Below are 72,089 nucleotides of genomic sequence, written 5' to 3' on the forward strand. Positions count from 1 at the left end.
TAAACAAGCACAGCTAAAGCACAGAGCAATCGCTTCACTTCACTGTTAGTGATTAGTTGTGTAGGACAGAACTATTTTCCTGCTGGTGTGAACACAGAGAGCGTTCACGTTTGACAGTGCAATCAGACAGGGCTGTGTTTTATAAGAGAGCTGCAGAACGACAGCCCAGAACCTTGCTTGTCAGCAGAGATCGACCGATATATCCATTTACAGATATTTTCCCCGATATTTAAGCATTTTACCATATCGGGTATCGGTTTTGTAATATCAGATTCACCGATAAATGGCGCCGTCCTGCGGGTATTTTGAGAATTGTGCGCAGGATCGGCATTGCAGAGCGTCTGAGGGGAGACGAGACAACAACAGCGGCATACAGGTAAACATTATTTAACATTACAGCCAGTTATGCACATATTAGATGCATTTAATAAATGCTTGATATGTAGTTTATGCAGCTTGACTCCGTGTGTCGGTCTCTATATTTTAGAGCCATGTTAAATAATCCATTAAGTCCTGTCCCAATAAAGATGTAACTGTGAACTGAGAGAAAATGTTTTGTTTGTTATATTCCAATATTTTTCAGAGAATATTATTCAGTGAATTAACATTAATCAGTGAATTATTCTTGACTCTATTAAACAGCTTATAAACCTACTATAACTGTAGTTTAAAATTAAGTAAATATGACTCTTTCCTTTCTTTATTTTCTCCATTTGAAAACATTAAACATTCTACATTTATTTTGCTTACTGTTAATATTAGTGTTGTTTCTGTTGATGCTTTTTATAATTAAAATGTTTTTATTGTTGTAATATAAAGATTAAATTTAACATTAAAGACTAATTTTCAACACTTAAAAAAAAAGAGGACTGAAAAGAGGAAAAAGCAAAGAGAAGTATGTTCTTACTTCACTCAGTCAGTCATTTATTTACGTTATAACAGTTAATAAACATCAGTTCTGCATATCGGTTATCTGGCACAAACATGCAAATAATTACTATCGGTTATAAAAATAAAATCAATATCGGTCAATCACTAGTTTATCAGAGTACAGAACAAAATATATGTTTTAGTTATTTCACAATAAAACTAATTGAAATTGTAGCCTACATAGTCTGTGCAATCACATTAATTTAAACTGAACGTTAAAAGTTTATATTGATCATGTTCTATTCTGTAATGTTTATATCAATCATACACTGTCAGAATAAAAAGGTTGTATTTTATGCCTGTCACTGGCAGACCCTTATGAAAATGGCTTTCCTAAAGTTACCATAGTTCAATTATTTGTAGATTTTCATGGTTACCACTTAGGCCTGGGCGAGATAGCACACAATATAGGCACATGTTGTGAGTGTTTGACTGTTAAAACAAAACAAAAATGTTTTGGTTTGTCTCAATAAATTGGGTAAATTAAACAAAATTAGTCATTTACAAAAGCACAGCATTTGAGCCCATCCACACAGTCCAAAAAACAAACCTGAAAGAAACGCGTGTGCCGGGTGAAAGTATGGCGTAATGACAGATGCTTGAATAAATCCCAGAGCTGGGACGCAGGAGACACACATCTTGTAGCACACAGTGTGCAGATTAAGCTGACTTGTGTATGTTTACAGACCTAATCAATGAAGAAGAAGAGGAGATGAAGACGCAGTGGTAAACCAAGCCAGGATCTTTAGCTGAATATTTAATAACATCTGCAGGCCAGAGCATCAAAACACATCTGATCGTCCTCGAACCCTGACCTTCAGCCGTCTCACTGCAGGCCTCCCGGGAGCTCGGCCCCATTAAAGCACTCAGTGGCGAGCGGTTATCCGAAACACAAGCGAAACGCTCAGGAGCCTGCGAACGAGGCACAGTCGCAGCGGCCCAGGACGAGTATCAGCTTTCTCTGCTTGCTGGTACTTTCGGTAAGAAAGATTTGCAAACTGCAGCCCTCAGCTGTCATCGAGTTCTGGAACACGCATCGAGCGGCTCGGCTCGGGTGTCTGTCAACGTAGCACATTAAAATAACAATAGATAGCTCCAGATGTAAACTAAAAGCTTTATTGACAAACTAAAACTAACACCTGGTGGGAAAACTGAAACCGGTGGGAGGAAGTAAACTGAGACTGCTGCTCCTGCAAGAAATATCAGCAGAGTAGCACGATAAAAACATCACATCAAAACCTTACTATTACACAGCCATCTACAACACAAACCACAGCAGACTCTCATCACAGCGATGTGTGGAGGGATTTTACTGCAGCTCAATCTGACGATCGCTTCTCAGGAAACAGAAACAATGACACACTGCCAGTGCTTCAGGTCACACAGTAAACGCTTTGTTTGATATCATATTAGTTGCTAGTGCTGCGCTCAACTAGGGATTTTTCTGCTCGACTAGCAGTCGTTCTTTTGAAGCTTTAGTCGACTAATCACACATTTATTTATAAACAATTTAATCGTTTTAATTAGCCTTTAATTACCTACATGGTGACTAATAAGTGTTTAAGTTAGCACATAAAGCTTGCCACAGCGCTCCAGCAAAAGTGATGATAATGAATGTGTCAGGGAAAAACAGTGAGGAGGCTGCATTAACATTAGAATAATTCATTGATATACCAGTGATTCTTTGTTTTCAGTTTAAGAGATCGGCGACACTGACTCGTCATCTCTGCAGTAGTGATGCGTCCGTCATCATCTGAGAATATTTGTCTTCCATTTGAAAGTAGACATTTCACTCTTTATAGATAAAGACCTAGATATATTTCATGTCTGTAAGGCAGGGATACAGTATAGTAGAGTTTTGAGCTCAGGTTCACAGAAACAGAGACGCAAGAAAGCACATTCAGACTGATTTCATTATTTTACAAAAGCACAATGTTTTGTTGTTGTGAATGCACAAAAACAACAAAAACAAACAAACAAAAAAAAAAACAATAACCAAACTTGAATTCTTTACTGTTTTGAAAGATGTATTACTTTTATGTGCATGAGCAAAGATTAGTGAGTATTTTAAGTGCATCTGCCTGCAGTGAGCTTCTGTTAAGCTTCCGCTCAGACACTTGAACAGTGCACATTTCTCTAGGGTTAACATCAGATTATCATGCATGTAAAGTTGTTAATACTTGCATTTTTCAGATGATAAGCCATATTTGAGGTCTATTAGTTGTTAACAGGCACCAGAGATCATTGGTTTAGTTTTAGAAATTTAAGAGGACAATCCACTATTTTTAATAAAAAAGGCTAATTTTTCAGCTCCCCAGTTGAATTTTTTGGTTTTCGAATCCATTCAGCCGATCTCCAGGTCTGGTGGTAGCACTTTAGCTGTAGCTTAGCATAGATCATTGAATCTGATTAGACCGTTAGCATCTCACTCAAAAAAGACCAAAGAGTTGATATTACGCAGCGCCTGAAAATGGTCCCTAGCTAATGTCCTCACAGTAGCCTATTTTCAGGCACTGCGTAATATCACTACGCCTGCTGCACTCGTGGTTGATTATTACGCCGGAATGAAAGTATAGTTCATAGCCATATCAGCCTAGAAAATCACAACTTTTCATTTTCCATCGGTCTCAGTACACAATGTAACTATGAAAGATTCCAGTTTTAAATAGGAATAATATAGAAACTCTTTGATCATTTTTGAGTGAGATGCTTACGGTCTAATCCGATTCAATGATCTATGCTAAACTAAGCTCGGATGAATGGATTCAAAAACAGTAAAACTCGACTGTTTAACTCTAGGGGAGTTGGAAAATGAGCCTATTTTTTTTTTATTTATTTTTTTTAAGTGGAGTGTTCCTTTAAATGTGCATAATCACATTTTTACATTTAGATTAAGTGGTGTTTAAAAACTCTAATATTTTAAGAAGTCCAAATATTAAAATGAACATCACGCTATCATACTGTGCATGCCCACATTCAGTTTTTCACAGCAGGAAATGTTATTATAGACTCTATGTATTTTAGTTAAGAACTGGATGTGTTTCATCTTTTGTCTTCTCCAGATGTTAACTGATGGACTGGACTGCTGTGGATTATTGGGATGTTTTTATCAGCTGTTTGGGCTGTATCAACTCAAGATTTAATCTGCTCTTGTGAAGTGAACTCTTGTGAACGCACACTGCTAAGCTCATGATTCCCTACATTACATATAATTTTTTAGTTCCTTTCTCATCGAACCTTAAGACAGAGTCTGATCTTTGAATCAAGGTTGCAATCGCTGTGTCTGCCGTCTGAGGGACAGAGGAGCTCTGAAGGTGCTTCTTACATGCAGTGGCTCAATACATGAGTATCAAGTTCCTGCTGCTCAAGACACAGCGGTGTGCAGAGATGCTTCACACACACACACACACACACACACACACACACTCACACACACACTCACTCACTCACAAACAGTCCATTACAGTGATATGAACACATTTAAGCAAATATAGCCATAAAAACTACAGGTATTAAAGGAGTCATCAAATGCAAAATTCCCTTTTACATGTTGTAATAGATGTGTGTTACACATCCACCCTGTAATGATAAAAGTCCACCCAGTGGTATTTTTTAATCCCTATAAATAATATCTCCTTTCTCAGAGCAGGCTGTTCTCAGCTACATGGCAGAGTGATGTCACACAGACCCAGGCCCCTCCCACTCTTGTTGATTGACACTGGTGTTTAATGACAGCTCCGCCCCCTGAGTGAGCCGTCATCAGTCCAACAATGTTTCATCGCTGGAGCAGATGAAGACAAGAATGACTCCTAAGTGATTGAGGTGTTCTGTTGCTGGATGTTATAATGAACATAGCAGTTAATATTTACTCCTGACATCTGATCCACTGAAGACGCAGAGGATTATGTTTGTTTCTACATAAATGCATCTATGTTCGCGGGAATCATTCGTGATCTTGCTTCACCACCAGAAGTAGTGTAAGGTTCTTCAATGAATCTTTGTAAATCAACTTTCCTAATAATGTGCTAATTAGCAAGTGTCACCATGAATGCAAGTTAAGAGTCTCTCAGAGAACAGAAGAGAGGGGCGGAGTCAGCAGAGCTCATTTGCATTTAAAGAGACATGCAACAAAACGGCTTTCTGTGAACAGACCTTTTTTTGACAAAGTAAAATTTTGTTTTTTACCCAACCACTGAGAAATTTTAACCAAAGCATTGTATAGAATTTTCATTAGGAGTCTAAAGAATGATATCAACTTGTGGAAAATAGGCATCCGGTGACTCCTTTAATTAAAACTGGAGCAATAATGGTGCACTACTGTTTGCACCACAAAAAAAAAATATATATATATTTCTTTTTTTTCAAAAATTGTGTTGTCTCTTCTAACTTTTCTGAATTTTATATTTTATTTAATAATGCACTTTGCATTCAAAAACTGTGGTTATCAAATGAATGCATATTCAACAATTTAAATCATCTTTTAAAAGGTAACCAGATAAAGTGCCACAGCAGCATTTACATGCTTGAAGATCCACAGACAGACGAGGAAAGGAACTCATTACATTTAGCTTCTCACAATACTGTAATTGAGTAGCTTTTTTGTGTACTTATACTTTTTAAAGGCATTTTTTAAATATGTAATATCGCCTCTACTTGAGTATTTTATGTTTGAAGTATTGTACTTTACTACATTTTAAAACACATTAATTACAAATCTAAAAAATAAAATAATAAAAATTGCACCCTCAAAACTTCTGCAGTAAATAATGGGCATATTCTGGACTATTTTCAAAAAGAATAGCAAAATGTATTTTTAATTGTGTTTTCCATATCTGGTAACATAATCCACAGTGACTGCCACATTTCTACTGAAAAAGCAAAGTCAATTAGCAGCTGTGTTTCCCAGGTCTACAAGCCAGCTGTCAATCAATGTGAGGGGCGGGTGTTAAACACACACATTCAGACACACCAGGACTCAGTCAACTGGGTCTGAGAGTCACGAAGCAGTGTGCCGTTCAGACTGAAGAGCGTATCTCTGTGGTTTGGTTTGCTGAGAGTGCTCACCCATGCTGTTAGTGGAGCTGCACCACATGAGCAGACCGGCGGTGCAGATGAGATTCAATATGCTGAACAGAAGGATCCTCCACGACTGAAACACACAGACACATCCTCTCAGTGTGTGTGTGTGTGTGTGTGTGTAATGTCATGGGTATGACACAGGTATTACAAGGAGAGGGTGACTTATGAGGACATAACCCATGTCCCCATTTTTCAAAACGCTTATAAATCATACAGAATGAGTTTTTTTTAGAAAGGTAAAAATTAACAAAATTTCCTGTGAGGGTTAGGGTTAGGTGTAGGGTTGGTGTAGGGCCATAAAAAAATACAGTTTCTACAGTATAAAAACCATTACGCTTATGGGATGAACACACTTTTCACAAAAACAAACGTGTGTGTGTGTCTGTGTGTGTGTGGGTGTGTGTGTGTGTGTGTGTGTGCGCGCGTTTGTATACGTGTGAGAGACCAGTGAAACACTGACCCCTGCTGTCAGAAAAAACACTACTCAACCTCTGCTGGATTTCAGCAAACTCATATCATTATGGTTGATTATCGCTTGATTTGATCAACATTGATTCCCAATTTTAATTCCAGTGAAAAAAAATCAAATATTTAAATATGTCTTTTGCAAAACATTTAATTGCAGCAGAGTACCATGAACAAAAATCAGCCAACTAGATAAAAACTGGACTTGATTTAGAGCTGTTTGTGTGCAGAATAAATAGAGACTTTTAGATGGAGGTTGGGGTTCTCACAAATCTAAATAAAAAACTTCCTAATCTCCTGGAATCTATGAATGGAGAGATTCAATGACTTGATGCACACACAGGAACTGATGGGTGGAACTAACATTTTAAGCACCTGATTCCTGACCTTAGGTGCCTAATTCTGGAAATGGAATGGATTTTTGATTCCCAACCCCATATATCATAATCAAATAATGCTGTTCAAACCTTGCATTAACAGCATGGAAGAATTCAGGAAGCAGGGAGTTTATGTCTTTGGTGTGTCTTCATTCAGAGCTGAGTACTCTGCTGTTTTCCTGAGATGAAGAGTGAAGACTAACCCGTCTGTCAGACGTCACCAAACTCAACTCCTGCGCTATCTTCCCCAGGACGGAGCGCTGACTTCTGCGGAAGGGATGTATGGTACCCTGCAGTGATGGACAGCGAAAACTACATTACCCACAATCCCCAGAGTCAGCGTTCACAGCCAATGAGCGCAGCAATGAACACAGTCTCCCATGATGCTTTGTGACTACACACTCAAGGAAGAAAAACAGCCCTACAATACATTAACTAGAAACTAGTTTAGGGTCAGCAAGATTAAAAAATATAATTAATACTTTTATTAATATGGACATATTTTAATTGATCAAAAGTGAGGGTAAAAACATTTATCATTTCAACTTTCAATTCATCTGTGAATCCTGAAAAAAAAAATATTGAGAAGCATAACTGTGTTAATATATCAACATTGATAATAATCAGGAATGTTTCTCCAGCAGTAAATCATCATATTTTCATGATTTCTGAAGATCATGTGACACTGAAGACTGGAGGAATGATGCTGAAAATTTATATCACAGAAATAAATTATACTTTAACAGAAATTCACACAGAAAACAGATGATTTACATTAGAATAAATAATGACCTGCTTCTTTCTGTGCAGCGGCGCTTCTGAACACAGACAAAACACACTTATTAACATTTCACACACAGCCAGAGCAGCCTCCACACAAACACCACAACACTGAACAGAGCACTGGAAACAGCACTAACTGTGTGTGTGTGTGAGTGTGTGTGTATGGGTGAGTGTGTGTTTGAGTGTGTGTGTGTGTGTGTGAGTGTGTGTGAACATATGTTTGAAAGTAGGGATGCAAAATATCGATTAATTCCATAATCGATTGTGGTTTAAATTAATCAATTTATCTAATAATCGTTAACCATTATGCTGCAAAATGGATCTATTGCAGGAAGCAGTCACTGGCATGACAGGATGTGCAAAAGCCACACACACACACACACACACACACACACACACACACACACACACTCACACACACTTTCTGTTTATACTTCTTTTAGAACAATTTTCCAGGAGGAATTGATTGGGGAGATGTGGAAAGCAAAAACAAAGCATTGTGTTCTTGCAAGAGTTGGAGGTAAATAAATAATTTTGCAATGTGCTGCTGTTGCGGCTGGTCAAGCAAATGTTTTTGCTTTGTTTACATTTGATATAATTGTAAATATCTCTATTAAAATACTGATATTGTGGGGCCATATTCACAAAACATCTTAATTATTAACATCTTAATAGTTCCTAAATTGCAGATTTTATAATTTTATAATTTTTGTAGTATTTTTTATTATGTTCCTGTAGCTCAATTGGTAGAGCATTGCGATATCAATGTTGGGGGTTCGATTCCCTGGGAACACATGATAGGTAAAAATTGATAGCCTGAATGCACTGTAAGTCGCTTTGGATAAAAGCGTCTGCTAAATGCATAAGTTTAATTTTAATTTAATTTAATTTAGGAGAAACTCTTAATGGGCGTGTCAGTCCTAATTTTAGGAGTCCTACATTCTTGACCTAAGAGTATTTCTAGCTAAAACTAGCTCCTTAATCTGTGAAACATTAGGAGTAGTGAAGAGGATTCCTAAGTCACACTAAGATCAAATCACAAACAGTCCTAATCCACACAAAGACACTGTACACCATTGAGGGAATAGTGATAGAGCCTTAGGTGCTGCAAAATGCAATACATTTTGATTTATAGATACATGATGAGACGCCAACATTTTTTTTTTAACGAATTAATATTCAGCTGGATTCAGACAGGGATGGGATAAAGGGGGAAAAGAACACAGGAAAGGTTCTCGTGATTCAGTGGAAACTTGCTGTTCTGTGATGAAATAGACATTTATAAAAATAAAAAATGTCAAATGAAATATTTGAGAATGCAAATATTTCTCTGAATGTGATTACTTTTAGAATAAAAGCTAAAGTAGAGTAACTTCTCTCTTAACGTAAAGACACGATTCCCGAACACGTTCATACGCTAAGTATATCTTCTGTAAGTCACACTTTGGTAAGGTTGGTCTGGGCCTGGTTCCCCAAAATGTTCTTATCGCTAAGTAGTTCTTAACCTATTCCTTAACCTCTCTCTTAACGTTATGGCACGATTCCGACACGTTCGTATGCTAAGTATATCTTCTGTAAGTCACACTTTTGTAAGGTTGGTCTGGACCATTCGTAAGCTCTCTCTTAGCATTGTTTGAGCTCAAGACGGTAGTCACCACCACTGTGCAGCAGTCTTTAGAAATCAGAGCAGCGCAGTACAAGTCAACCTATGGTATGTTGACAATGTTGTGGCTCAACAAAGATTTTATGTTATGGACATTTTAAGAATAATAATAAAATATGTTCACACTCGATACAGGCCTATTTATGAAGTTGACTTTATGTGGTATTAGAACTAATATGGTGGTAATTAGCCTAGGCTATTTCTTAATGTCATTGATGCGTTTAAATTGGCAATCATAATTCAAATCTGGCAACCAATTTGACTCTAAATGGCTAAGATCTATAAATGGGTAAGCTTGGTGGTGTCCAGTAAGCGACCAACTATGGCAGCGATCCAACGTGTACTCCGTGGCCGGTGCATTTTAGCCCATTTCAATTTTTTTATTTGGCAAAACTTAAGCCTTTTTGACATTTTGCCTGACATGGCTATATTAAAGAAAAAATTAGCCTCCAAAGACAACTCATTATGGAGCTGCTTGATCTTCTCAGACCTGCGCTTGCCAGGCTAACGCGGGTGGAATTTTGCTTTAGCCCTTAAGTCCAGTGGTAAGGTTTTTTGCTACAGAGAGCTTCATCGAGGTCGTGGGAGAGGGCTATGGCCTAATCAAGACCTCTGTGTGGAGGTGCGTCCACACTGTCACCAACGCCCTTCTGTGCCATGCCGTGGATTACATCCGACTGGCGGCAACACGTCAGGATGTGTCAACATGCCATTGCTGCCATCCCCAGAGTCTTGGGCCTGATGGATGGCACACTCATCCCTATCACCAATCCATCAGTGACTGATCAGGCGTACATATCGTGAAAGGGTTTTACGCAACCATAAACGTGCAGGTTATAGTGGACCATAGGGGTGTCATCTCCGACCTGGTGGGAAGGTCCAGCAAAACTTCAAGTTCCTCTGACGAGAAGCTTGGTGCCCTTTTTTACATTGCTTCCCCACCATATTGTGTATCTAACTCTCTCTCTCTTTCTCTCTGTTCATTGTGGATAAATAACTTTTTATTGAAAACATTAACCAATGGCAATCAATACTGCATTAAACAGAAGTAACTGCAGCTGCTTTCCAATCAATTCTGATTGTAAAGTACCTTACCTTTAATATAAAAGTGTATAACATAATTTTTAGAAGTCGTTAAACCAATGTCAAGAAGACAAGTGTCGTGCTGCATAGTCTACCCGTCACAACATATCGTGTAAAGATATTACTGATCATTTGATAATTTAATTTATAGTCTATATTTTACTTATTACTTTTACTGAGACTATGTTAAAATAAATGTTACTGGAATAATTTGAGGAATGTATCATTTGCATAGAACGTGTTGTCTTTCTTAACGCCGAAATGCACAATTCGTGCAATCTATGCCAACTAATTCAGCACCTTCTTTTGGGACAGCACCTTTGTACCGTCGGACATAAGAGTCAGCATGCTAAGATGCTTCCCAAGGGACACTTCGGGGAACACACTTAGGAACATAAACAACTTTGGTAAGATATATCTTTCGAGTCAACTTAGCGCGCTAAGAGTGAGCGTTATCGGGGAATCAGGCCCTGAGATATCTTCACTTAGCTGCATAATTTTCAACACCATCAACATCAATTCCATGCGACAATATTAAATCTAGAGTATGATTTCGACAATGAATAAGTCCTGAGACGTTTTGTCTAACCCCAATAGAGTTCAGGATGTCTATAAATGCTGATCCCAATACATCTTTTTCATTATCAACATGGATATTAAAATCACCAACTATTAAAACTTTATCTGCAGCCAACACTAACCCGGAAGTAAAATCACCAAACTCTTTAATAAAGTCTGTATGGTGCCCTGGTGGCCTGTATACAGTAGCCAGTACAAAACATAACAGGGGATTTATCATTAACATTGGTTTCTCTGGATAATGTTATATGAAGCACTATCACTTCAAACGAGTTATACTTGAAGCCTGCCCTCTGAGAAATCCTGAAAACGTTATTTTAAATTTAAGCAACACCTCCCCCTTTACCTATTGGATGCGGCTCATGTTTATAACAGTAATCTTGGGGGGAGGACTCATTTAAAATAATATAATCATCAGGTTTTAGCCAGGTTTCTGTCACATAGCACATCTAGATTATGGTCAATGATCATATTTATAAGAAGTGCTTTCATAGAAAGGGATCTGATATTCAATAAGCCAAGCGTTATCATTTGTTTATCCGTATTGCATCTGTTTTTTATTTGTTGAACCTCAATTAAATTGTTACTCTTAAATTGGTTTGGACGTTTTTTTTATTTTCTAGTTTGGGGAACAGACAGTCTCTATAGTGTGATATCTAGGTGAAAGAGTTTCTATGTGCTGAGAATTAACTGACCTCTGTGACGTGAGGCAGCTAGCAGACGGTCGGTTTAGCCAGTCTGTCTGCTTCCTGACCTGGGCCCCAGTTAGTCAAGTACAATAATCAAGAGAAGCAGCAAAGCTTTTAACTTTATTAGTATGGTTTAATTCTATTTCTAATTCAAGTACTGGCATCAATACTGGAACAGAAACGAACCACCACAAACAACCTCCCACAAACATTGGCAGGAGAGGTCAACTTCACAAATTTTGTACCAGCTGGCCAACATCATGAGCATCGTATAACACCTAAAGATGCAAGCTTCCTGCAATCAGCGCGGGATTGGAAATTGGAAGTGGACCTTGATAAGAAGCTTGTGTTTCCCCCAGAAATAGTGGCTACAACATTCCGCCAGACATGGTCCTGTGGTCTCCAACAACAAAGCTGGTATATGTTGTAAAATTAAAGGGGGGGTGGGTGAAATGCGATTTCATGCATACTGACTTTTTTACACTGTTAAAGAGTTGGATTCCCATGCTAAACATGGACAAAGTTTCAAAAATTAAGTTGTACGTTTGAAGGAGTATTTCTGTTCCAAAAATACTCATTCCGGTTTGTGACAAGTTTCGGAAAGTTTTTTTCGAGTATGGCTCTGTGTGACGTTAGATGGAGCGGAATTTCCTTATATGGGTCCTAAGGGCACGTCTGCCGGAAGAGCGTGCGTTCCCGTATGAGCACTGAGAGGCTGAGCACAGACATTCACTGATCAGAGTGAGAGCGTCGCGAAATGTCACAAAAGGAGTGTGTTTTTGGTTGCCAGGGCAAGACAACCCTGCACAGATTACCAAAGAAAAAACAGCATTAAGGGACCAGTGGATGGAGTTTATTTTTACAGAGCATCAATGGAGTTGTGCAAGTGTTTGTGTTTGTTCCCTGCATTTCGAAGATGCTTGTTTTACAAACAAGGCCCAGTTTGACGACGGATTTGCGTATCGTTTATTTCTTAATTATGATGCAATCCCATCGAAAAAGGGTCACAATCGTGTGTTGGAACCGCAGGCGGTGAGTAAAACTGCTTAAAATATCTCTGCCTCCTTGTTAGTGCGTCCGCATCCCATGCCGGAGACCGGGGTTCGAGCCCCGCTTGGAGCGAGTCGTTGCTGCTGCTGCTCTCGTTCAGTTTCAGCCTCGGGATCTGATTCTGGATCATAAATAAACGGCTGAATCTGACTGTTAGCCATGGTTTGTTTTGGATGATGTTTTTTTCCTCACGGTAATGTCACAGCTTCCAAACGCTCTCAACGCAGTAGGCAAAAGCCTACTCGCGCTCGTGATTCTTTAGCTCCGCCCACACGTCACGCCTCCAGGCGCTCGTGTTTTTCCGGGAAAAATCGGTACAGACCATCTTTCTCTTATGAATATAATAAAACTAAAGACTTTTGGAGTTATGAAGGATGCAGTACTACTCTATAGGTACTCAAGATTAACAGGATATTGAGTGAAGACGAGCATTTCACCCCCCCCCCTTTAACAGTATCATGGGAAGAAGGGGTTGAAGAGGCTTATGAGAGGAAAAAGAATAAATATTTGGACCTGGCAGCTGAAGCATCCCAGAACGGCTGGGAGACTAGCATCTTTCCCACCAGATGACCCCAATGACATACCTTACCCTCCTTTTGTTTAACCACTCCACACTGATTGCTACTATCAAGGGTTTCCTACCAAAGGAATGAAACATCTAGTTCTATTAGCTTGACTTTGGATTAAGTTTATCAATGAAGACACTTCTAATATATGTGTTACCTTTATGACATCTATTAAACAATTCACCAGACAAGGAGAATGTGAAAGAATCCCTCTGACTAATAATACCATGTGTTTTGGTGTGGTATTTACTGTAAAACTCTTTAGGATGACATAAAAATTCATGTCTTAAACAAACATCCTTGTCATTGAGAACATTTCCATAACTGTCCATCATGTCCAATAGGAAAATATGTTATATTGAAACCAGTTTTTATAAAATAAAGATTTGTTATGGTGCAGAATAAAACAATTGTTCCAAATATAAGTTTAATATAACATTATATAATATAACACTTAATATAAGTGTCATATCATTACAGACTGCATGATAGTGCCACAGCATCTGCTCTGGGCGATACCTGTCATAAACATTGATGAGGGCTAATCCCCCCAATAATTAGAAATTGGTAAATCATTTTCTCAAATATTGCGTATTCGAGAGAGAGAGAAATGAAAGTTGCGTGTATTCGTGCCTATGCGTTTATCTTTTAAGAGTGAGTTTACTTAAAAACAGTGATTGTATTCTCTTTTCGCTGGAAAATCTAATGTAACGATTCAGTATTTAAACTGTATTTAATAAAAGTCATGGGGCAGCGTTGACAAGTTTGTTTTCTCCTGGATGTGTGAGCTGCACGATTTCCAATATGTGTGTGTGTGTCATTAATACAGAACGATAATTAAAGGCTCTAATGCACACCAGCACACCATTATATGTGTGTATTGTAAGAGCTGATGGTGTGTGACGTCATGGTAGTGGTGTCCCAATCCTTAGGGGAATATTTTCTCCCCTACCCCTTGACACTCTGTTTCAAGGGACAAGGGGAAGGGGTATAAAATAGAATTGGGATTGGGCCTAAGGCTTTAAAATATATTTGTTTTTTTGTCTTTTCGCATAGTTATTTCTGGTTTCTTTTAACATATACAGGTAGTAACTTATTGTCATGAGTCCAGACCCGGTGTTCCTCCTTCTCACCACCAGAGGGAGCCACTTCCCCATCTACCGGACTCATTCACCTTCACTCCACACACCTGTTCACCCACTTACACACACACACCTGGTGCCCATTGTCAAGGACTATATAATCTCCACTCTCACACCACTCTGTCTGGCTGGATTAATTGTAATTGTGATTTGTAAGCATTAATGGTGATTCGTGTTTTGCATTTCGGCTGCGTCTGCTCTTGTTCCCGTGATTTGTTTCTGTTTTGTTTTTGCCTTGTTGCCCTTTTGTTTCAGTTTATTAAAAAGTAATTTTTTGGATCCAGACCCTGTTTCTTCTACAGCGCCGTCTCTACCGTGCTGTGACAGAATCCAGCCAGGGAATTTGGAGTATCGAGGATTATGCCTGGGACTTTGTGGGGGCGGTTCGGTTTTTGGCGACAGAGAAGACCTGCTTAATGGTCTTCTTTTGGGGAGCACTAGCCGAGTCCTTCAAGTCCCTTATGCCATTCTGGCACCCCGATGAGAGGCTGGTGGACTACATCAACCTGGCTCTCCAGTTAAGTGGCTCAGCTGTCAGGGTGGGGGCGCCTACCCAGAAGTTTCCCTGCGAGGAGGCGGGGCTCACCTCCGGCATTCGCGAAGGGGCAGAGCCTGCTGATGTTTCCTGCGAGGTGGCCGGGCTCGATTCCGGTCTTCACACAGCGGCAGAGCCCGCTGATGTTCTCTGGAAGGTGGCTGGGCTCGCTTCCGGTCTTCCCATAGCAGTGGAGCCCGGTGATGTTTCCTGCGATGCGGCTGGGCTCGCTTCCAGTCTTAACATAGCCAAAACTCCATTGGTGACAGAATGGAGAAAAAACCCCTGGGAGAAACCAGGCTCACTTGGGGGGCCAGTTCTCCTCTGACCAGACGAAACCAGCAGTTCAATTGGCTGCAGCAAAGTCAGATTGTGCAGAAGAATCATCTGTTTGCTGTGGTCTTGTCACGGTGGTCATCTGAGACAAGGTCTTTACAGGGGATCTGTATCTGGGGCTCTAGTTGTCCTGGTCTCCGCTGTCTTTCAGGGCTGTAGAGGTCCTTTCTAGGAGCTGATCCAACATCTGGTCTGGATATGTACTGGATCCGGGTGACTGCACTGACCCTCTGTTCTGGACACAGACTGGATCTGGTGGCTACGGTGACCTCGGAATAAGAGAGAAACAGACTAATATTAGCATAGATACCATTCTTCTAATTATGTAGCAAGTACATTGGACATTATGGGAAGTGTTCCTAGTTCCGGTTTACCTTATTATTGCTGCCTTAACGGATTTGGATATTAAAAGCATATTCGTGTGTTATGTGTAAGCCAGGTTAAAGAGATGGGTCTTTAATCTAGATTTAAACTGCAAGAGTGTGTCTGCCTTCCAAACAATGTTAGGTAGGTTATTCCAGAGTTCAGGTGCCAAATAGGAAAAGGAAATGGAAGCTTTAGCATAAGTTCTGAAAGGAAGACTCAATTGTTAGCGTCACCTATTACCTTTTCAATTGTCCAATCACGTTCCAATAATAGAAGTATAAAAGAACCTGTGCTTACACTTGTCTGAGTTTACAGATGCTGAACGCTTCACTCAGTTGCTCGCGTTCAGTTGCCAACCAAAAATGTCTCAAAACTCGCAATATATTTGCGAATACTCCGACTCTAACAATGAAATCGTCCTGCCATCTCCTGTTACTGCTCGCCAAAGTTCGCGTTTACAGTGCCGCACTTCACCATGGGCTCAGTGGTCTTCGGGAAATATATACAAAGCTCTCGAAAACGCCGGAATACCAATAAGCCAAGGTCTCTCAAGAGAAGATATACTTTCTCTCGCCTATAACACGCTAGGCTATCCCCCGGTTCCTAACCAAACAACTCCGAAACCTTCAACATCGACAATTCAGGCAAAACAGTCCGGAAGGAAAAGAACGGCTAAATCATCTTCACCCGTTCCCGCAAAAAGAACATCACAACCTGCCAGAGCACCATCGCCACCTCAATTCATCGAATCCACCGATACGAATCTCCATCTCATTTTTGCTGTTCAAAATCTCTCCAAAACAGTCAAAGAACTACAATCAAAAATGACTAACCTCGAACATTCTTTTACCAGTTCCCACTCAAGTACAGATCCGGCAATACATTCCTCAGCTATTCCACAATCTCGTCCTCCTCCTTCTGGAATTAGTAACTATCAGAGTATGCCATCGACTTCAGCTTCCTCACCACCTTCTCAGCTCACTATCCAGACGCCTTTTCAAAATGTCTCCGCTTCACCGGCTTACTCAAACTTCAACCTTTCCACAGCAACTCCAGCACAAGCATTCGGTAGGCGTTTTGTTCCACCAGCCGCTGCAACAGTGTCTAACCATTTAAGAAGCAATATCATCCAAGGTAACGACATCAATCTTGCTACCTTACTGCTTCCTTCGCCTGCTGCCGACAGGAAAATGGTTGACTGTGGTGACGTGGCAGTACTTCTTAAAACTTCCGATCCCCGTTTACAACGAAATCTCTCGTTTGGTGAATTCGTCATTGCATTCAGTATTTACAGAGACATTCTGTGTCAAACCTACCCCGAGAGAAGGGAAGAGCTAGATCTTTATCTATCAATGATGGCGGACTTCAGTCAAAGATACGGGGGAACTCTATTTTACGAGTAACACAAGTCCTTCTCAGCGAAATCTGCCTCCTTTATCTCACTTTTTAATTCAAGACTAGACTGGTCAGTTACCGACACCGAACTGCTCGTCCGCCATTTCGGAGGCCAAAAAAGCTTAACTTGCGCCATTTGCAGCGCTCACGTTCACAAGGCTTCATTTTGCCCTAAAGCGTTTGCTAGTAACGATCCAGCTGCTGTCCACGGTCCTGAAAATGTAAGCCTCTCTTCAAACTCCAGAGGTCGCTCTACTACGGCAGAATTCAATAACGTACCTCTATGTTTTCAATTTAATGAGGCCGTTTGTTCTTTTCCTAATTGCAAATTTGCTCATATTTGTAGTGTTTGCAAGGAACCACACCCGAAATCTGTTTGTCCACGCCGGTACAAACCTGCACCCCGAGGGAAAGCCCTAATTCTGAAATTTTTTTGAATAAACACCCATCTACTCCTATTAATATTCCCAACCTTTCAAGCTACCTCTCTTCTCACCCCGATCCGGTATTTGTTGATTATTTAATCACCGGTTGTCCCAAGGGTTTCGGGTGGGTATCCTCTCTCCTCTTTCTGCCTCTTTTGTTGCAAAAAATTAGCAATCTGCTAGACACGAACCTGATGTGGTTTCAGTTCTTTTAGATAAAGAGGTTAATAAAGGATATGTTATCGGCCCCTTCACTTCTCCTCCTTTTTCTCCTTTTCGGATTAATGCCATCGGCATCGCAACTCGCAAATATTCAGGTAAAAAACGTCTAATCTTTGATATGTCTTCTCCACATTCCTCCAACATAGCTAGCGTTAACGAAAACATTCCCCTAACACCTTTTTCTCTTCATTACGCTACGGTGGATAACGCCATCCAGTTAATTAAATTATCTGGTCCTGGCGCTTGGTTAGCCAAAGCTGACATTACCGACGCTTTTAAAATTATTCCAATTCACCCATCCGATTGGCCGTATTTTGGAGTGAAATGGAACTCAAAATTCTACTTCGCTGTGAGGCTGACGTTCGGTTGTAGAAGTAGCCCGCATATTTTCAACAGTCTCTCAGAAGCTCTGTGTTGGATTCTACTGAACATCTGTAAGCTTCCTTTCGTTTTGCATTTACTAGATGATTTTTTGATAGTCGACTTTCCATCTTCACAATCTTCCATCCTTAGTATTCTTAAACAAATATTTAGCGACGTCGGCGTTCCACTCTCTGCCGAAAAAACATTAGGCCCTTCTACTTCGTTAGAATTCTTAGGCATTTCCCTTGACAAAGTCAAAATGCAAGCTTCCTTGCCACAAGAGAAACTCCTAAGGATCAGGTCATTTCTGGAATCTTTTTCCTCTCTACGCTGCGTCATGAAAGGATGACATGCTCTCTCTGCTCGGTCACCTCAATTTCGCCATGAGCATCATACCACAAGGCAGAACATTTATCTCTCGGCTGTTAACTATGGCCCATTCCGTCCAAAAATTAAGCGATCCGATCCAGTTAGATGACGGTTGTCTCTCTGATATAAAATTTTGGGCTCAGTTGCTTAATGATTGGAACGGTATTTCTTTCTTTTACAATGACGCCTTTGAATCCTCCGCAGACCTTCATTTATTTACCGATGCTGCCCCATCTATCTGCTTCGGTGGGTTTTTTCGAGGGAAATGGTTCGCAGAGAAGTGGCCAAACAAATTCCCTAAGAAAGAATCAGGTTTCATGTCTTCTGCGCTCTACGAGATTTATCCTCTAGTAGCTGCTAGTGTAATCTGGGGTTCAGCGTGGTCAAGGAAACGCATTTTGCTGTTTTGCGATAACGAAGCCACTGTTGCCATAATCAATAAAGGCAGGTCATCGTGCCAAACGATCATGCCTTTTTTGAGACGTTTAATCTGGCAACCAGTCACTTTCAATTTTATTATTAAAGCTGCTTATATACCAGGGCACTGCAACGTTATTGCTGACGTGCTCTCCCGCTTTCGTTTTCAGAAGTTCAGACGACTTTGCCCTTCAGCCAATACAGAACCAACACCCTGCCCTCCCCTATCAGCAACTATGTTAAATTAGACGATTTGCAAAGATCAGCTAGGCATTACATGTCTAAAGAAGTTGCTCCTTCAACTTTTAAATCTTACACTTCAGCTTGGTCTTCTATTCTAATGTTTTGCTACTCCTTCCAGATACCTTTATTTCCTATTCTGGTTACCACGGTTTGCTCGTTCCTTGTTTTTAATTTCGAAAATCGCAATTAAAAAATTTCCTCAATTCGCAGATTGCTCGCTGGGATTCAATTTTATGCTAAATATTTTAATCCCGATTTTCCAAGGCTCTTCACTGATTCTTCCGTTCGATCACTGCTCAAAGGCTTCGCTAAATCCTCTACGAATTCCCCCGACAAAAGATTGCCTTTTTCTTTGCCTCTGTTGCAAAGATTAATCCTTTCCCTACGCAACGGCCTTTTTTCCATATACTCTAATATTCTGCTAGAAGCAGTGTTCTTAACTGCTTTCTATGGATTTATGCGCCCAGGCGAATTCACTTCAGCATCTAAACGTTTTGATCCTGTCCGTGGTCTCTGTATCTCTGACTTACACTTCTCTCCTAACTTCTTTACACTTTTTCTTAAACACTCTAAAAATGACTCTTTTGGTTCTGGTGTTTCCATAACAATATCCAAAGTAAGCAATAATTTCTGTCCCTTCATAATTTCTGTCCCTTCACATCTATGATCAAAATTCGCCCTAGATCCTCAGATCACTCACCCCTATTCTCACTCTCTAACGGAGCTCCTCTTTCTAAAACCTGGTTCAAATCTCATCTAGTTTCCGTCCTTAACTGTAGCCTATCCCCTTCCCTGTATACTGGACACTCATTTAGGATAGGAGCAGCTACTACAGTAGCGTTCCTACAGCAGCTATTAAGATCCTGGGAAGATGGTCTTCCTCCGCTTTTGAGTCTTACATAAGACCTGACCTTAAGACCATCCTCGAAGCTCAGCAAGCTCTGCAATAATAATTCAGGTAAATTCCTATGTAACTACTGGTGGTGGTGCCATGCTCTATCTATCTGTCATAGTGCAGTTTTCATAATTCATGCCATGTATTAGTTGCGTTGTTCTGCGTCACCTCGTCTCTGTGTGGCTCAGCGTGGCCTCGTCTATGTGTGGCTCAGCGTGGCCTAGTCTATGTGTGGCTCAGCATGGCCTAATCTATGTGTGGCTCAGCGTGGCCTAGTCTATGCGTGACTCAGCGCGGCCTTGTCTATGCTTGTCTATCATGCTTGTTCATTGTTAATTATTTTCTTTTTTCTTTTTAGGTACGTCAAGATAGACAGCCGGCAAGTATATTAATTTTCCATTTCTGGGGGTAGGCTCCATTCCAATAGAATTATTCTTCCACTAGTTTTTGGGGGTCGGCTGCGCCCCTGCCTTCATCTTCAGGCAGGAAATACTGAATCCGTACCTTCGGACAGCTATTTACGGATGGGGCCTACGCCAAATACAAACATACAGCTTGCAGGGTCATAAATAAATGTATGAATTGTTACAATATCTTCTCCGAGTCTTTCTGGTAGAAATGGAAGCTTTAGCATAAGTTCTGCCAGGAAGACTCAATTGTTAGTGTCACCTATTATCTTTTCAATTGTCCAATCACGTTCTAATAATAGAAGTATAAAAGAACCTGTGCTTAGACTTGTCTGAGTTTGCAGATGCTGAACGCTTCACTCACCACCACCCACCCCTCCACCACCAAGATCGGCTCTTCCCTCACCAATAACAAGCATCTTCTCTCAATCTCCCTTACCACCACAGGATGTTCTTCCCCTCCAACCATCCCACCACCACCAGGATGGTCCCTCCTAAAACGTCACGGGGGTTGGCTGCGCCCCTGCCTTCATCTTCAGGCAGGAAATACTGAATCCGTACCCTCGGACAGCTATTTATGGATGGGGCCTACGCCAAATACAAACATACAGCTTGCTGGGTCATAAATAAATGTATGAATTGTTACAATATCTTCTCAGAGTCTTTCTGGTAGAACTGCCGCCTGCAGTTGATTTTGATATTCTAGGTATTATCAAATTGCCTGAGTTTTGAAAATGCATTGGATGTGGAGGATTTTAATGTAACAGGAGCTCATTCAAATACTGAGGTGCTAAACCATTTAGGTATTTATAAGTAATAAGCAATATTTTTAAATATATTCGATGTCTGATAGGGAGCCAGTGCAGTGTTGACAGGACTGGGCTAATATGGTCATACTTCCTGGTTCTAGTAAGAACTTTTGTTGCTGCATTTTGGACTAGCTGTAGTTTGTTTACCAAGCGTGCAGAACAACCACACAATAAAGCATTACAATAATCTAACCTTGAGGTCATAAATGCATGTATTAACATTTCTGCGTTTGACATTGAGAGCATAGGCCGCAATTTACATATATTTTTGGGATGGAAAAATTCAGTTTTACAAATGCTAGAAATGTGGCTTTCTAAGGAAAGATTGCTATCAGATAGTACACCTAGGTTCCTAACTGATGACGAAGAATTGATAGAGCAGCCATCAAGCCTTAGACAGTGTTATAGGTTATTACATGCAGAGTTGTTAGGTCCCATAATTAACACCGCTGTTTTTTCAGAATTTATTAATAAGAAATTACTCGTCATCCAGTTTTTTATATCGACTATGCATTCCATTAGTTTTTCAAATTGGTGTGTTTCAACGGGCTGCGAAGAAATATAGAGCTGAGTATCATCAGCATAACAGTGAAAGCTAACACCATGTTCCCTGATGATATCTCCCAAGGGTAACATGTAAAGCGTGAAGAGTAGCGGCCCTAATACTGAGCTTTAAGGTACTCCATACTGCACTTGTGATCGATATGATAATTCTTCATTCACTGTTACGAATTGATGGTGGTCATATAAGAACAATTTAAACCAGGGCTCCGAAACGGATGAAGGAATGAAAACAAAAACTGGAAACAAACCAAATTTTGACAGGAACAGAACCAGCACCAGAAACTAAATTGTGTAGTTCCGAACAGAATTTAAAATTTGAAATGGCTATGAACTCATCATAGGTAAGTTGCAATGGCAATACACTGCCCTTGAGTTTATCTGAGGATAGTGTAAGATGAATTCAACAGATCACACGCAACTGCAGAACTTCTGTGAATGGAGAAAACAGAAAAACTATAGGCTTACATAGGCTTACATAAAAAGGAACATAGGCATATACACTAAATATATTTCACTTAAATCATTTTGACAGATTAACGAAATGAAATAATTTTTTTTGCTAAATTACGGTTCATTGTGACACGTTCCAAAGTTTTTGGAAAAGAAAATGAAACTGGAGAGAGTTTTCTTTATTTTGCAAAAGCTTTACAGTTTTAATTGTTTAGTAAAAGCTGACAGCTTTGAATAATGTCTTGCTTCTATAGGCTATAACCAATCAGCTTTGGTATGACCATCCTCTTCTATCATCCAAGCCTGTTCATTATCAAAACAAAATAGAGTTAAAGAAACAAATAAAAAGTTACACTGCTCTGTTGTACAACATGTTGCGTTCAGCATGACAGTGCCTCACTCTGCTGATATAGCTGATGTGAAGGATGATGAATGTCGATGAAAGTACAAACACTTTATAATAAATCATATTTTAGCATCCAGATACATTGGGAATATGGAAATATTTGGATTTGTGCCGAATGAGAGTTTGTTTTTGGATTATAGTTTTTATAGCCTAAACATGTTTTGTTTTGGAGATAAACTAATAGCTGTTTTTATAATGTTTGTAAACTATTTTGGTTTGGCATTTTAACCTTCATTATTTCGGAAAGTAATAGGGCTAATAAAATGCGAAGTTTTTTTTCACTTTCAAAATGCAATCTTATACAAGTGTTTTTTTTTAACAATGCAGAAAACATTTTTAAATATCTTTAAAAAACTTTGATGTCTTTAAAGTGTTGATAGATTTACTTATTTTTTTTAGTAGCCATTGGCCAAAATCTAGAAAAGATGATGCTTTGGCTGTGACTAACCACGGCAGGTTATTTACTAACGTTATGTGCCATGAGGCTACCATAATTAGTGGCACCGAGGGCCTAACTACTTAGAACAGAATAAATTCAGCTTTAAAAGAACCGACTATGCCACTCTGACATCAGAGAATAATTTATATAATTTATATCAAGGCACGCAAGTTGGTTGCACTAGTAAGGAACAGAGACATGAATCATACACAAAAGTTATTTATTAATACTAAAATAATACAAAAAAATAAACTGAGCATTCCAGGCAAGATGCGCCACACCATCTGGACACAAAAAGAATGTTATCAGAAAAAACAATACGGTCTTTCGGCAGTCAGTCACTACAAAATTCCTTGCATCAAATAATGACAAAAAAAGGCAGAGGATTTCGAAAGGATCTTGAACACCTTAAAAGGGGAACATAATGGTTAACACACGCACGAAAGCCCAATGTTCTAAACCCAATCAGGAAAAGGCTTACCCTACGATAGAACCAGGTCAATCACTCCGAACCAGTGCATTAAGTGGGCCGGTACGCACCGGTACTCAGTACCGCCACTTCCAAATATAGACAGTCCCGAAATCTAAACTGTTGTCCCGAATCTGGACCTAATTGTCCCAAAAATTTTACTAAAGCAAAATCTTGAGTAGTTTTTGTATGATAAACTTTAAAAACTGTTTGCAGATGTTGAGTCATCCTGCAACCAGCCACCGCTGGCTGCTCATTGGCTGCAGCATCTTTTTTCTAAGTTCTAAAAAAATACCGTAGGTGGCTAGGCACGAATTTAGATATTAATTTATCTAATTAATCTATATGCACAAAGACAATACAACCTTTTTATCCCCTTTTTGTTTTAAAGCTTGATGAAGAGAGCGCAAGTTGCTGCAGCTGCGAGCAGGACAGTGATGTACGCGTACAGGAGTGATTGACAGAGGTCTGATTGAAACACTGTTACAACAGTCATTGTTTTTTTTTTACAATGACATTTGAATTCATGATTTTAATCTTGTTGTTTCTTATATATATATATATATATATATATATATATATATATATATTATATGCTATAATATAGTACCGGCACCTCTTTTGGGCCACTTAAAGCACTGCTCTGATCAAACCACTTTAGATCGTTTGGTTTCATTCTTATCCTGCAGCACCACATGAACTGGTTTGCATATGCTTGACACAAGCTAAAAGCATACCCACTCTCCAGATTAATGCCTAAGCACACAGTACCCATAACTTCCTATTATAAAGGCTTACCCGACAATAAACTCAGTCAAGCACTCGGAACAGTAACACTTCTAGATCGATTGATCTCGTTTTGATCCTGCACCATCGCATAAACTGATTTACATGTGGCAAAGCGCTCGGGAGTAACGGCTCTATTTTATGACATTGGGCGGAACAATTTATACCCACGCTCAATTCAGTTAATTATTTCCGACTACGCCACTTGGGGGATTTCGCCCCAAGAATTAAATATAACCCCTAAGCTAAGGCACACACAGATCCTAACCACAGTTGGAGTCAGAGACATAGGTGATTGAAAAACACATACAATTTATTAATTGTTAAAAAGACAGTCCTCTTGTATAAAAGGTGTTGACCAGCAATCACTCTACAAACAATCACCAAACAATTTCTAACGTTGGCTGCAGAGGATCCTGGGTGTACCCAAGGGCAGTCTCAAGATATCTCCTCTACGAAGAGCACCCCATTCAGTGCACACACACCAGCACAGCACACACTCCACGACTCATGTCAGAGAAGACCACGACTACAGTGAAAACCCTACCACCTAATAGGTCACGCGTCTGCCCCCGGGTGCCCAGGCCCTGCCAACAAACAAAGAAAACAACATTAAAGAGCAGTGTTATGGAAAACAAAATAATGCAAATTGTCATAAATGCATCAGCATAATTCAAATCACAAGTGAAAAATGTAAATTTACTAATACATTTGAATTAAAAAAACAAATTCAAAAAAATACTCGTCTTTGAAAATACTAAACAAAATAAAGTAATAAAATAAACTAGAAAAAGGAAAATCGTTCACTGGACAGTTCACTTGAAATGATTCACTCGAACAACTCACTTAGAACGGTTCACCCAAGACGAATCGATCAGCTGTTCACTCGAGACGACTCGCTTGTGACAGAACAGCACACCAAAAACTAAACAAAACAAACCCAAAACAGAACAGCAACTGATGAGGCCCACCACGAATAAAGCCTTATGATGAAGCACAGAGCAGATAATGCTCATTCAGAAAGTCGGTACAGTCCTTAGCGCATGCCTAAAAACAAACAGAAAGTGTTACACAGAGTTCTTCTCCCTTGGCTTACGCTCGAACAGTATACTTACAAAGCATGCTGTCTCAGAATCACTATCCCCAAACTATGCGGTAGATGGAGCCGAAAGTCTCTGATAAACTCGTTGGCATGAAGCACAGATAGATCGTACACTACGCATACAGATCAGTCAGATTACTCGCTTAACCAGAGCGAACCATAAACTTAATCTACAAACCACCGTCGCACACAAATGTTTCTCTTACCTGTCTCAAGTGTCCACATTCAACTGCCCAAACAACCACATAGACCCGCCAGTGGATAAACAGCTTCGGCAAGTTTAAAAGCAGCACATTTTACGCCAACTCTAACAGAAAGGAACCAGGCGCATAGATGACGTCACAGCCCCGGATAATTAAGCATGCCAAGGAACTGGTAGCTCATGCTCTTATACACCCTGGACGCCTAGCCATTGGCTAAACACTAAACGATAATGTGGGAGGGGTAATAACCCTTCCTGCTACAATCTTCCCCTCCTTTTTTTTTCTTCGGCGCCCCGACGATGGACTCAATACAGAGCCACCAACACCATTCATGACCAAGGCCTAAACAAGATACCAGCAGTGGTTACCTCAGAGCTGACAGCGACCCTACTTCCTATCTCTCCGACTGCCCAGGGAAGGTGGTGCAAATTCCCATGCCGACCAGCACCAACTCGGCCTGTCCGCCGAGGGGCGACCACCCTACCATCCTGGTAACCTGACTCTCCTCTAACTGCACCCATCAAGGGGAGATCCAATGGCAACCCATTCGTACCAGAATTGGCATGTGCCAGATGACCCGTCGCTCGAGCAACACCAGGGGTCTCTGGCACAAGCACAACTAAGTCAACTTCATCTACCTCATCTACCTGCGGTTCTTCCTGATCTTCTACTCCAACTCCAGGTTGACCATCCGGCCGGACCTCTTTCCGGCCACAAGCCTTCAATAACGAGTGGTGGACACGTCAGACCTTACTCAGATCCTCCACGGGTGCAATGGTATACACCACACCTCCCACCTCAGGGGGATGAACTACTTGGAACAATACCGGGCTCAACAAGTCTGCAATCTTATGCCGCCCTTTAAACGAATGATCTCGTAAATAAACAAGCTGGCCCTCTGACAAAGGTAAGTCACGAACAAGGGAGTCATGTCGTTCCTTTCTTCGATCCGCAGCTGCATTCAGGCGTTCCGTTGCCCCCCTGAAAGGCAACTCTTTACCGCTTTTGGTGTTCTACGACCCAACACTGTACACTACCTGCCATTGGCTCTAACACATTACCCAGCAGAAAGTCCACTGGCAACCTAGGTTCTTGACCGAACATCAAGTAATAAGGAGACTTTCCTGTCCCCGGTGAGGGGTGGTTTTATAACAAGATTTCCTGTGATAAACACGAGGCCCAGTCCCTCTTCCTAGGGCCGGGCAGGGTTCGCAAAAGGGTATACAAAGTGCAATTGAAACGCTCACATTGGCCATTTCTGGCCGGATGGTACGGCATCGTACGGGACTTCTTAATGTGATAATGCTCACAGAGCTGACGAATCAGGGCCGATTCAAAATTACGACCTTGGTCGGAATGAACCTCAAACTTAAAAAAACACTCCTCGACCAAAACATGCGCCACTGCCTCGGCTCGCTGGTCACTAGGGATGCACCGGTTGACCGGCCATAAATCGGAACCGGACGGTTTTTGCTTACAATATGCGATCTGCAATCGGTCGATTTTTCTGGAAGTGCGCATGCGTGCACAGACTTCATTGTAACCGTTCGCCATTGCGGAGTCCCAATTCGCATACGCCCCAAACAGTATGCAAAACTAGAATTAGTACATCCCAAATTGTAGTATTTTGAAAAGAGCATTCCAAAGATACCCGGATGGTCTGCTATTTCCGGTTAGAATTCGAAGTGCAGATCAATGCACACTCTAAGTGCTAATATTGCCCACAACCCATTGCGTGCAGGAGGGAGGAGCTTTGCGATGATGTAAACATGGCAGCCGGATGCAGCAGTGGAGATGCGCCCTCAGCTTTTAAGTGTAAGAATTCAAATGTTTAACCCTATTTAAAGTTTGGTTCTACGACGATGCCGCCCTGCTTCTTCACTCCTCAACTTGGTAGAAGAACACATTGTAAAATGTATTGTGAAAAAAAAACGATGAGAAAAAAGATGGGAATAGTAAATACAATTTTATTGGACATAAAGAATTAATGAAGCGTTAACCGTTGTGGTGTGCGTAACTAGGCAACCACGTTGTCGTTCACGTTGCATGACGTCATCGAAGTATGTCCCAGAACGTGCATACTCTTTTGCTACACACTCAAAAGTATGTACTTTTTCCTCACAAAAAAAGTACATACTTTTAGGTCGTAGTATAAGTAGGCTAATTGGGACTCAGCGCATGTCATTTGTGTTGAAGTATTTTGAAATCTGTGCGCATGATTCAGAGCTTCACTTCTGAGGCACAGATAGCAGGAAGCGATCAGACGTTGGTGTACTTGCGACCACACTGGCTGCGTGGCGTTTTTGCTGCGTGTCAGGAGTGTGGCGTCTGCTTTGTGTTTTCTGTGTCTTTACACACCAGAATCGTGCCTGAGAGTCCCTTTTCTGTGCACACTAAAGCTGCGCCCTGAACACGAGTAGACAGTGAAGAGATGTTCAACCTCTCACGTGTTGGATGAGAAACGAAACGGACTAAACTGTGACAAAACTGATTTTTTTTATTTATTTGTAAATTAGAACTTGCATACGGGTCAAAGACGTTAAGATGTCCGCTTCAAGAAAAATGTACAAAAGTGATTTTGTGTCCATAGAAAGCACATTAAATGTAAGTAAAATGTCTACTTTTAAGGTTTTAAATAAGTTTTTGGAGAATAAAATGTCAAAATTTGGTTGAAATAATGTTACATTGTCATTCAGTGTAACACAATATTTATGCAAAAATTCAAACAACATGCTTATTCTGACGTATACATATTAAAATATCTAAATTAAAAATGGAGCATACTAAATTTAATTATGTTTTAAATTAGTAAAAAATTCTTACTGAAAAATGGGCAAAACCAAGGATAGAGGCAAATGTTAAAGGGGGGGTGAAATGCTCGTTTTCACTCAATATGCTGTTAATCTTGAGTACCTATAGAGTAGTACTGCATCCTTCATAACTCCAAAAAGTCTTTAGTTTTATTATATTCATAAGAGAAAGATAGTCTTTACCGATTTTTCCCGGAAAAACACGAGCGCCTAGAGGCGTGACGTGTGGGCGGAGCTAAAGAATCACAAGTGCCAGTAGGCTTTTGCGTCGAGAGCGTTTGGAAGCTGTGACATTACCCAGAGCCGTTGAAAAACATATTTAACGGCTCTGACATTGCCTTGAGGAAAAAACCATCATTCAAAATAAACCATGGCTAACAGTCAGATTCAGCCGTTTATTTATGATCCAGAATCAGATCCCGAGGCTGAAACTGAACGAGAGCAGCAGCAGCAACGACTCGCTCCGAGCGGGGCTCGAACCCGGGTCTCCGATGGGAGGCGGACGCACTAACAAGAAGGCAGAGATATTTTAAGCAGTTTTACTCACCGCCTGCGGTTACAACACACGATCGTGACCCTTTTTCGTTGGGTTTGCATCATCCTTAAGAAATCCGTCGTCAAACTGGCCCTTGTTTGTAAAACAAGCATCTTCGAAATGCAGGGAACAAACACAAACACTTGCACAACTCCGTTGATGCTCTGTAAAAATAAACTCCGTCCACTGGTCCCTTAATGCTGTTTTTTCTTTGGTAACCTGTGCAGGGTTGTCTTGCCCTGGCAACCAAAAACACTCCTCCTTTTGTGACATTTCGCGACGCTCTCGCTCTGATCGGTGATTGTCTGTGCACAGCCTCTCTCTGCTCTGCTATACGGGAGCGCACGCTCTTCCGGGAGAAGTGCCCTCAGGACCCATATAAGGAAATTCCGCTCCATCTAACGTCACACAGAGCCATACTCTAAAAAAACTTTCCGAAACTTGTGGCAAACCGGAAGGAGTATTTTTGGAACAGAAATACTCCTTCAAACGTACAACTTAATTTTTGAAACTTTGTCCATGTTTAGCATGGGAATCCAACTCTTTAACAGTGTAAAAAAACTCAGTATGCATGAAATAGCATTTCACCCCCCCTTTAAAAATGTAAAATTACAACTTATTAGTATTTGGTGTGAAAGTAATTAGTCTTTAAATATGTCATAAATTGATTTTTGTTGTAAATATGCCTGACAAGCTTGTTACACTGAATGACATTTTACCAGTTGTCTTCTGTAAATCAGGGGAAAATGTATGATATTTATTTTTTGCTAAGAAAAACAAAAACAAAATTCAATTAAATTAAACAGTAACCTTTTTGCATTTTTTGGGGGGGGGGGGGGGGCTACAACAGTTTAAAGCAGTATTACAATTTTTTTTATGGTTAAACACTTTTTCGTCTTTGACCCATACACGTTGGAAAAGCCAGAAGTAAACGTCAGTTCTGTATAGGATGATTATTTTTATTTTACCTTAAAATTACATTGACTTAATTGGACTTAAAAAACACCATCTTTAGCACACTGAGAAAAATAGTGTTTCATTCATCCAATTAAAAAAAATTAGGGTAATGATCGACATCTATATTTTTTAACTTGAGACAATAGTTATTTATTTTTCATTGGCTCAAAAAATATAGATGTGAATCATTACCTTTTTTAATTTTTTTAATTGGATGAATGAAAACACTTTGCATCTTTGTTTTATTCGCACCAACAATATTTGATTTTAACATTTTGGAATAATCTATTTATATAAAATTACTTTTATTAAGTCCTTAAATAAAGACACTGGTAAAGACTTTTTTAAAACCAAATTTAAAAACTAAAATACTGAATGTTGATTAAGAAACATCTTATTGAATGTGTGTTGGTTGTGTTGTTAAGATTGTAGAACTATGCAGTTATTGCCTTTAATTTCACATGGTTACAGTTAATCTTTTCATTTAAGGCCAGTTCTCGAGGCAGGTGAAGCGGCGGCGGACTAGGGCGAGGGACGGAGGGTCAGAAAACAGAGACAGGAGAACCAGATAGAATGGACAGACAGAGACAAACAACCAGGTGGAATGGAGAGACAAAAGACAGGACAACCAGGTAAAATGGAAAAACAGAGACGGAACAATCAGGTGAAATGGTAAGGCAGAGGCAGGAAAGGTGTAACACAAAACAAGGAGTGCAGGAGGGTGGTGGACCGGCGGAGGATAAAGGGGAGGGACGGAGGGCCAGGTCCAAAGGAGGAGATATATATAGAAAAACAAATGAAAACAAAAACACAAAAACATGGGTCCATAGAAGACAGTGATGCCCACACGGGCGGAACAGAGGGCCATCACACCCATGTGGTCAAGGCAGAAGCCCCCCCAGGGCGGAGTGGAAGACCACCACATCCTCGCGGTCAAGGCCGGAGTCCCCCAGGGCGGAGCGGAAGACCACCACATCTTTGTGGTCGGCCCAATGGGAGGACGAAGATCACCGGTGACTTGACTCAGTCCTCGAAGATCACCGGTGACTAGCCTTGTCTCTGGAAAGTCCATGGTACTTAGTCCTGACTCTGGAAGGTCATCAGTGACTAGCCCTGACTCTGGAGAGTCAAAGGTAACTAGCCCTGATTCTGGAAGGTCGACGGTGACTAACCCTGACTCTGGAGGGTCCACGAACACCTGACTCGACTCTGGAGGGTCAACCGGAACCTGACTAGACTCTGGAAGGTCGATAAAAATCTGACTTGATTCAGGAGGAACAACTGGAACATGACTCGACTCTGGATGGTCAACAGGAACTAGCCCTGACTCTGGAGGGTCGACGGTGACTAACCCTGACTCTGGAAGGTCCATGAACACCTGACTCGACTCCGAAGGGTCAACCGGAAACTGACTCAACTCAGGAAAGTCAACGGACACCTGACTCAACTCGGGAAGGTCAATAGGAATCTGACTTGATTCAAGAGGAACAACTGAAACATGACTCAACTCTGGATGGTCAGCAGGAACTAGCCCTCACTCTGGAAGGTCGACGGTGACTAACCCTAACTCTGGAAGGTCGACGGTGACTAACCCTGACTTTGGAGGGTCCATGAACACCTGACTTGACTCTAGAGGGTCAACCGGGATCTTACTCAACTCTGAACAGTCAATGGGCACCTGACTTGACTTTGGACTGCCTGTGGAGACGTGAGATGCCTCTGCTTCGGGCACCACCTCTGGAATGGCCTCGGGCACCGCCTCGGTCACCGCAACGGGAACGGCCTCGGTCACCGCCTCAGTCACCGCCTCGGCCTCCAGAACAGCAGCGGGCACCCTCTCGGCCTCCGGAACAGCAGCGGGCACCCTCTCGGCCTCCGGAACAGCAGCGGGCACCTCCTCGGGAACGGCCTCGGCCTCTGGAACAGCATCGTGCACCGCCTCGGGAACGGCATCAGGCACCGCCTCGGTCTCCAGAACAGCATCAGGCACCGCCTCGACTTCCGGAACAGCATCGGGCACCGCCTCGGCTTCCGGAACAGCATTGGGCACCGCCTCGGGAACGTCCTCCTGGACGACAACGGCCCGCACAGGAGCGTCCTCCTGGACGACAACGGCCCGCACAGGAGCGTCCTCCTGGACGACAACGGCCCGCTCAGGAGCGTCCTCCGGGCTTTGAGGAATGACAGACGCCTGTCTCCTCCTCCTCCGCCCTCCATGATGGCGAGTTGGTGGCCCCTTGACTGGCGACTCAGACGTTGAGTCGGCCATCTTGTGCTGTGGCGCTGGGCTGGCGGCCATCTTGTGCTGTGGCTCTAAGCTGGCGACCATCTTGTGCTGTGGTACTAGGCTGGTGGCCATCTTGGGTTGTGGCGCTGGACTGGTGGCCATCTTGTACTGTGGCGCTGGACTGGCGGCCATCTTGTACTGTGACGCTGGACTGGCGGCCATCTTGTGCTGTGGCGCTGGACTGGCGGCCATCTTGTGCTGTGGCGCTGGGCTGCCGGCCATCTTGTACAGCCGCACAGGACTGGCGGCCATTTTGTACAGCCGCACAGGACTGGAGGCCATCTGGTTCCACGGCGTTGGCTCGGCCGATCTGCGTCTCCCTTATCCTATCGGGACATACTGGTGAAATGGCGGCCCCAACCAAATCCCGGGTCGACGGGAGCCCACAGTGGAGATCGCTGCCGGACCTCCTCTCTACCGCTTGCTCCGGAGCGACCTCCCCTGGTCCCCCGGAACACCACTAGGCGAGAGCCCTCAAAACCATTTCTCTCCCGCTTGCTGGCTGGGGAGGAAATGGTAGTAGACATACTGCTGGATCATGTGTTGATGGAGTCCTTCTGTGACGGTTGGTGTTTAGGAAAACACAAGGAGAGGGTAGATCCAAATGCAAAGTATGTTTTAATGACAAAAAGGGTAAATACAAAATAAACAGTCTTGAGAGACAAACAAAACAAAACAAAAAAAAAAAGAGGAAACCGGATGAAACGGAATGAACAAACTCGGAGGAACGAGAAGGCAGGGGTAAGTCTTGGGAGACGAGAACATATGACGCATAGGGTAAGGACTCCATACAGACAACAGAGAAGGACAGCAGTTTATAGGGAGACCAATGACAAAGGATTGGCAGCACCTGTGCGATTTAATTGGAGTGCAATTACTGTGAAGACAGGACCAGACTAGAAGAATTAAAGTGCCTATGGTGAAGTGCCTAAGGAGAAGTGAGCTCACTAGGGAACACCCAGGAAAACAGAGACTGACAGCGTGACACTTCAATAAGCATAAAGGAGCAACTGTATTTAAAATGCTAGAAAAGAGAGAGTCCATAGATTTTGTTACATCAAGTTGTTCTGAGGTTTTGGATATGCTAAGGAATTTGGATACATCAGGAAGATAACTTACGAAGCAATCTTTTGTGGTAGAAGTGATGGTTCTACCATACTTGTAAAAAGAAATGAAATTTACAATTTTGACTATGTGAAGCTTGCACAAAACTAACCATGATCTGAGATATCATCACTTGGCTGCAAATTTTCAACACCATCAACATCAATTCCATGTGACAGTATTAAATGTAGAGTATGATTTCGACAATGAGTAGGTCCTGAGACATGTTGTCTAACCCCAATACAGTTCAGAATGTCTATAAATGCTGATCCCAATTAATCTTTTTCATTAGCAACATGAATATTAAAATCACCAACTATTAAAACTTTATCTGCAGCCAGAACTAATTCTGATGTGACATCACCAAACTCTTTAATAAAGTCTGTATGGTGCCCTGGTGGCCTGTATACAGTAGCGAGTACAAACATAAAATGGGATTTATCATTAACATTTGTTTCTCCGGATAATGTTATATGAAGCACCATTACTTCAAACGAGTTATACTTGAAGCCTGCATTCCGAGAAATCGTGAAAACATTGTTATAAATTTAAGCAACACCTCCCCCTTTGCCTTTTGGACACGCTCATGATCCTTCAGAGCCGGTGGGGGTCGTTTCAGGTTTTTGCAGGGTGGCAGTTACAGACACACCACTGCCCTCGGTCCCCATCCCGCTGGCTCTGCCTCAGTCCCCTGGTCCCCCTCCAACACATGGACCTGAACACCCATCGGATTACATTCCCTGCAACAGGAACGATGCACTAAATGAACTGTACCAGCACATCAGTGAGCAGCAGACAGCACACCCTGATGCCTTTCTCATCATAGCTGGGGATTTCAACCATGCTGGCTTAAAGAGTGTGTTTCCAAAAATACACCAACACATTAACTTTCCAACAAGAGGTGAAAAACATTTTAGACTTTTTTGCACATCATAGAGAAGAGCTTACAAAGCCCTCCCCATCCCCCACCTCGGCGCCTCAGACCACATCAATGTCATGCTAATTCCTGAATACACACCGCTGATTAAAGTCACCAAACCAGTTCAAAAATAGATTCAAGTGTGGGCAGAAGGATCATCAGGGGCACTTCAAGACTGTTTTGACACAACTGACTGGAATATGTCTAAACAGGCTGCCACATACAATAACACCACTGACCTCCAGGAGTACTCAGAGACTGTCAATGCCTACATCAACAAGTGTATTGATGATGTAACTGTCACAAAAACCATCATTGTCTAGGCCAATCAGAAGCAGTGGATGACAGGGGAGGTCTACACACTCCTGGAGACATGGAACGCTGCCTTCAGACCTGGAGATGAGGTGGGCCTGAGAACAGCCAGGGCCAAGCTGTCCCACGGCATCAGAAAGGCTAAGAGACAGCACTCCAGGAGGATAGGCTATCAATTCAGCGACAGCAGAGACACTAGGAGCCTGTTGCAGGGTCTACAGACCATTACAGACTACTAGCCCCCACCACCGACCTGTGACAGCAACATCTCTCTGCTAAACGAGCTGAATGCCTTCTTCGCTCTGAGCACAAAACAGTACCACTTCAAAGAAGACTCCACCTCCTCCCGACGACCAGGTGATAATGCTGACCCCAGACATCGTGACAAGATCCTTCAGCTGTCAGGGTTTGGCAAGGGAGGACCAAGATGCAGAATTATCAAGGGGGAAACACGTATGATGTAGTAAGACGGTCAACAATAGGGCAGGGCACACGACAGGAGAACAGGCTGGTCAGAGGGACATGGCTCCAGACTCTGTGGCAAAAGGAGACCTGGTAGCAACTCAAGTAGGAAGGGCCTGACCCAGTTGAAGGAACCCCTTGTAGCACCACAAGGTCTGTCAGGTCAGACGAACCAGCGACCAGGGAGGAGGGCAGGAAGCAGGGCAGGAACCAACACAGACAAAGACAAAACAGGGGAGACAAGAATTTAACAGATGAAAGTAAACTTGCAAACCAATGCCTAGGGAGAAACGAAAACTAAAAAAGGAAAAACAAAAAGTAGTAATACTACAAATAACTGGAAATAACTGAAAACAAAAAGGATAACAACTGGAAAAAGCTAGGTATAACTAACTAGAACTACAAACCAAAATAAAGAAAATAGCAACCTTACTGAAAACTAGAAAGAAAATAAATAGGTGGGTAAAAACCCCAAAAGGGTCAAGAACGAAAAAACTAAACTACACATGAGAACAAGTGAAAACTAGAAAACAAGAGGGAACCAAATAAGTTGCAAAATACTTATTAAAGAGTTCTCACAAGACTAATCTAAACAAGAGAATGAACAAAAATGAACCAGCCAAGACCAGAGGGAAATGAGCACAATATAAAGGGAGCAGAGCACACAAGGATCAGGTGAACAATTAGACAAACAAAAGGACTAAACAAGGGGGCGTGGTGATTAGAAACGAGGAGGCAGGACAAGGGGAGCACATGGCCAACATAAACAAAGACACAACCATGTGTTCAGGCACAAAATGAACAGAGACACATTAAACAAAGATAGGACAGACAAGACTGTCAGGGCAGTCATGCATGCAAAGCTCCGGGGCCTGACAACATTCCTGGGTGTGAACTGAGATACTCACTGATGTCTTCACAGAGAGGCCGTCCCGAAGAGGCCGTCTCCATCCTGCTTCAATGATTACTGTGCTGTTGCACTTACTCCCATTCTCATGAAGTGCTTTGAAAGGCTAGTCATGCACCACATCAAGTCTGCCCCCCCCCCGGACCCCTTCCAGTTTGCGTATCGGTCCAACCAATCGACCGATTATGCCATCGCCACTGCCGTCCACTCAAGAATCACACATCTAGATAAAAAGACTTATATGTCAGAATGCTGTTCATTGACTTCAGTTCAGCATTCAACACCATCATCCTTCAACAGCTCATTTTCAAACTGGTCCAGCTGGGGCTCAACACTTCGCTGTGCAACTGGCTGTTGGACTTTCTGACTAAAAGACCTCAGGCAGTACGGGTCGGCAGCAACACATCCAGCACCATCACACTGAACACTGGGGCCCCCCAAGGATGTGTGCTGAGACCCTCCTCTTCACTTTGCTGACCCATGACTGCACACCGTCACACAAGTCCAACCTCTACATTAAGTTTGCGGATGACACGACTGTGGTGGGTCTTATTAGCAACAGAGATGAGACAAACTACAGGAGCAAGGTGAGCCGCCTGGCCGGATGGTGCAGTGACAACAATCTCTCACTAAAAATCTTTTATCTGCACTGATTGTTCACTTCACTGGTTTGCACTCTATCTTCCATGTGCCCTGCACTGCTTTATTTAACTTTATTTTTAATTTTTATTTTTTCTTTATATGCCCTTTTTTATAGTTTTATTTTATATTTGATGTAGATTTTTAGGCTCTACTGTTAGTGTTATCTGTATGCACCGAGGGTCTGAGAGTAACGCAGTTTCAATTCTCTGTACTGTACATGTGGAAAAATTTACAATAAAGAAGACGTGACTTGAAAATGGGCAAATTGTTCTAAGATAACTGTTATTATATATATATATATATATATTTGTTGTTGTTTAAGTTTTATATTTATTCCTCCCACTCTAAGTCTAAAACATAGATTCGTTTTTCCATTGATACCATTTCCTTATAATTTTCTAAGTTCTGAGCGAGTGGCATTAATTAACATCAAATCCTCCTTGACAAGTATATCTTAACGTTTGCTTTCATTATTTTGAGGGCTTTAATTTGCCAGGAGTAAATGTTTACAGAACAATTAACATGATTAACTATATTATGACTCTAATTTATTTTTTAGTCTCAAGCATTCAGAAATCATGCAAAAGGAAATTAAGCAGTTTTACTTTGATAAAACCATGGTTTATTTTTGTAAGGGTTGTGATATGCACGTTTTTTGTTGAAGAAATTATAAAGGCTGTGTCATCTATAGCATAAAGCTAGCTAAAATGAAAGATTAAGTGAATATTTGAATTAAATGTTTGGTCAGTAGCCTAAACAAGGATTTGATCGTCCTGTAAGTGTAACACAGTGTAATCACATGACATTTGGCTCCCTTTGCAGGCATTTGTGATAACATGTACATAAATTGTTTATTTTGTATTTGCCTACATTATGTATTTTAACAGTGTTATTATTAACCAATCATTATTGCCTCATTGTTTTTTTTATATAATGCATTTTAAGTCATTTTAAAGGCTGTTGATGGCTTAGGTCTGTTTTTATAGCAACAACAACAACAAAAATATTACAGTATATTAATACTTCTTTGTAAATTATTATTTGAAGTAACAAAACCATGGTTAATTTGCAGTTACCATGCCTACAAGAACGATGATTTGTGGTGTTATTGTTAAAACCATGGGTAATTTTCCTAAGGGAACCTAAAAAAAAAAAAAAAAAACTTTCACAGGAATGTGCCTGAAAGTGATAAACGGGCATCGTTTTTACCTAAATGATTTATAATACGCAATCCGGTGCAGAGAACAGAAAACTAAAGAAAGCAAAAAAATAAAATAAAAAAAGCGATCTCTAAAGTTACATGCGATATTGTTATATACTTTTTTAACGTTAGTAGCATTTGAAAAGAATGACTTACAGTCATAAAAACAACTGTAATTTTTCTTCTAGGTGTCAGCTATAATGCACAATTGAATTGAATGTTTGATATTTATTAAAATAAACTGTAAATCATATGTAAATTATGCTACTTTTTTACATGGGCTCAAACGCAAATTTGTAGCTCAGTAACATTTGAGGAGAAAGACTTGCAGCCATAAAACAGTTGTAATGTGTTCATTTAGGTGTCAGCTACAATGCATACCTTATACATTTTTAATATATATTAAAATAAATTATAATCATTTTAACAGCATCAGGGACTGTTTGCAGTGCAGAGCCCTTTTCAAGTCAAACCCACCAGGGTACAGGGAAGAGGCCGGCGTGGTGATCTTCTAGGCTTTTACTCCGATGTTTGCACAGGATTTTGTTCACGGGACTGTTTTTTATTTATTTATTTTTTTATGGCATGAACCACATTAGTGTGTTAAGTTCATAGAAGGTAAATAGAGAATGAACTGAGATCAACTGGTTTAATGTATTAATTGATGTCATTTAAAGTTAAACTTTGCAGTGTATAGTGTTTTAATAAAAAGCTATGGCAAACACGTGCATGATAACAGGTTTCAGTAATTTACGTCAGTCTATCGTTCTTTAAGGTTTCTCATATTTGATGGTAACATTTGCTATGTTTTGCTTTAGGCAGGCATTAAGTCCATCTAATTAATGAATTCTTAATTTAGTTGTGACAATTCTGTGCAATATTTAAATTACCAATGATTTTAGAAAATGTTTAATGGGGTGATTAAATATATTATTTTATATAGAAGCGGGTTACTACAAAAATTCAGGATTAATAAGGTTTTCAGTAGAGCAGCTCAGATGATAAATAACAGGAAAAGGGACAAGTGTTTTTGGGTTCAAGTTCTTTAGAACCTGTATAGTTGCTTGCAAAAAGTAACCATGGATTCATTGTAGTAAAAATATTTATTGGCATATTGATTACCATGTGTAACCATAAAAACACCATAGTTTTTGTAGCAAAACCACGGTTAATTTTCGTAGTATATTAGTGGCATTCAGAGACTGGTGACAATTTGTTACACACACACACACACACACACACACACACACACACACACACACACACACACATATATATATATATATATATATATATATATTAGGGTTGTAACGGTATGCAAAAATCACGGTTCGGTTCATTTTCAGTACAGTACGGGAAAGAAATGCATTTATTACTATAAACCTTTTTTTTAACAATTTGTTTACACTTTTTTAAAATACTTTTTAAATAAAATATATATAAAATAAAAAAGAAAAAGAAATAAAATCCTGCTGCAAAGTTCTCCACTAAATAGAATACTCTCACTCTCTAACCAATATCATATAATAAAATATAATGAAAAATATAAATAAATAACTATGATTACAGTGCAACATTACCAATCCCAGCTTGTAGGCCTGCTCATATTTAAATATATATATATAACTTTTCCAAAGTGTAAAGTGTAGCATCAACAGTTTCAGTTTTTAGACCTGCTCAGATTTCGTTATTGCGTTGGACCAATCAGAATTAAGAGCAAAGGTCTGTTTAAATGCCGATGGGAGCTGCGTTTGAATTACAATCGTTCTACTTGGGTTGTAGTGATGTTCACACTCTCGTGATGCCAGAGCCGGATTATCCATAAGGGCACAGGGGCACCAACCATTCACAACAACTGGGGGGCACCACATGAGACAAGCTTTAAAATATTTTTCATAAATTGTTTTATTATTAACTTGAAATTCTTAAAAGACCATACATAACTCGTTTATGAACACTTACTTAACAATAATAGTAATAATGATAAATTATAAATAAATAAAGATTACATGACATTCCGTCCCCAATCTGTCAGAGTTTAGTTGGTCCACAACAAGTATGTGCAAATGTGTCATTTTTTTAACGGCTACAGAAAATGAATCAAAATGGACAGATGTCAATTGAGTGGTTTTGCAAAAAGAAAGTTAAAGAAAGACAAGGGCGCTAGACGTTTAGATACAATCCAGGGATTGACAGTTTTTTTTAAACGAGTGAAGAATGATCTCAGGACGACAATGACACAGAAGCGATTGACTGCACTCTCGCTTGCTCTCCCTGTTTACCATTGAAGTTAAAGTTAAAGTTAAAACATTACCGTCTCCAGCCGCGAGAGGGTGCTCTATGCCGCTGAGTGCTCCTGTAGTCTACACTGAGCAGCATAGAGCGCCCTCTCGCAGCTGTAGACGGTAATGTTTTCTCTTGGTTCTTGGTTCTAAATAAATGCGACTTATAGTCCAGTGTGACTTATATGTTTTATTCCTTGTCAGGTCGTGTTTTTGGACTGTTGCGATTTAAACTTAGGTGCAACTTATAGTCCGAAAAATACAGAAATTGGACAAGTTAATAAATTACATTTGATTTGCGAAATCACCCTAATTATGTCTGGGGGGTGGGGGGGGGGGGGGGGGCATTTACACACTGTCTTAATATGGCCCTGAGTGATGCCTTTTGAAAACCTTGTCTTTTGAAGACAAGATCCTGGTCTGTTGGTGGTGCCCCTCTATGTCAGCTACAGCAGCAGCGCGCCAGCGCCGCGTCAGGCACAATTAACGCAAAGCATATATATATATATATATACACACAGGGGCGAAGCCAGACAATGTAAACATTCGGGGCTTAGCCAAAACCTAGGGGGGTCCAGGGGCATACTACCCCGGGGAGATTTTTTCCCCATTTACGTCATCTAAATGTACTATTTTTCAGGCTGTTTGAGATAATAGAAGAAAAAAAAATTACCCAGTAGAGCCTACAACCTATTTTGTATTAAACTGTTCTCCAGCTATATTTCTCAATTAATCTCTCTTCTTATCCCACTAATGTGCCGAGATTTGCTGTAAAGCATGCCCTGAGATAACTTTGCAATTGTTACAAGCGGTGTGTTTCGGTTTTACGAGAAAACGTAACCCCCCAAATCGACCGACATTGCTTTTGAATCTCTCTCTGGTCGGTGAGGTTTACTGTCAGTGTTCCTTTTAAAAATTTTGTTATGTCCATAATGTTAATTTCAGCCGGTTAGACAGTGAGCTCGCTACGACGCCGGTGAAATAAAATGCCCACCAGGCCCTAATGACACAGACAAAGAAGTCTTCGTTAGTTTTTATTGGCAGTTGGCAAACAAGCTGAGTGTTGCGCGATGCATTACCGTCCGCCACCACGCACAGTAATAGATAGATTGTTTTCCCGCTCCGGCCTGAAAGACCAAGAGGAAATGAAACAAAATTAAAGTTTTTTTTTTACAAAAACTAAAAGAATCGGGGCTGTGTATATATATATATATATATATATATATATAATGTGAACATACAAATCAAAGTAGCTACATCTACGTAACCTGTGGCTGTACGTGTACAGCCGTTGAGGGATTAATTGTAAATTAGACCATTTATTTATATTCTGTTCATCATAATCCACAACTCTTTGTATTTGGAAACGCAACAATAAATGCAAAAACACAACATTTATATTTACTTTTTAATTTATATTGAAAGTTTATTCATCTGAACGTCTACTTCCGAATTCCAAGCCTGATCACAGCATCATAATTCTCTACACCAATAAGATGTAAAATCGAACATCTCTACACCAAAAAGCTCATTTTATGGTGCGTTCAAGTCATCTAATATAGATCGTATTTAGGAGTTGAATGCAAATGAACGCCACCACAATATCGTAAATACCAGTGGGGAGATCAGGATTTTCTTTAAGCCCCGATCTGTACTTAAAGTTATTTAGCTTTGATATTGTCAGGCTTTTCTATTTACAGCGCAGTAAGTTAATCGACGATGCATAATATGATGGCATTATAATATAAAAATACAAGTTGGCAGTGGCTTCATAAATTAATTTAAACCATTAAAAAACGAAGTATACCTAATGCACATTTCTTTGTTCTTCATTTTTTAGAACAAGAGTTTAAGAACATTGCTGTATGTTTGTGTTAAGAGAAAGTACTCTGCCATATTGCTCCTACGAAAGTGACTTGAACGCACATGCCGTCGTAAGCACGAGTTGCCAACTCTTGCGTACGAACTTCCCAAGAGGACTTGAACGCAGCATTAATCATAAACCAATAAGCGCGGAGGTGGGCGGGGCGACACCCATCGTCCAGACTCTGTGGCCTACTACCTCGCCTGCTTGACTCTGTCCTCACTCCTCAGTTGACGTCTGGTAGCTGCAGCAGCGAGTAGAGTTTATTGCAGACTTCACTGCGTCCTTGTATCATATCCTGACTGACGATGGCTGGCACTCTGGCGCGTAAAGCCGTGGATTATCTCCGCAGTAAAGAGTTCAGAGAGTATCTCATGAGGTCAGTAACGAGTCAAACACTGTCGATGTGTGACAATTACGGTTGTGAGTGTGAACAGCGTTCGTAATAAACGCAGAAAAGCGCTCTGAACTGTGTACATGACCTATAACTGCTGTGTGAAGGTGAATATGTCTGTGTACATGTTATATAACTGCTGTGTGAAGGTGAATATGTCTATGTATATGATCTATAACTGCTGTGTGAAGGTGAATATGTCTGTGTATATGATCTATAACTGTGCTGTGTGAAGGACAGTGCTGCAGTACCGCTGAGAGCCGGAGGGCGGCGCCTTGGGGTCAGAGTTCACCCCACCACGCTCTGATCAGAAACCGTTAACAGTGTGGGAAGACGGGTTTATTTTCTTTTCTTTTTTTCCTCCTTATAATTGCTTGGATTAAAACTGCGTTATCGTCAGTCAAACTGTCAGTGAAATAAATGTGTTCATTACACATTGCAAAGATATCTGCCAAGATTATTTTTCCTACCACATTGGCAGATATTTTTGCTTGTTTTAAGCAAGAAAAATGACAAAAATTAGATTTTTAAAAAAGTAAACAAGACCTATCTTTAGTCGTTTACTTGTCAAATGAATTAATCTTGATTCAGGAATATTTACATAGTTTTACTAGAAAACAACAATACAAAGCATGACATTTTTTTTTGCATGGCATTGTTTTTATGGCAGAAAGTGACATGTGAAAGGCCTAAGTTGTTCTAAGAGAGCTTTATGTATTGATAATGTGATCTGAATCTGTTGAGTTTGGTTGTGATTAACTTTGTGACGATGGTTTCCTCTCCTGGTCGATCTGCCCCTCCGGGGGGGTCTTCACTCACCTCAGCACAGTGAGTTCTGAAGCTATCATCTTACAATCTAATCATGGCTCATAGCACACGTTATAGGCATCGTGTGTCATGTTTTCCAGCACTTCTGGGGTCCGGTGGCAAACTGGGGCCTGCCAATCGCCGCCATCAGTGACATGAAGAAGAGTCCAGAGATCATCAGCGGCAGAATGACCTTCGGTACGTGACACAACACCAGCAGCTTGCACAACAGCTTGATAGTGTGAGGTCAAAGGTGAATGGAGGTGTTTTGGCTCTTGTTTTCCCAGCTCTCACCTGCTACTCGCTGCTGTTCATGCGCTTCGCCTACAAGGTCCAGCCCAGAAACTGGCTTCTGTTCGCCTGTCACATCACCAATGAAGCAGCTCAGCTCACTCAGGGCAGCAGACTCATCAAATACAAGCAAGTCCCATCACCTTTCACCCTTCCTTCTGATCTCTGATGTTATTCATGTATTCAGGCTAGTCTAACACATTGTCTGTTTCTCATTGTGTTCCTCAGCATGGAGAAGAAGATGGCCAAATGATAAAGGTTTATGTGCACCGCGGTCGGGATTCGTAGAGATCCACCAGATACTGCGACTTCTGATCTGTTTCAACACAATAAAGAAATAGCCGTCCATGAACACAGATTTTATGCTACGTCCTCTCTGTTACATGTATTAGATTATAAGCCTTGTGACACAGCTCTGAAGGTCACGGTTTGTATGTAATGTAGAAATATTTGATGAATATATTTACATGCATAATGCGATTGTGTGTGTGTTAAAAATGTTTACAGAGAAAATAAAACGTTGCTTTTGCTCTTTTGACTATGTCTACAGTGTCTATTTATCTGCTCCTCTATCGGTCCTTCACACAAAGCTGTCAAAGACCTTTAGAAGACATTGCATAACATTTATGTTGTTGTCCTAATGGAGCTAAAGGGTCAGGATATTGTACAAATAAATCCTGTTTAAAGGAGTAAGAACATAGAGCTTATGAAAAACATGACCGGTACAACATTTCCACAGAAACCAACTCGCCCAGACAGCTTGGTTACAGAACATTTAATATTCGGCAAACTAATACAATAACACAGAAATAATAGCTAACTTGCAAGTAATGGATTGTTCAAAGAATACATAGAAAAATCACTGGTAGTCAGTGCAAACATCTACAGTAAACAAATCCTAGCTCCAGTTTCAGGCATGTGGTGAAAATCTGTCTTCTTCTTCTTCATGTGTGAGGAATCATTCACTTCAACTGTAACTTCACTAACTAGGAGTGAAAGAATCAGCGTTTCACAAGTCATCAGAAGTGACGGTGAGATTAACGGGATTCCCCAGGATCAGTCCCTCATCTTCATCCTCCTGCAATTAACAAAAACATTGTAAAAACAACGTGCTCATCCAAGTTTAAATCAGTGTAAACATGCAGTCTGCCTCTTCATATGCAGCCTGAATCATGGCTGAACGCCGCACAGCTCCTCACCTCATCTCTTTCTTTGTAGTCTTTCTCTGTGCTTCTGTACGATACCACGTGGATGAGGGTGTATACTCTGTAATGGCAAACAACAGGGCTTTACATCTCAAATAATCAAGTTCCCGTATATTTATATACACTTTTTCTGTATTTCTGGTCAAATAAATACAGCCTTGATGAGCAGATGAGACTCCATTAAAAACATAAAAAATCTAGTATTTGACCAGCAGTGTATGTAATTGTCGACTGATTGTTCAGGTGCCAATGTGGCAGTATGTGATGTGTGTTTTACCTGTGGTAAAGCATAGCCAAGAACTGAATGATGAGCAGAAGGGCGAAGGACAGCAGGAACATCAAGCTCAAGGGCTCCACTCTCAAAGGTTCTGATGCTTCAGTACCGTTGGGATAGTACTTGGGAATATTGATGCTCAGAACATCAGTGCCAATGGCCTGAAGGAAGAACGTTGCTACAATCCATAGGACATTAATTATGAAGTACAAAAACACTGCCTGCAAAACAGAGAGAGTAGTTCTCATTTAGTATATGAAGTTGTGGCCCACGAGCGATGCAGTATTCACTTGTCAAACTTACCTTGTTCCGTAGAGACTTTAGCTCCCGTGTCACTTCATCGAGGTGAGCTTTGTCATCTTGTATGGGTAGTAGATAACGCTCTATCAGTTTATTCCAGAAATCATGTTCATCCTGGTAAAACAGGAAATATATATAATGTGGCATCATGTAAAAGACTTGACATTTTGAGTGGTCAACCAGTTATTCTAGCCAAATGCATTACTTATCCATTGGAAATGTACTGAAGCTTTCCCACCATGATTAACTCAAATGAGTCAACATTTTTTGTTGATATCGGAACAGTATTCCTGTAAACCAGTTAAAGCCAACCAAATTCCTAATCAATTCCTACTCATAACTGGTTTAGGACCAGGCCCTACCCTTGGCCCTTATCATGAAGCTTAATGATAACATCTGATACCTCTCATTAATCACTGACCTTTGAGTAGTTAGGGCATCCTTTCATGGCCTTTGAACACTATTCCTGTCAACCAGCTTCCGTGTCCAGTGTATCTGATGTGCACTTATGTAACGATCATTTATTCATTTATCATTTACTTTTATCTGCTCTCACATTATTTGAGACACCGTTATCATAACATGTTGCTATTGCGTCTCTTAATTCGGACTTGACTGACAGACTGGCATTCTTACACGGTCATCTTCATACTTTCTAAACATATCTCTACTTTTTTCCATTGATTTTTTATTATTATTTTGCTTATTGTAAGTATAAAATACATGAAATGTATATCAATAATCCCATATTCTTAAATGTGACCACAACTCGGCATACATTGGATAGCTTTGAATAAGTGTCCAAGACCGTCGAACCTGGCCCCCTTTAAAAAAAAGTTTGGACACCCCATCCCTGAGGTAAGTGTTGATGCATTGATGGCATTGGAGATCCAGGAACATGTCCTGCTTGTGTTAATCTCATTAGAACATGAACCATCCACAAATCATTACCTCAGTTAGCTTCTCAACCTGTGGAGCCACAAGTGTTCTTTCGATTGCCCTCTTGACACGCCTCTCCAGTCGCTGCGCTCCGTTCTCGATGCGGTTGGACTTCACGATGCGCCGGGCGGCTTCATTCAGAGCATACTGCAGTTCCTCCAGCTGACTCACACTCAAGACGTCCTCAGGACCCACTTTATCCCTCAGCTCCTCGTTCAGGGTATCGCTGAGGATCGACACCAGTTCCTCGCACAGATCCTCCTGGTTCTTGTTTCTCAGTGTGTATCGGATCTGCTCCTGAAGGTTTCTCTTCAGATTGGCATACGTCAGTTTCTTCAGGAACTCTTTCTTCACAGGCTCCACCCAGTCTGTCCGTTTGAATAAGAACAACATGAACAATAATTCAGTGCACAGACCAACCCTTCACTCAGAATAGTGTACGTTTGAGAGGGTTATGTGGTTTGAATCAGAGATTCTCATTCCATTACCAATCAGAGACACTTCATAGAACATTGTGCTGACAAGATGATCATGAATCACGTGTGCTAGATAATAGAGATACTTGTAGGAATTGATCAAAAAGATGTCATCTCTTACCACTCTCGGGTACAAATTCTTTCGGCTCCAGGGTATCATAATCATTGTAATCATAATCATCATCGTCGTCATCATCTTCCTCATAGTCTGTGTCATCGTTAAATGGGTCGGCTTTTTTCTCACAGCTTTTGGAACTCCCACTGTAAGATTTATTTGAAGCAACAGTTGGGGAAATATAAGAACTTTTCAGCAGCATGGTAAATGTAATCCTAACACGTTCATAGTCTTTACCTTTTATCAGAGCAACTGTCTTTTTCTTCATTGTCCTTGTTGAGATTCTCTTTGGAATTGTCCTTCTTTTGAGGCATCTCCTCGTTGTAGTCAAGGATGTGTTTGTTCTGATCTAAACTGTCCTCCACTTCATTGGTGGTCTCAGGCTTTGGCTCTTCTGGCTCAATTTTGGCAGCTGGTGTGTTTGGATTGACAGCTTGCTGAATTTGTTGAAGGACTAGATTTTCGGTCTCTTGAGTGACTTGGATTTTCACGTCCCAACAGCACATTTTGCAGTCACGATTGCACACAATGCCCACTTGCTTTTTCTGCTCCTTTGCCTTGTTAGTTTCTCGAGTGCCCCAAGAGACAATGTGCATGTTGACTAGGGAATATATGGTGAGGAGGAGATATCCACTGGGAATGCAAATGAAGTACATAAGACCATAGATGATCAAAGTGCACTCTTGAGGATGAAGAATAGCTGTCACCATGTAAAGGATCGCACCAGACACCAGGAAGAGTCCAGTAGGAGTTATAAATGTCCCCTGTTTTACCATGTCACCTAAAATAAGACATCCAATGAAATGAAATATGACCAAGCATGTTTTAAACACACACACAAACACACACAAAAGATAATTAGCAATGATTACCAATAATGGAAAAGAAGGATGCAGTCATCAGGAATGCATAAATGACACTGAGAATGGCAGCAATGGTGATTTGGAAGTTGGGTTTGGCCACAAAACATATGATCATGTAAACAGTTGGAGGTACAACAGCAATTATTATGGAAAGAGTGCCTTCAATTCCAAACACAAATTGGAAAGCTCCTAAAACGGAAAAGAAAGAGAATATTAGCAGTTTCCATACACTTATATATTCCCTAAATAGTATTTTTGAGCTGGTCAAACCAGCCTAAGAAGTTCAGGTGGGTTAACCAAGCTTTGTCTGTAATGTTAACCAGCTCAACCAGCTCTCTATCAGGTTGGGCAATACACAAGCCCTAAACAGGTTTACCAAATATTCTACCAGGTCAGCCTCAGTCCCATCAGAAGCAGACATTTCTAGCAGAGCAGTCAAATCACTATAATACATCCTTTCCCATTCTTTGAATATTTACCTGCTACCATGAGGGTGACAGAGGCAGGTCCCAGGATGGAGGAAGCCACAGTGAAGGTCTGATATAAGATGTAGAGGATGGAAATGGAGGTGTTCCTCTTTACTGTGTCCTTCCCGCTGTGGAGCAGATCAAGGGTGTTGGCCAGTGTTGAAGGACCCCATCGACGCCTCTGGTTGTAAAACTCTTTGAACTCTTGCGGTGAGTTGGTGAAAGCGTCTGAAGCAGCGTTATACTCCACCCTCCAGCCCTGCTGCAGGAGAAGAGTGCACAGCCAACGGTCCTCACCTAAATGTGAACGGATGAGTAACATGATGAACTGGTGGAGCACAGAGGAACCCGACTCTCAGCATTCATACAGAATCATCTACACAGAAACATCAGATGCAGTAAGTCTTGCTAACCATCTACTATACAGAACAAAGACACTGAAAAAAATGTTAACAAAAGTTGATGTAAAGATCTGTGTTATATGTGTAGACATTATCCCAGACAGCAAGCAGTTTCATGGAAAAACTGCATGAAATCCATGTGGGCCAGATGTGGGCCAGACCTGGGCCAACACTATGTTGCTGTCTGGGATGGATTTACTAAACAGGAAAAATTCACATTAGAGCGCAATTCCATAAAAGCACCAATGGGAGGGCAAACCCTGCTTGCGATTTACTGACAATGTGCACATTAAAGAACACAGACACAGCCAGATCATTTCTATAATGACCAGCGCCATCTACCAAGAGCAGCACTAATTACCATCTGCTTTAAGACATGCTTTTTGGGGGGTTAAATATTGATGCAAATACCAGCAATTTGATGAGTTTAAATATTAGAAAATTGCATTACATGTTTCTCCTACCATAAATTTGTGTATGAAAGTGAAACCCCTACAAATGCATATCTGATTAGGTCAGGCACAAAAATGCAAGCTTTTAGTAAATCTGGCCTTTAGAATTCTTTGTTAAATATTAACTTATAACATGGCATTGATATGTGGGATTAGCCTTTTTTAGCCATTCCCCTGCATTTGGGTGAAATGAGTTCCAAAACAAAACACATTTTCACCCATTAGGCATTTACGAACACTGCCGTACTAGATGTGACACGTGTCAATACACACCAGGAAAAGGCTACTCAGATATACTGTTGAGAGTAAAGACAAATGTGTAAGATAATGTAACTGCAAGTTATTTATTAAGCATAAACGAGACTTCTAGTGGAATGGTTAGCATGCTAGTGAGATATTCAGTGCTATAAAAACAGGGTTTACCTTGGTCATACTGCACATACTCAGAGGCGCGTGTGGCTTTGGTGGTGTATCTCTTCAGGACGTTGTCATCCATCAGTGCAGATCCTCTGAACAGACTGAAACAGCCTGGACTGCACAGAACCGAACCAAACACGTGCTCCGCTGTCTTCTGAAGCCAATGACCCACTGCATACTCAAACTTCTGATACCACACCATTGGGCCTGAAACATGGGGCAGAGGAACATGAATGGAGTGTGGTGCGCATACTGCATCTGAGCATTTTTATATTCAGGTTATGCCTTTCAGATAGTTGAGCACTGTTATCATATTGTTAATCCTGGCTGTCCTTTGCTGTAGAGATTAGCTGATCATCTCAAAGGCTCTTCTAGTATGCAGTGTTAAAACAGTGATTGCAGTGATTGATGCAGTGATTGTGAAGAAGGATTTATGTAAGTGGACTTTGTATGTTGATCAGCATTTGAAAAGCAGGCCTATAAAAGGGAACCTCATTATCTGCTATAGAATCCAGATTGCAGCTTCTTTCTTCCTTTTAAGTCATGTACAGTTTTTTTTTGAGTTTTATGTAATACTGTTATGAAATTTGACATCCTACATTCCCTATAAGCATTCCATTTTAAAATGACCATTTCTGTTCGGTTGTTAGATTTTTCTCTCTGAATACAGATGATTTTTACCCATTCCAGTGGGGTGGATTCGTCCACAGGCTGCACCCACGGTGTCATACATTCTCAGACGATCGACGAGCAGAATCAGAGCAGCGGGGTGGAAGTCTGTGTCTCCATCCAAGGCCATGATATATGTGTTGTCGTCAGATATATGCCTCCTCTTGCTGTCATTGTCATAAGAAGGTAGCAAATAACTCTCACCATCTAGTGATATGAGACTGGCTCGACTCGGGTTGTTTTGTCTCTGCAAGAACACACAGTGTAAAAAACAGTTATCTTCAGCCATATACGCTCACTAGGTCATCTGTTTCTCTTCAATATACACGTGTTTGACCTTTTTTGTCCATGTTTGATCACTTTAAAGCAGTATGATTTATGCACATGGCCCAAGGAGAATAGGGGTTTATTTGAATCAGTAAACCAACTTATGAGCAATGGCAGTAGTGAAGCTTGACTTATCCAACATCACTAGTGACCGAATGCTCAGTACTAAAGGAAAACCAAAAAAAAAACGTACTGTTATTTTCTGAGGGTTTTTGACATTGTATCCTTTCCAGCCAAGCAGGTAATACAGATACATGATCTGAAAATGGACACATGCTCAGTCAGATTCAGGCAAATGTTCAAAATAAACAGTGTTGCAAAGACTGAATTATTTTTCATACTAAGGAATGTGATTTTGACATTCACCTGTGACCATCTCTTTTTGTGTCGAATCAGTTTTTTGTCTTTAAGGTGGATGTAAAGCATGTTTCCCTCTGGCATGACAACCACAAGACGACCACCATATGGTGTTTCAATGATGGAAACTTCATCTGGCTCCTTATTTGTAAATACCCTTGAAGGCAAAAAAGGGGACATTTAGTTTACAGTTGGTTGTGAAATATATATAATTGACATCAGTCTGTTCAGTCTGTTTGCTTATCCCGGACAGGACACCTTTGTCTTACCTGTACACCTCCATGACTACTTGTATAAGGTCGCAGACATAGCTGTTGACAAGCTTTGTGTCAGTGTCTGTTTCATACATGAAGCCATCGTCAACATAAATATGGCATTCAAAGTCAAAGCAGTCCTTGTGTTCCTCCTTCGGATCCCCTCGGTATCTGTCCAATCTGAAACCAACAATCAAGCCAAACGAATGAAGAACTGCATTTAAAACCCCTTAGGTGAAGAAAATCTTTAACGGTCATTTACAACTAGGTGTTTTCTGCTGGGCTCCAGGGAGCTGAAATATATTTGCAATACCCATCCATCACTTGTATACATACCTGAACATTGAAGTCATGATTTTTAGCATCTCATCGTATGTTTCATGCCACATTGTTGCACACAGGTAAATGACACAGTTTTCCACATGATCATTTCCACTACTATACGACAGATAAAAGGAAAGGAAACAATCAGATTTTGACTTAATTCATGCAATTGTACAGTATTATGTGTACCATTTCAAAGACATCATTGCTTTATACGTACCTCTCCTTGTTTGCCGTACGAACCGCTTTCATTTTAGTGTTCAGCAGCATAGAGAGGTCAATGAAGGCAGATTCATACAGGCGGCGTACGAAAAGTTGGGATGTGCGTTCGATCCTCTGGACTTTGATTTTCCACACATAATATGTGCATGAGACCAGGCCGAGCCACATGCAGACCCCCTCCAGCGCCAGCATGGAGAAAGGCCACATGGCGTTCGGGTTGTTGAGTGACGTTTTGCAGATACTATATGAAATTTCCAGCATCACGACTGGGGTGGTGTTGACATCTTTGAGAGTTTCAAGTTCATGACAAAATGGCCAGAAAGGAGTTTTAACTGTAAAATTATCACCTGTGGTATATAAGCTAGCAGTTTGTGATGAAGAGACCAAACTCTCAGCTTGTGTCAAGAACAGTATCATACCCAGGATTAGCGTGACTGGACCAGTTAACGACACGGGCAGAGCGAAAGCAAAGGTCATGGAGTGGATCTTGCAGGCCACGACTCCGAACCAGTGGCAGGCAGCAGAGCAGAACGCCTGCAGGCAAAACAGCCCAATGCCTATCTCTACCGTGCCTTTACTGGCTTTGGTGAAAGAATCCCATTTAATGCGAGCATCGGCTTCAACAATCAGGCAGTAATACAGAAAGTACACCCCCATGGTCAGTGCTATTCGAATGAGGCTGGTGAACAGATAAATGGAATCTCGGAAAGTGTCCAGTTCGCTGAGCATTTCCTGAATGTTAGTGCTGGCCTGGAAAGGGTTCTCCCACCAGTTTAGAGAAATTAGCAGTGTTGCAAAAATTGCAATGGCTACATAAATGTAGGTACCTTCTACTTGTCCTGGCACATAAGAGGACTCCCTCACATAGTAGTCGACTGCCAACAGAACGTAGCCGCTGAGCACTAGGATTAAGGAGCATATAGGGTAGAGGATCATCCAGCTCCGTGTCTGCAATCGAAAGGCGATCTGAAACACGGCCGAAAGGATGCAGATGCCTCCGGGGATGCAGAGGTTTGTCAAAACGTCAAGCTTAGGCATCACAATGAGCACCAAGATCGCGGTCCCCACGGCCACAAGACTCTCAATCACACACATCTGCAAAAACATTTACAACAATCATTACATGTGCACACTGAGACTTCCATAACATTCAAGGTACACATTTGATCAGTTCATGCATGTCTAAAGTACAGGAGCTCCACCAGGATTCACTCCTCTGCCATCAATTCATTGTCATTGTATAACAGCATAAGGAGACTGAGTGAGCATCGACACTAAATGATCGTCTAGTATGTCTAACCTACTGGAAAATCCAAATAAATGTAGCTTTGTTTTGCATAGGGAATCAAAGCTGGCCTTTCAAGCTCTTGGATTGGCCAGTTCCCAGGGCCACAGGTATCTAGATAAAGCATAAACTTGTCGGGTTAGTGCAGGTAGACCACCTTGGCAAGGGGTTAGATTAGGATGGTCAACTAGTAGATCAGTTGCCCATCAAAAGAGTGTCAGCTCACATTTTAAATGTAGTATTTTTATTTGTAGTGCTTTAAAGGAGGGGTATCCAACTCTGTTCCTGCAGTGCTACAGAGCATTGTTCTTAAAACTTGCCCCCACTTTCCAGCAGTAGCTGAAGTAGGTTGGAAAGAAACTTTGCAGGACAGTGGGTCCCCGGGAGCAGGGTTGAACACCTGTGCTGTTGAGTTCAGCTCCAACACAATCAAAGCCGTTTAGGGATATCTTATAATTATAGACAGATTTGTTGGAGCAGGTTGGAGTCTGGAATCTGTGAGGTCGGAAACCCCCACTTCATTAGAATAATGTAACACATTTCAGATGTTGTGTATACCTAACATGTTTGCATTAGTCATTAGCATACTCTGTAAACACTGCAGGTGTTATGATGGTCTTGCACATGGAGATGTGCCTTTAATTTTACTCACTGCCACCTCACATTTCTTGAAGTCATTTCAAATTTTTATTTAGACTTATAAAAAAGCAGTGATATCTGAGTGAGCTGTTTACTTTGTAATTTATCCAACTATTTCCAGTTTGATTCATGGTCCAATGCATCCCATTCGTTTTACCCTTTCAATTTCTCATTACCCACTTACATGCCCACCACATATTAGGAACTGTTGGACTTGTGCATGTCTTTTTCTATATAATATTGGTGAAAGGAGTGTTCTTATGTGTTAATCTGCATCATTCAACTCACGATTCCCAGTGTTCTTGGGTTAGGGGCCACATAGCTCTTGAAGACACATTTCCACATAGACTTCAAGAACATCAGCAGGTTTGGCATCACTAGTACACACATCAAAATCAGCGTGTAGAACTGTTTGTCCACATTGTTTCTCAAAGACACCGGACTGGTCAGAGTGGTCAAAACCAGCAGAGAGCCCTACAATACAAAAAATAAAATTAAATGCCTTTAATGCATTGGATCATTACACAAAATCATCTGTCATGTGACCATGTGATATGTGATGAGATGTGGCTTCCTCTTAATGACCAAGGTACAAGTAAGATTTTATTGCACTTGGAGTTCATATTAGTCATATTTTATGTTTTTGAAGTTAATAATGGTTTACTTGGCCTTTGCCCAAGTTCTTCTTAATATTTGGTCAATTAAGATAAAAATAATTCAATGACTCTGTAGCTCTGTGTGTACTCACAGAAACTGGCACGAATGTATCCATAAGCATGATATGATGGGGAATTTACACGTCGTTATGGAGACACAATCTCTCTCTGAGTAAACAGTAACGGGCGTTGGTGCAATTATCCTCTATAAATATTTATGAGCGTGTAATAGTTATGATTTACCTTGCTCATAACCCCGCTAAACAACACGAGCAGGCCCACGATAACAGACACCAAGTTCTGCAGGATTCGAAAGAGTGTTCTCTTCTTCTCTTTCTCAGCTCCGATGGGGTTCAGCTGGAAGGGGTCCCAGGTGTCCCTGTGCACACAGACATTGTGACAGGTCAAAACTCAGACTGAAGAAAAGACCTGTGTCTTCTCCTCATGACTCAGTGTCAAATGAATATGCATTATATCAGTTCAGCATGTTGTGAACTTCATGTGTAAAACAGTTTATGTCCATAATAGTTTTAATCTGTATTTACCATTTTATTAGCAATAAGGCTCTGTTGTATAAGTCATGTTGTATATTGTGAACAGTCACACCATGGCTTTTGGTGCTTAACAACATAACTTTACGATATGCCACTTTCAGGCCTTATTGTTTAATGCACTCATTTATCTAAAGTGATAATGGCATTCACCACGTTCACCACACCACACTGACATGTGACCTTTCCTGGTTATATACCAGTAGATCTATATCTATATAAATATCTATAAATGCAGCTACTCAGTTTGGAGAATTTAAGAGGCAATTAAACACAAAGACAAGACAAAAGGAATGTTATAAATGTTGCCATATTACGTCAGTATTAATATACTTAGTAGCATATTACAATATACTGTCTGTACACACACACACACACACACACACACACACACACACTGAAAAAACAGTAACCTAAAAATGTGCTTCATGTGTAACAACTACATTTCAAATAATCTTTCTTAACATTAATGTATCAACATAAATATATTAGGTTATACCAACAATACTAAATGCAAGGGTGAGATCAGATAGAAATAGCTCTTTAATGTAACAATTACAAGTTACCACTTTCTACACACAAACTAAAACAACAACAGGGTAACCAAAAAATGTGCTTTGTGGAAACATATACATTTATTGATTATACTCAAATAAAAAAATAAATAAATAGTGTTACTTAGAATTAGTGAACTAACCTAAATATATGAGGTTACACCATCAAAACTGAATGGAAGGGTAAGATCAGGTGTAGCTCTTTAATGTAACAATTACAGGTTACCACTTTTTAGTGCACACACACACACACATGTAATTTAATTTATTTCTGACTACTCTTAATGTCCAAATTTCATAGTGAAACTTTAATCCAGCTATCTTGCTCAAGATAAAATTTTTGTTTTAAATATTAATCTAAATGATAAAAAAACGTAAAATTTTAAATCTGTTGATTGAATGTGGTACTGTACTGAGTTTATCTTTCAAATAAAAGCACTGCTTTGTGTTCATGATGAATTCAACATATTTTGCCACAGAAATGCAATGAAAGCTTTGAATCAGTAACTGTAAGAGGATGATTGATTATATTAATGATGGCGTGTCTTTCACCTGTGACGGCCTTCCCTCTTGCGTCCCCGCTGCTTCAGTTCCTCCATTTCCAGACGCTGACACTTACTCCATAAAGCGGTGCTGGACTATGTCGTGCTTAGCAGACAGAGCTGTCTTAAATCTCATCTGAAGTTATGGGTGCAATATCAGTGTGCTCACGCCCATAAAAGAGTTCAAAGATCTGTGAGATTCATCCCAGCTCAACATCCTTATTACATCTCTGATTGGAAAACTTGTTTATGTCTCTGACCAAAGTTCAGTCATTCTTATAACATGACCATTATATTCCATTTATCCTTATGTAAGAATATGAAGTTTTGAACATTTTATAAATATTGAAGGGGAAGGACCTTATAAATCAGCAATTTCTAATTTCAGCTGCTTTTAGGACCACATTAACCTGTAAATCCCCCCAAAATGTTCACATGTCTGATGTGTCACTATTTATATACAATAAATAACAGGAGTTACACACATCTTCTTTCAGAAATGACTTGATTAATCTATTCCTTGTGTGCAGATAATCAGCTGCTTAATTCTCATTGAGAACGCTGTTTATTCTGCATATACAGTACACATACTGGGTCAGGTCCAAGGGTGGAGACGAGCTGTTTTATAACTAATACATGCTTCTTAAGAGACAAATAAATGACGCACAACAGTTTATTATGCAGTAAATAACACTGAGAATAGATAAAGATGTCCTCTGATAAATCAGATACTTAAATAATCACAATATCTCAACAGTTTTCCTCTTTCATCAAATACTGTTTCTTTTGTGTGACACTAACATACAAACCATTATCAGCATCCTTCTCAAGGATCTGACGATCATGAAAGCTGGGATGCTAATCATGAAGCATGAGTTGACCCTGCCAATGTATTAGGGTGTAAATTTACAGTTCTCCTTCCTGAAGACCTTCCTGGATGGTTGTTGTATGCTCAGGGATTGACAGGAAGAAGGTTTTCCCCACGGTTTCCCTACACTGTGCGAGAACAGGTCGAGATTCCTTTATTCTGACACATAGCAGTGTAGGGGACTGACTACAGGCAGGGGCAGGACGTGATGGCTGGCTTCTTGAGAAGTTTAACAAAGCATAAATTGTGGCCATTTGTCCTGATCTAGCCTATAACATATAATATTATAACCCTGCAGGTGACAGATGCTTCCCCCTGAGACGCTTCTCTCATCTGCCGTAGCTCATCTGAAATTATGTTAATAGTGTTCGTTGTGTCTCGCTGTTGCTCTGGAACGACTGGAGGACAAACAGTTTGCAACATTCCTGCCCCCCCCCCCCACAGAATGTACAATAAAAGTTTAAAATCTGTTTAACCTTGTTCCTCTGTGACCTCAGTCACATCAGTGTCTCCTTCCTCTTCCAACACAATCCCACACAGGCTGACCTCCCCAATTATGGGAGTGATTTTGCTGTCCAGTGATGTGAGTTTAGTCCTCACCAGTTGCAGCCACGCTCTAGCGATGGGAGGACAGTTTTCTCTTTGCCTCCGCCTTGAATAAATGGGATTATTTATTTCACACATTTAAAACAAATAAGCACATCAAAATAAAGCTTACTTAATAGAATATAATACATTTATTGTAATTCTTCAGATGTCCATCAAAGTTTTACACACACACACACACACATATATATATTTAGAATGTCGTGGAAAAGTTTTTCAGAAATTCAACTCAATTTGTGAAACTCATGTATTAAATGAATTCAGTGCACACAGACTATAATTTGTTGATTTTGGCTCACATTTAAGAAAAACCCCAAAATTTCAACAAATTAGAATACTTCATAAAAAAATAAAAAAAAAAAAAAAAAAACCTTAGAGCTGCCTTGAATTCCAGATCTTCAGAGTTTCACTAATACACCGTTACAGCAGCAAGACACAAGCTAACACACGAAGTAACTAAACCAAACACTGATCACCACAATGGTGACGACTTCAAATAAGTCAAGTATCAACATTTAAACCTCTGTTAATTCTCAATAAGAGCTTCTCTAGATGTCTGACAGAAATAAAGCCACAGAACCTTGTAAGGAGGATCTGGGAACGTCTATATCGGATGTACAGAAGACATAAAAAACATAAAAAAACACATCATAAAAACATTCTGTCTCCTCAGTGGACGTCTTTTCAACATCTGCAAAGACATAAAAAGACGTCCACTGGACGTAACTTTGCCCAGTGGATTAGGTTGATGTTAAAATATGCAATATAGTAATTTTCACATAATAGTTCCTTTAAAAACAAACAAAATGTTAAATACATGTGAAAAGGTACTTCATGCCACAAGACTACTAACGTATGAAGGTATTATTAACACTGGATTTAACATGCATTATGTACCATGTGTTGAGTTCAGTGTAAAATGCATTGAGTAAAGAAGGTAATATATGTCCTTGGGCTTTGGACACAAACTTTCAGTAATAAAAAAGTTATTTGACCCGTGTTATGGTCTTTTATTTATTTAGACAATTTGAATAATATAAAAAATTGTGTATGCTTATAGATAATAGGCCTTGTGTTCAGTAATATTTTACTGGTTAACATATTGATATTGATTGATATTTTTTTAAGTTTACATGACTATTTATGTTGTGACAACTTGTGATATTAAGTTATTATTTTAAGTTGGGTGTACTTTAATCCCCGTTTGTTAAGTTGATTCAAAAAAGCGATTGCGAAAAGTTGCCTTATTTTTTTAAGTTGACTTAAATTAAGTTGACTTACAGTGGATTGACTGAAAAAACTACAACAGATGCTTTAATAGGAATCAATGTATATAGTGTCTTATTTTTATTTGTTCATTAAATTTTTTGAAGGCTCCTGCTAAATACTATTGTACCTGAAAATAAAACGCTGTTTATTTTTATTTGTATATTATGTGTATCTGTAATGTGTATCTTTTTTTTCTAATTTTTTTTTTATAACAAAGATAATGACAAAGATTTTTATCTTCACCCACTTTGGCCTAAATATACACCATACTTTTTCATATCTTGTTACCTTAAAGTGAAAAGCTTTGTCTTTATAATAGGGAAATCAGTTTGGCTGTGATGCTCAAACAGCTTGCAAAATAGAAAAAACAATATGACAAAGAATCATGATAAAATCATGATATTTAACAAATTTATTTTAACATTTTTGCCATATCGCCCACTCTAACAAACCAATACACCTTAACCAGGACCTCGGTTTAACGTCTCATCTGAAGGACGTGCTTGTTGACAGTATAGTGTCCCCATCACTACACCGGGGCGCTAGGACCCACACAGACCACAGGGTGAGCGCCCCCTGCTGGCCTCACTAGCACCTCTTCCAGCAGATACCTAGTGTTCCCAGGAGGTCTCCATCCAGGTACTGACCAGATCAACCCTGCTTAGCTTCAGTGGGTGACCAGTCTTGGGCTCCAGGGTGAATTATTTGAAAATTAAAATAAATGTGGCCAAAAGTTGCCAAACAGGATTGGACCACACAAATGCTATCATTCTACATCAGGGATAATTAAATCTTGCCCTGGAGGGCCAATGCTGACTTTGATCAGGGTTGGAGCCAAACTCTGCAACGCATTGGCCCTCCAGGGCAAGATTTGAATAACCCTGTTCTACATAGTATGTGTGCCAGAACAAGGTATTAGATCTGGGCCAGAATTTAAATATATGGGGCCTTGCTCATTGTAAATGGTTTCAGATAATGTGTTTACTAGCTTTAAAGCTTGTTAAAAAATTTGTGAATGTAAAAGAAAAAAAAAAATATTGGAATTACTGAATTGATGGGGTTTATCACTACAAATCTTTATGAAAAAAAAAAAAAATTCATTGGTTGGTGATTTTAACGTTCATGTTCCCTAAATCTTGACCAGGAGGGACCCTTCCCTGCAGACCCAAACAGTAAACAGAGTCGGCCCGAATCCGGCCCACATCTGGACCAACACTATTTTAGTCATTCAAAAGTTATCTGATTTCCTGATCAGATTTTGGCCATTGGATTGGATCAAATTTTGAAAATGGGTTGTTCAAAAGAAGAAGAAGAAAATAAAAAAGATTCTGAATTCAGATTAGATCACAAATTGCAATTTTGGTTTTAATCTGGATTAAATCCTCAATTTGTGTTGTTCAAAACGTTTAGTAAAATTGGGATACTGCTGATAAGGATTATTCTGATCCCAGCAGAAGGGTGGATTCCAGGGGAAAAAATGTAATAAAACTTTAAAAGTGATCAAAAATATATAAAAAAAAAATGTCCTGAAATCACTAAACAGCAGTCAATATCAAATAATTTTTTTTTTAAATCACTTATTAGAAACAACATTGGCACAATCATAAGAGATGAGGCAGTCAGAAGTAGTTATTTGTGTAAATGCAATGCAAAACAATGGCATGTGGTTTCCAGTTCCAGATCATTCTGATCCAGATTAATTTTTTTTTTTTAAACTGGCCTGTGGATCCCAACATAATCAGAGCAGGGTTAGTTTGATCAGGGTTTGGAGCTGCTGGACCGGATTTAAGGAATGCTGGGATAAAGGATTCTCTTTGGTCAAACACTTGTTTACGGTGCTCAACAACTGCGGTTCTGTTTCTGAGTTTGCAAATGTATGTGCTAGTTAGAGTGTCTATGGTAATTCACATTTGTCAAAACAATCTGATCTGCTCTGCTGCAAGTATTAAATTATATTTTATTAGCTGTTGATGCTGGTAATTCTGTGGTTTCAGTTCTTTTAGACTCATCTGCATCCATTGACACCGCTGATCACGTCACTTTCATATTGAATACTTTGTGGGGCTAAAAGATTTAGTTCTGTACTAGTTCAAATCTTATTTTTCAGACAGATATTTTTAATTCAGTTTACAATCAGTCCCAGTTACCTTTGACCAGGATTGGAGCGAAACTCTGCACCGCATTGGCCCTCCAGGGCACGATTTGAATAGCCTTGCCCTAATCCCTTCAAAAGGGTTTACCCTCCATAGTGAGAGCTTCTAAGAATTGAAGGGTGTCCATCAGTTGTACCCTTTGAAATCCTTCATTCCGAAGGTCCCTTTGAAGTGGTCAGTTTTGAGCACTTCAGTTTGGAACAACCGTTCAATATGGCGGCCATGATGGTTTTCACATCTGAGGGCGATATATCCCATTTTGAATGCATGTCAATCACCACAGTCGTCAGCCCTAGCACACGCCAGAGCACTGATTGCCCACACCTGCCTCAGCTCTTTAAGCTCCCTATATTAGAGGCCATGTCCACACTAATACATTTTTGTTTGAAAGCGTATATTTTTATCTTCGTTTTGGCCTTCTATCCACACCGAGATGCCGTTTTAAATTTTGACAGCCTTGTTAAAAATGTATGTCAGTTGCAGATTGCATTTCCTCAAAGAAGCCAGAATTTTTACTCGCAGTTGCTATTTAGTGGCGGAACTCGACGGAAAGTAAATAAACGCCTAGCGGAAATGACGCAGGTCGAAGCTTTACTCATGCACAGTAGGGGGATGTAAGCGTTTTCATATGTTTCAGTGTGGATGAGCAACTTTTGGAAGACGTTTGAAAATGATAAGGGGGATGCGGAGCATTTTTAGATGAAAAGTCAGTTTATCTTTAGTGTTGGCGTAGCCAGAGGTTCTCAAATCCAGTCCTCATGCCCCCAGCTCTGCCTATTTTACACTTCTCTCTTTAACACAACTGATTCAGATAATCAGCTCGTTAGAAGTGAGCTCCGTGTATGAACTGTGTTTCCATTGACATGGTCCCCTACACAGTGTGCATTGCTCCCTACTTCCTGAGCAGGGGAAATCTGTTGAAGTTTACCTCGCTTCAGAAATTCATTCTGATGTCACCGCACTCTCCACACTGTCACTGTCTCACGGCTGGTTTACAGCTTGTATTACTGAGCTAAGACTGACTTCTTACCTTGCTATAGTGATGGGAAAAACAAAGATTTTTGAAGCACTGAATCAGTTTGAACCAATTGCTTCGAAAAATTATTTGATGTTTCGAAGCACTTGAAACAGCACATGCTAATTACACCTGCTGGTGAAAACGTTGTAAAGGCATCAAGAGCTCAGACCAAATTCACAAAACAAATAGAAATGTCTTTTTAGAAATACCATTAAAAAATTAAATACTGTTCAATATTAGTGTTTGTGTTATGTGTTTTAAGTATAATCACACCCTTAACACACAATGGACTAAATTATTTAATGCCACTCATTGTAATATACTTTTTTTTCAAATAATATATTCCTACTCAATAACCCACCTCATCTTGGCCCTGAATTCTTTATTTTTATAGTAAAATGTCATGGGATTTTATGTCGCATTGCAACCAGAAGTGGTTCATGGGTTCACTTTGAGAACAACACTCCTCAGTGGTGAGATTCAAAACTTTTCGAAATGGGGTGACGTAATGAAGCTTTGTTTGCTAAAATAACCTGGCCAGTATGTTACATGCTATGAAACACTGATTTGAAACAAAGATTCACAAATGTTGTAAAGCTTTATGAAGCAGTGTTTCGAATTCGCCAATCATTACCTTGCTATTTACCTGTGTTTACTCACCCCTTAGATGCTCCTTCGCTCCACCACTCCCGGTCTCCACCACTACTGCGCTCCTCAAGGTCTGTTACCATCAGCTAAGAAACCCAAAACCTTTACATCTGCATCTTATAAGAATAATAGTAATAATAATAAGTTTAATTTACATAGCACCTTTCCCAAGCTCAAGAATGCTTCAACAAGGTACATCAAAGCAACAAATATTGATAGAAACAATTTCATTGGACATTTGCCCAATTCAGTAACAAATAATGCAGATGCATATAACAAAGATTATGTAGTAGACAACATAGAAATAGAAACAAAACGGACAAATACACAATGTAAATTAGTGATAGAGATGATTAAACAAATACGTTTTAAGCTTTGATTTGAATTCACTGAAAGAGGTGACTGTTCTGAGTGCAAGGGGAAGTAAATTCCAAAGTTTGGATGAAGTAACAAAAAAAGGACCTGCCGCCCTTTGAAGATAGGTGGAACCTAGGTAAACAAAGAAGTTCAGAATTAGATGTGAGAAGGTATATAAGAAGAGAGTAGGTCAGAAACATAGGAGGGAGCAAGACCTTTGAGTGCCTTAAAGGTGAGCAGAAGAATTTTGTATTACACATGAATAGATACAGGCAACCAGTGAAGATTAAATAAAATAGGGGTGACGTGGCAGATTTTTTTGTGGAAGTTAATAATCTGTCAGAAGAATTTTGAATGTACAACAGACAAATGATGGAGTGAGTTGGTAAACCAGAGAAAAGAGCTTTCCAATAGTCAAGGCCAGTGTTAATAAAAGCATGCACTAATGATTCCGCATCTTTTCTACTGAGGAAAGCACAAAGTTACTAGAAAGATACCTAAGTTTCTAACAGTAGCCAGTGGAAAAATAAAAACATCAGCAAGGTCAAAACTAGAAACATCAGTTTCATTTTTTATTAGAGATGGGGGACCAATTATTAAAATTCAAGTTCTGAACTCAAGTTCAGACTAAGAAAATTAGAATGTAGCCAGTTCCTTTAACTCACTGACACATGAGGATAAGGATGCCATCGACTGGGTAGAATCTGGTTGACAAGCAGTATATATCTGGATGTCATCAGCATAACAGTGGTAGTTAAAACCATGGCGACAAATTATTTAGCCAAGAGGATGAATGTAGAGGATGAATAATAATGGTCCGAGCCCTGGGGAACTCCCTGTATGAGCAAGGGAGTGGAAGATTTGGAATTGTGCAGTGAGATAAAGTATTGCCTATCTGTGAGATATGAAGAGAACCAGGATAATGCAGAACTTGAGATGCTAACCTCTGCAAGGCAAGAGAGCAATATCTTATGACAAACTGTATCAAAAGCTGAACTGAGGTCAAGTAATAAATTAATTGATAAAGTGCCTGAATCACCAGAGAGTAATAGATCATTGACAACCTTTACTATAGCAGTTTCCATACAGTGCCAAGTGCGAAAACCAGACTGGAAAATATCAAAGAGATTGTTACAAGCTAGAAATGACTGCAGCTGAGAGGCAACAGTCTTTTTCTTGATTTTAGATACAAATGGCAGGTTAGAGATAGGATGGTAGTTCTGAACAGATAGATTTACAGGATCCAGATTTGTTTTTTGAGAATAGGAGTAACAGAAGCAGTCTTGAGTGAGATAGGATCAGTGGAAGAAATGAAAGACATGTTGAAGAGGTGTGAGATTGGGGCAGAAATAACAGGGAAACAGTGTTTCAGGAGAAAAGTAGGTGCAGGGTCTAGTTCGCTGGAAGAGGGATTCAATTTCTGTATTGCATCAGCTATTAGGGATGGATTTGTTAAGGTAAAGGTAGTCAATGATTGGGTAGACTGAGTTTGCTCCCAATTAGAAATGGTCGGTTCCTCATCAAAAGTCCCACATTAAACATCCAAGTTTCCCTGGAAGTGGTGCAAAAACGTACAACACAAATCTTTGGATTCATGTAGGTGGATACTGTCTCTGCTTGGTGTCTGGATTAGTTTGATTACCATGCTAAATAGTGCTTTAGGCCTATTTTTAGCTTTGTTAATGAAGCTGGAGATATAAGAAGAGTGGGCTGTATTCAAGGCAGTTTTATGGTTCTTGATGTAATCAGATAAACAAGATAATGGACAGTTCAACCTGTTTTCCTAAAAAGACGTTCAAGTTGTCTGCATTTTGCTTTCATAGTGTGAAGCTCCGAATCAAACCAAGGAGAGGAGTAAAACATGGGAACAGAACTGGTCCTAATTGGGGCATACTCATCTAGGATGTTAAAAATAATGGTACATTATAGATGGAATAATCATAGATGGAGAAGTAAAATTTAAAGCTTCAGGAACAGAAGAGGAAGCAACAGAAGCAGAGAATGTTCTGGTATCAACAGCATTTACGTGACGATATGAAATAGTTATGTTATCAGTGCATTTGGCTGGACAGATTAATGTAATAATAAAACAAAAATAATAAGCTTGTGGTCAGAGATAGGAATAGCCAGACCACTGACAGAAATATTATTCAAACCAGATGTACAGACCAAGTGTATGACCATGAGTGTGAGTTGACAATTTTATATTCTGAATAAGATCAAATTGTTGAGCAGTATTAGAGCAGAAAGTGTCAACATGTAAGATAACCTGGGACGACACAGCACAGGTTAACGTTAGTAATTGACTGAGTTCTGAGAAGAATTCAGCTTGCTGCTTGGGTGGTCTATAAATCAATGTTACTATGAGGGGATGTTTTTAAACCAACCTTCATAACCATAAACTCAAATGTCACAGTGTTATGAAAATCAAGTTGGGTAAGTTCTAGGAGACATCATAAATGACTTGCAAGCCCCCTGTACGAGGTTTCGACAGATATTGATATCCAGTTAGGGTAAGCAAATTTAGATGTAAATAGTCATAAGGTGATTGCCAAGTCTCGGTAAGAAATAACATATCCAGGTTATTGTCAATAATTATTTTGTTTATATAGGAACCTTTATCAGAAATGGAGCGACAAATAAGAAGAGCACAGTGTTTCTCCACAATGCTTCCAACGGAGGTAATGTTATCCATGGAGACAATCCTAGTTGTGTTATCAAGTGTTCGACAGTTCCTTTGATAACATTTAAGCTTCCTCTGAGCCCTGTTGCTTGACCAGACTCACAGGATCACAGTAGACGATGGCTGATGAATACTGAAAGTACTTCTAGACGAGTGATGTAAATAATGTGGGCAACAAATGATAGCAGGTGTACGGCAGTGTTCATACGTCGTGGCGTCGAGACGCAGGTGCCCATTTAGAGGCTTTAGTTAGCAGGTCGTATATCCAATTTCCATGTTGGGGTTAAATCCAATAGTGACCAATAATAATAATAATGAGCCTTAGAGCTACTGACGTGTTGGAAATTGCCATGGGAACGGCAGCCATCAGAAAAACCACATTAGCCAGAACCACAATCATCGCAGCATCTACTGTACAAGAGTTCACTGATAGGAAGGCTACCCGACCACACATTAAGCCAGTAGACAAACTGAAGAGTGTTAACTCATCTGACTGTCAGTCCAATAGATGGAGAATAGAAGAGGTAGAGGACTCACAGTAAACCAACAACCAAAAAGTTCCTTACTCACCTTCTGATCATTGCTTCTCATTGCCACAGCCCGTCTGCCAATAAAACTGCTGTTTTGCATACTTAACTCTGTGTTTCTGGCCTTATTGCTGTTAGAAGACCAGACCAACAAATATAAATTGGGCTGAGGACCAGCTGTGGTGTCTACGGCAGGGAATTTATTTGAATGAGGTAGAAGTTAAGAATGGGATTCATCCTCATCCGGCTCCCTCTGAAACACACCTTGCCTCATCCCAGACCGGGACCCTTCACATTCCTAACCAATGGCTCAGATCAATTCAATTCAATTCAATTCAATTCAATTCAAGTTTATTTGTATAGCGCTTTTTACGATACAAATCATTACAAAGCAACTTTACAGAAAATTACGTTTATACAGTATTTAGTAGTAGCTTGTAAGTGGTGACTGTCAGTTTATGTGCATATGACAGGATTTTTCAGAAAAATGAATACAAGACGTAGTCAGCCAGATGATGAACATTATTAAGTTAACAGCAGTTATTATATGATGCAGTCACACTTGTAGCAAAATTTGTTAGTTCAGTTGATGATTCAGGGTTAGCATCATCTGAGGTCCTCTGAGGGTCAGCATCATCTCTTCTCTGGTGTTCTGGATCCAGACTGGAGCTTGTGTAAATCCTAGTTACCACGGGATGAAGATCCAGCAGAAACAGAGAAGCAAACAGAGACATCATTAGCATAGCCGCTGATCCAACAAATTAAAATTAATTAGTTTAACCAAAGATAAAGAATAAGAATGTGCATTTGATCAGAAACAACTGCAGTCACAAATTTTGAGATGCATTATTCGAATGCTGGGCAACTGAGATGTGTTTTTTCTGAACCCCGAACATTATCAGGAAGGCTATTCCAGAGTTTGGGAGCCAAATGTGACAAAGCCCTTTAGTGGACTTTGCTATCCTAGGAACGACCAAAAGTCCAGTGTTTTGTGACCTTAGGGTGCGTGATGGGTTGTAGCGTGGTAGAAGGCTAGTTAGGTACGCAGGAGCTAAACCATTTAGGGCCTTATAGGTAAGTAATGATAATTTGTAACTGATACGGAACTTAATAGGTAGCCAGTGCAGAGACTGTAAAATTGGGGTAATATGATCATATTTTTTTGACCTGGTAAGGACTCTAGCTGCTGCATTTTGGACTACCTGTAGCTTGTTTATTGAAGAAGCAGGGCAACCACCTAGAAGTGCATTACAATAGTCCAGTCTAGAGGTCATGAATGCATGAACTAGCTTTTCTGCATCTGAAATGTAACATGTTTTGAGCTTGGCAATGTTTCACCCACTACCCCCATTACACCCATTACATCAAACAGCGATCAAATATGCATCCATTTTCTAGTCTTCAGTTCCAAGCTCCTTCTCAGTCCTCACCCCAGAAATGCTGGCTGCTCCACAGTAAAGCCCATCAGTCAATTCACTTACAAGCCCTATGATGACAGCAGCTATCTCCTTAACCTCAGCCAAAAAAAGGAGAATGAGGAAGAAATGTCTGTTGGCTCTGGCCCCTGACCTGAGTTGAGAAATGTCTCTTCCCTAACGAAAGGAAAATATATTTACCAATATATTTCTTAAAATATATTGTGATATATTGTAATATATTATTTTCCCTTTTTATTTTCTAATATATTATATATGAGAATACATTTAATAATATATTGATGATACATATATTATATAATATATTGCAAAATATACAAATGATTGCCGCTTTCAATATATTGCAATATATTGGGGGAAAAAAAAAAATATATAAGAATATATGCCTAATATATTACATGATATTTTCCAATATACTGCAATATATTTTTGTTTCATAAGGGATTGCCCCTGACCAGAGCCAAAGATGGCTCTGGCCCAGACCCCAAGGAACTAGCCCCTGACCAGAGTTGAGAGATGGCTCTGGTCCCGACTCCATCTGGCAAATCTCCGCTCTCTACCCAACAATACGGACGAACTCCTTCAGCTGTCCTGGACAAATAAGGATTTATCACACTCTGCTGCTCTGTGTTTCACGGAAGCCTGGCTGAATGACACCATACCGGACAGCGTGCTCCATCTGCCGGGCTTTCAGCTGTTCAGAGCGGATCGTGACACAGAATCAACGGGGAAATCGCGCGGCGGCGGGACATGCTTTTACATCAATGAGCGGTGGTGTACAGATTTAACTGTGTTAAAGATGTGCTGTTCAGATCTAGAAGTGCTTTTTGTTAACTGAACAGAAGAAGAACAGAAGAAGAAAAGCACCAGGCCCAGATGGTGTTACACCAGCCTGTCTGAAAACCTGTGCAGACCAGTTCGCCCCCATCTTTTCAGAGATCTTCAACAGAGTTGTGTGAAGTGCCTTCCTGCTTCAAATGCTCCACCATCATCCCCGTCCCAAAAAAATAACAAAATGTAACGACTACAGACCTGTGGCTCTTACATCTGTCGCCATGAAGTCGTTTGAAAAAATGGTTCTGGCTTATCTGAAGGACATCACTGGACCCTTAATGGACCCCCTGCAGTTTGCTTAGTTAGCCTAGAATATCAAAATCAACTCCGGGCGGCAGATCCTTTTCCTATTTGGCGTCTAAACTCTGGAATAACCTACCTAACATTGTTCAGGAGGCAGACACACTCTTGCAGTTTAAATCTAGATTAAAGACCCATCTCTTTAACCTGGCTTACACATAACATACTAATATGCTTTTAATATCCAAATCCGTTAAAGGATTTTTAGGCTGCATTAATTAGGTAAACCGGAACCGGAAACACTTCACATAACACCCTATGTACTTGCTACATCATTAGAAGAATGGCATCTACGCTAATATTTGTCTGTTTCTCTCTTATTCCGAGGTCACATTAGCCACCAGATCCAGTCTGTGTCCAGATCAGAGGGTCACTGCAGTCACCCGGATCCAGTACGTATCCAGACCAGATGGTGGATCAGCACCTAGAAAGGACCTCTACTGCCCTGAAAGACAGCGGAGACCAGGACAACTAGAGCCCAGATACAGATCCCCTGTAAAGACCTTGTCTCAGAGGAGCACCAGGACAAGACCACAGGAAACAAATGATTCTTCTGCACAATCTGACTTTGCTGCAGTCTGGAATTGAACTACTGGTTTCGTCTGGTCAGAGGAGAACTGACCCCAACTGAGCCTGGTTTCTCCCAAGGTTTTTTTCTCCATTCTGTCACCGATGGAGTTTCGGTTCCTTGCCGCTGTCGCCTCTGGCTTGCTAAGTTGGGGTCACTTCATCTACAGTGTTATCGTTGACTTGATTGCAAATAAAAACAGACACTATTTCAACTGAACAGAGATGACATCACTGAATTCAATGATGAACTGCCTTTAACTATCATTCTGCATTATTGAGACACTGTTTTCCTAATGAATGTTGTTCAGTGCTTTGACGCAATGTATTTTGTTTAAAGCACTATATAAATAAAGGTGACTTGACTAACAGCACACTTGAATAAACGTCTTTTTCATAAGGGAACCAATTGAAGCCAAGGACCACAGGGAACTCTGGGGGAAAAAACACCCCCATAGTTTAAAAAAGACCTGGGACAGATGGAGGTGGAGACCCACGTGGAGAATATACACTACCAGGCAAAAGTTTTTGAACAGTAAGGCTTTTAATGTAAAATACAGCAGTAATATTGTGAAATTTAAAATATCTCTTTCTATGTGAATCTGTGTTAAAGTGTAATTTATTTCTGTGATGTGCAGCTGTATTTTCAGCATCATTCCTCCAGTCTTCAGTGTCACATGATCTTCAGAAATCATGAAAATATACTACATATATCCTACACACACACACACACACACACACACACACACACACACACACACACACACAGACACATTATGGTCTAAAATATCCCCCTGTGATAGGACAGGTATGGACTGACAGAGAGAAGCGAATGGAATGTGGAAAGTCCTTGAGTTTAAATATTTCATAAACAAAGCAACAGTTGGTAAAACCAGCAGGGCTTACAATACAACAGACACACATAGGTAACCAAAACACAGACAGCACAACACAACCAACAGAGAGACACTCAAGAACAAGCACAAAAGATCTGCTGAGAGCCTCTGGTGATCGGCGAGTGAAGTACAGCAGCAGAGCACTGACAATACACAACACATCTGTGTGGGAAATAAACCATATAGCAAATGATGAAGGAGAACATTAGACTTGTGTAAAGGTTTTGTAGTTAACACCATAGGAAACTAGCCACCTAGGGCATGAAAATAGTGCTAGGTCCGGGCTCTGATTTGGGTCATGGACGGCAAGGGACAACTGCAAATAAGAAAATAAATTATATTCAAAGTAAATACATAAGGAACAACAACTTTGAATTACTTGAGCAACATTGTAATGAAATGGTCCCAATAAAACCAGATAATCAATCAATTAATAATTAGAATGACTATCACATTTAGTCTGTGGCTCTTTTAGCTTTTGATATCTTGTGTGTATGTACTGTCTATGATTTTTTTTTTTAGTTCCTTGTCGGTAGCAGAAGAAGTCAACGTGTGTGTATAGGTCTATGTGTGTGTGTGTGTGTGAGACGTCATTATCTGCTCCTGTTATTAGGTCATTCAGTGATACTGATACTGTGGCTACCTTTGACAACCACAGCTAATCTGAGTCAAACATGAAACTGTGAGTCAGTGGTACGCTTCATTACAGTCAGAGTCAGATTAAGATGTGTGTGATGAGGGCTGAGGGCTAGCACCTTCTCCAGCTTTGTTTAAGTTAACCAGTTCTACTATATGGAAACCAGTGTGTCAAATTTTGTCCTGAATATGTGGATTTCAGATTTCATGTCCTATTTCTGATTGAGCAGCACTTGTTGGTGTGGTTTCAAATGACACTGATATGATGTATGTAGCTGTCAGACTAGCTCCAGAGACAACATCGTTACATAATTACAGTCATTAAGAGTGTGTTAATCACATTCCTTAAAATATCACATTTCTGTTCTGCACGTACGATTCAACCTGAAGATAAAGGAGAAAAGGTTCCATACATGTAAACTATTCTTTGCAATTTGTGTCTTGTGTGTGTGTGTACCTCTGATGTCATATATATCATATATATTTCATGCATCTTGGTGCTGCGTGCTGTAAATGATGAATGTGTGCATTACGCAAGACTCCTAAATCTACTTACACATTAGTATCATCATGACTGACATTAATATGCATGAGTAATTCATAGATAATAAAGGTTAGCTTTCCATATGCTCATTTTATCAGCTGTAAACACAAACCTGAACTACCAAATGGGCCTGATTCAGAATATTTTAATTTCAGAATAACGTTTAAGCAGCGATCAAACTATGGTCTGTACGGACTGGTTGAGAAAGAACTGTTTTGACATTCATTCCATGTTTGTTTGCTGGAACTGTTAATTAGAACAACATATTTGCAATGACTTGACTGTGAAAAGAGCAAGACTAATAATCGTTTCATTGGAAAATACCTAAGATGCATAAACAGCTCAGTGAAGTTCACGGGAAACGAGTCGAAGCACAAAAATGTAACCAAGAACACACGAGTGCCTGATAAGAATCTGAAGTGTAACTCTCAAGGGCATTTTACCACTCTTACAATAACACTGGAGAAACCTCAAAGCACCGCCGCACAGAGCTAAATACCTCCCTTTATCAGCTGAAGCTGAAGATTCTCCTGCGGTATTTTGTTTATTTGTTTGGCCCTCCAGGAAATACCTTCTCCAGCTATTCTGTCGTTAATATTAGTGACTGTACTTATGTATTTGTGTCCCCTTCAGTGGAATAAATCAAAATAGCGTTTGAAGCATAGGGGCGGGACTGTGCCGGGTCCCTCAGTACCACAGAAATCTACCCAGTTGTGAGGAAACCCTCCAAACCTGTTGGTGCAGGTATGAGCTTTGACTGACAGACTGAGGTGTGAAGTTTCCTCCTGTAATCTGAGTGCGTGCCACTGATTTCAGTGGTGCATGCGTGTGATGGTGCGGCGACACTGAAGACCGTCACACAGACTCCTGGAGAAGCACACTGAGGGCCGTCCGTCGAGATGCATCAGGGACGTCTGCGGCTGCGGCCGTGGCTGGAGGAACAGATCGAATCCGGCACATACCCTGGAGTCGTGTGGCTGGATCAGGTGAGATCTGTAGTTTACAGAGCTGCTTCAAGAAACCTTCATTTATAGAGCACTTTTAGCACTAAAGATTGTGTCAAAGCAACAGTATCAA

The 72,089-nt window shown here is 40.3% G+C and overlaps 3 protein-coding genes across 3 annotated transcripts in view; 2 read left to right on the top strand and 1 right to left on the bottom strand.

Moving 5' to 3' along the window:
• Positions 1-42,093: 42,093 nt before the first annotated feature.
• LOC127970467 (mitochondrial pyruvate carrier 1) lies at positions 42,094-43,919 on the top strand. The gene is made up of 4 exons (XM_052573058.1): positions 42,094-42,272; positions 43,192-43,288; positions 43,378-43,510; positions 43,610-43,919. The coding sequence occupies exons 1-4, from the start codon at positions 42,198-42,200 to the stop codon at positions 43,632-43,634; spliced, it is 330 nt and encodes a 109-aa protein (XP_052429018.1). The 5' UTR covers positions 42,094-42,197; the 3' UTR covers positions 43,635-43,919.
• Positions 43,920-44,141: 222 nt separating this feature from the next.
• LOC127970466 (chitin synthase chs-2-like) lies at positions 44,142-55,826 on the bottom strand. Its single transcript, XM_052573057.1, has 19 exons — positions 55,681-55,826; positions 54,267-54,402; positions 53,656-53,841; positions 51,442-52,538; positions 51,234-51,335; positions 50,913-51,077; positions 50,653-50,800; positions 50,480-50,545; positions 49,972-50,206; positions 49,297-49,497; positions 48,033-48,317; positions 47,563-47,742; positions 46,928-47,471; positions 46,697-46,836; positions 46,112-46,467; positions 45,164-45,274; positions 44,864-45,081; positions 44,581-44,647; positions 44,142-44,459 (listed from the first exon to the last, which is right to left on the bottom strand). The coding sequence occupies exons 1-19, from the start codon at positions 55,725-55,727 to the stop codon at positions 44,391-44,393; spliced, it is 4,353 nt and encodes a 1,450-aa protein (XP_052429017.1). The 5' UTR covers positions 55,728-55,826; the 3' UTR covers positions 44,142-44,390.
• A 15,150-nt stretch (positions 55,827-70,976) lies between these two features.
• The window catches only part of LOC127970270 (interferon regulatory factor 1-like), a 5,577-nt gene continuing 4,464 nt past the window's right edge, over positions 70,977-72,089 (top strand). Inside the window, exons 1-2 of the mRNA XM_052572686.1 lie at positions 70,977-71,756; positions 71,829-71,998. Of these exons, the coding sequence (XP_052428646.1) occupies positions 71,912-71,998 (87 nt within the window). The 5' untranslated portion in view covers positions 70,977-71,756; positions 71,829-71,911. The remainder of the gene's footprint in view (positions 71,757-71,828; positions 71,999-72,089) is intronic.

The sequence above is a fragment of the Carassius gibelio genome, chromosome B13 (genome assembly GCF_023724105.1).
Source record: "Carassius gibelio isolate Cgi1373 ecotype wild population from Czech Republic chromosome B13, carGib1.2-hapl.c, whole genome shotgun sequence".
Classification (NCBI taxonomy): domain Eukaryota; kingdom Metazoa; phylum Chordata; class Actinopteri; order Cypriniformes; family Cyprinidae; genus Carassius; species Carassius gibelio.

Excerpts from the sequence above, each read along its gene's own strand:
- LOC127970467 (XM_052573058.1), top strand. The coding sequence starts at position 42,198 with ATGGCTGGCACTCTGGCGCGTAAAGCCGTGGATTATCTCCGCAGTAAA. Across the intron at positions 42,273-43,191 it reads GAGAGTATCTCATGAGGTCA|CACTTCTGGGGTCCGGTGGC; the intron begins GTAACGAGTCAA and ends CATGTTTTCCAG. Across the intron at positions 43,511-43,609 it reads AGCAGACTCATCAAATACAA|CATGGAGAAGAAGATGGCCA; the intron begins GCAAGTCCCATC and ends TGTGTTCCTCAG.
- LOC127970466 (XM_052573057.1), bottom strand. The coding sequence starts at position 55,727 with ATGGAGGAACTGAAGCAGCGGGGACGCAAGAGGGAAGGCCGTCACAG. Across the intron at positions 54,403-55,680 it reads AAGAGGGAAGGCCGTCACAG|GGACACCTGGGACCCCTTCC; the intron begins GTGAAAGACACG and ends CTGTGTGCACAG. Across the intron at positions 51,078-51,233 it reads ATCATGACTTCAATGTTCAG|ATTGGACAGATACCGAGGGG; the intron begins GTATGTATACAA and ends TGTTGGTTTCAG.